Source organism: Scyliorhinus torazame, chromosome 5 (assembly GCF_047496885.1).
Source record: "Scyliorhinus torazame isolate Kashiwa2021f chromosome 5, sScyTor2.1, whole genome shotgun sequence".
Classification (NCBI taxonomy): Eukaryota; Metazoa; Chordata; class Chondrichthyes; order Carcharhiniformes; family Scyliorhinidae; genus Scyliorhinus; species Scyliorhinus torazame.
In genome coordinates, this window is record NC_092711.1 from 176,071,362 (window position 1) to 176,142,601 (window position 71,240).

A 71,240-nucleotide genomic window follows, 5' to 3' on the forward strand; every position below is an offset into this window, starting at 1 on the left:
TGCAGACTCCACACAGACAGTGACCCAGCCGGAAATCGAACATGGGACCCTGGAGTTGTGAAGCAATTATGCTAACCACTATGCTACCTACTGCCTATGTGAGCTTGTTTCAGCTCACCTTCTGAACTGCTTGGAAAGAAACTGCGAATCTAGCTCCAGACTGAACTGAGATGCTTGACCACTGCTCATATCTTGAACTAATTCTCAACTAAAACACTTCTTGCATGCAAAACGCCTGATACCGTGGCTCCTCCCAGAACTGACATCATCTTACCAAGCTGAAATCTAATTAACTCCACAGGGAATCCCCTTCATCCAAACAACTTACCATGAGCCCACGCTTTGTACGATGCTTTAATTGCACCTCTGGCTCCAGAACCCAGTTGTCTTTCAAACTAGGATTTCTTTTAGAAACATGGCTGCAGCAGTCACACACACTAACTCAGGCTTTTAGCCCTCACTGCGCCAAATACCCAGAATACAAAATCTCTGAAATTCCTACAGTCATCAAATTACAAGCCGAGGCCAACGCCCAGGCCTGCAGCGTGGGGATGTTGGTGGTAACCGGGAGCTTATCTACCAGAGGATTTAAGTGGCAATTGAAGTCACCAACCACAAAAGAGTTAATTGAAGCTAACTGCAAAATCCTTTATAATGAACTCGGGGGAGCAATTTGGGGATCCATAAACATTCATTATTGAAACAACACCTCCATTCACCGAACCTCTCATGATCACATATCTACCTCCTTTGTCCTTGGTGCAGGTTTCAACCTTAAAAGTGATATTTTTATTGATAAGCATCGCCACACCCTTGCTACTTGACGAAACGGAGGCAAAAAACGTGGCCCACCCAATCCTGCCTCAATTTAAAGTATTCCTCATCATCCAGATGAGTTTCCTATAATAAAGCTATGTCGACTTTCTCCTTAAGAAAAGAGAAGATCTTTTTCCTTCTGATAGGGTGATGGATGCCCCGTAAATTTCCTGAGAAAATTTGCAGATTTACGTCCGCCATTAGTTAGGCGACAGAGAGAACAGGAACAGATTTTCACCTATAATCGAGCGTGCCCCCATTACCCCCTCCTCCAACTCACTTTACATCGGAGGCACCAAAGTCTCCCCAAACTGCTCCTTTCACTGATGATAACCCCATCTGTACCAGAGTAGGATAAAGTCAACAACACATAAACCCTCCCATAATAACAAAAATACAAAAGAATCACCACCACAATAGATCCAAGGGGACATTTCTCAACAAGACTGAGGACCCGGAGGATTAACCCCACGGCCAGACTGTCGTTACCCTCAGGATACCTTCTCCAAAATGAGGAGAAGAAAAGGGCCAACAAGGGAATGGGGATTGAATGTCCATCCCGTATTTTAGACCCACCCATGAAGACCTGCATCCACCACCACCCACCCTTTGGCAATGGCACCACTCGGTTCTGCCATGGTTAACGCTTGGATAATAATAGAAAGACACGACCCTAGATAAGATAATCCGAGTCCCTGCAACACTTGAGGAGAAGAAGACATTCAGTCGGCGCTCACAGAATAACAACTCCCTTCAACAGGATAAAATATAACAAATTCAGACAACAACACCATGATAGGAAAGAGTCCGGATTAGAGCCTGTGTTAGTCCGAGCTGCAAACCATTCCTCCAAATTCATGCGTTTCATGGATTTAGCGAAGGCCAATGCAGTAGTCGGATTATCGAAGGACTTGACGGAGTTGTCGGATACAATTTTCAGGGTCACAGAATAAAGCGACATAATTCACTGTAAGGTGAGGTGGGAGCCAGGTCTCACCTCACCTGACCCTTCTCCAGGACCCTCTGGTAATCTTTCAAGTTGTGGAAGTGAATGATTACAGGCCTGGGATGAAAACTATCCCTCGGCCTCAAAGACAGGATCTGATGCCCTTTCTAATTAGAAACACCCAGGCTTCACATCCAGCTTGAGAAAACGTGGCAGCCGGTCCTCGAAGAACCGAACAGGAGCCTCACCCTCCACACCTTCTGGCAGGCCGACGACTCGAATGTTCTTTCTCTGACCCTCGGTTCTCCAAGTTCTCCAGGAGTCCCCCACATCACTTGGCCGGTTTCCAAGGATTGAATTTGTGCCTCCGCCGAGGAGGCATCTTGCTCAACGTTCAGGATTCTCTCCTCCGGATCATCGAGCCTCTTCATGGTGTTTTACAGCTCGGCTTCATGAGCTCACAGATATTGAGTCAGCACACTCAGCCTCTGGTCAATAACACGGAGAATGTCGCTGACATAGATCGGCCAATGATCCTACAGAATAGATGAGCAGGCTCGATGGGCCGAATGGCCAACTGCAGCTCGTATTTGTTATGATCTCTGTGTTCAGGACAGGAAGCAGTGAGCATGGATCTGTCAATCAGCCTGAATCAGCACCGTCAGGAGAATTGGGAGGATGAATATTAGATACAGCAGAGTGAGAATGGAGGGAGAGTGTGTGGGACGGAGATTTACAGCTTTTGGGGAATGAGAGAGGAAAGAATGTTCTCTAGAAACTGGAACTTTCTGTTCTGAATTTCTGTCCTGTACTGACAGTGATGTCTTTTGTAAATTGTTTTTACAGGATATTAGAAGAGGAGGAATTACAGACAGAAATCTCATACTTCACGTCTCAATCTGGCTGAGTCTCTCAATTCCTTGGAACTGAATATCACCGGACTTTGTATCTCGAAGGAGAATATTTGTGAGAAATAAAAGGCTTCAACTGATAGTCAAACCTGGAGAGACACGAGGACACCCAAAACATGGAGAAACCGTGGAAATGTGGAGACTGTGGGAAGGGATTCAGGGTCCCATCTCAGCTGGAGGTTCATCGGCGCATTCACACTGGGGAGAGGCCGTTCACCTGCTCTGTGTGTGAGAAGGGATTCGCTGAGTTATCCACCCTGCAGAATCACCAGCGAGTTCACACTGGGGAGAGGCCGTTCACCTGCTGTCAGTGTGAGAAGGGATTCACTTGGTTATCCAACCTACGGACACACCAGCAAATTCACACTGGGGAGAGGCCGTTCACCTGCTCTCAGTGTGAGAAGGGATTCACTCGGTTATCCCACCTGCGGAAACACCAGCGTGTTCACTCTGGGGAGAGGCCGTTCAACTGCTCTCCGTGTGAGAAGGGATTCACTTGGTTATCCAACCTATGGACACACCAGCAAATTCACACTGGGGAGAGGCCGTTCAACTGCTCTCATTGTGAGAAGGGATTCACTCGGTTATCCCACCTGCGGAAACACCAGCGTGTTCACTCTGGGGAGAGGCCGTTCAACTGCTCTCAGTGTGAGAAGGGATTTATTACTTCATCGATCCTGTGGACACATCAGCGAGTTCACACAGGGGAGAGGCCGTTCACCTGTTCTCAGTGTGGGAAGGGATTCACTCGGTTATCCAACCTGCAGAGGCACCAGCGAGTTCACACAGGGAGAAGGCGTTAACCTGCTCTTAGTGAGAGAAGGGATTCAGATATCCATACACCCTGCAGGAACACTAGTGAATTCACACCTGGAAGAGGCCATTCACCTGCTCTGAGCAGGGGAGACATTCAATGATCCGTCCCAACTACGGAGACACTAGCGAGTTAATTCTGGGGAGAGACCATTCATCTGCTCTCAATGTGGGGAAGGGTATTGTGATTCATCACACGTGTTGTGACTCCAACAAGTTCACAATAAATTACAGATGTTGGCGCCGTTGTTATTGTTTCTGCTCTCACTGACATCCAGGACTGCATTTTGTTCATTCTGACATCTGGTGAATGGTGATGATTGGAGGGTTTCTTTCTGCTGGACTGGCCGGTCTAACACCTCTGCCTCCGGTGGGCTGACCATTTTTGAGGCTAGTTGCGATTACCTGGTTCCAAGTTTGACGAGGAGCACAGAATGAAAAGGTGTTTGCACATTGGAAGATATTTAGTTCCCAAAGCAGCCACGTTGCCATTAAGATGGGCTATGGTGGTTACATGGTTCTTCTGTCTAATTTATCTGGGTGTTTCTCGCAGAAGGAAACTGTCATGGTATGAGGGGCAAGTTGTCTGTGGTAGATTGGGAAATTATAATAAACATACCACTGAAAGTGGCAACGCAGGTGGATAAGGAGCTAAGAGGGCAGGCGGCATGCTTGTCTTCATTGGTCGGGGCATTGAGTATGAAAATTGAGCAAGTCATGCTGCAGCTGTACAGAGCCTTAGTTAGGCCACACGTGGAATATTGCCTATAATTCTGGTCACCACATTACCAAAAGGATGTGGAGGCTTTGGAGAGAGTACAGAGGAGGTTTACCAGGATGTTGCCTGGCCTGGAGGGTATTAGCTGTCAGGAGAGGTTGGATAAACTCGGATTGTTTTCATTCGAGTGATGGAGGATGAGGGACGACCTGATAAAAGTTTACAAAATTCTGAGTGGCACGGACAGAGTGGATAGTCCAAAGCTTTTTCCCAGGTTGGTAAAGTCAATTACCAGATGACATAGGCTTAAGGTGCGAGGGGCAAAGTTTTAAAAATATTTTATTAAGGCATTTATGCTTTTATAACAATAAGCAATACAAATGTAAACATAGTTCAGTGTGTAAACATGCCTCCATCTCCCACTGCTCCCGCCTTATCTGGACACAAAATAGCCTAACTCTTCCCCCCCCCCCCCTATCCCATCACCCCCACCCTCCCCTTTATTGCCTCTGCTGACAGTTTAGTTTTCTCTGAAGAAGTCGATAAACGGCTGCCACCTCCGAACGAACCCTAACGTTGATCCTCTCAGGGCAGGGGCGGATCTACTCTGAGACTAATGAAGCTTCAGCTTCAGGGCCCCTAATCCCAGAGGGGCCCCAGAAGCGACTTTACAAGGCAGTCATAAATTAATTGGCAGGACTTCACTAAAGCAGATAAGTCAGTGCTGGGTCCCAGGTTAAAAGGAAAGTGATTATTCTGCTGCAAAAATGCGATCAGGAAATGCTGAGGATCAAAATTTGCCTCCTCTTCCTAATGTAGCTGTGTCTCGATGAAGAGTGTCACCCCGCGTAAGTGTTTGGGTTAATGCCAGTGTGTGTGTGATTGGGTATTCAAAGAATGCTGATGTGGCCTGGCTCACGGGACTGCTCTCCCCTCATGCACTCTTCACTTGGTCAGTTTCACTCGGGTCACATATTTTGCAGCTGTGTATCGGAGGAATGAGAAAGAGCTGGCTCCAAACCTCAGCACAAACACTGGCGCCCTGCTTTGCTAGTTTTGTCTTCAGCCATAGTGTTGATACATTCTGTCCCAAGGCCCTTTCTCTGCCTTCTTTGAAACGCAAAGCTCACTCAGCCTGGGAACTCACGGTGTGAATTCAGATGCCCCCCTTTGCCGGTTTGCTATTTCACTCTCCCAGCCTTCATCTCAGTTTTTACCAGCAGAACTCTCTGTTGCTGTCTAATTCGTACACAAGTGCGATGTGCTGTGCTGACACCCTGGTCCTGTGCTGTCAGCTCCAATATGCCGAGATATGTTTTTGAATGCACATATTTCATTTTGCTCTCCGGCACTTGGGATGTTGTGAGTGTGTACGGTAGCCCATGCAGCCTCTGCTTTTGTTTCATGAGTTTTCAGGTTTGCCGTAACATGTTATGATTGCTGCACTTGACAATCAATGATAAACAGACAAAAGAAAAAAAACCTTTGCAGTCCTGTGCGTGAGAGCAAACCACAATGTATCCGGTGAAACATTATACAGACAGGTGTCACTGTACCAATGTTCATTATAGAGTCAGAGATACAGGTCTCACTGTACCAGTGTTTATTGTAGAGTCAGTGGCACAGGTCTCACAGCACCAATGTTCATTATAGACATGTATTTGAAGGTTATCTTCTGCTATCATCTTTACTTTCGTTTGTTAAAGAACTCAGAGAAAATTCAGCCGATAGGATTGCACACTATGAATCAGAAGCAAAAGGTTAGTGTGAAGATATCACACAAGTTATTCTGATTCTTCCAAACGCATTGTTACAAGGAAATTTTGAGATGGAACAAGTGGTATTGCTTCTTTGAGAGGAGCTTACAAATTTAGGATAGAAGTTCTATATCAACTCTATGGCTGCTTGATAATCCAGTTACGCAAGAGGATTGACCCATATGAGCAGATTGCGAAAAGGTTAGAGTTCCTCTCAGAATGGTGAACGATTCTGAAATTGATGAGGACAGTATTAAACTTATAATATCGTATTACAAAGATGATATTGACCACAAATTAGTAAACAAGTGTTATCAGTTCAAAGAATATTTGCACCTTAGGAAATCCCAGCACACAGAAGCAAACACGCCATCTAAAATGCAATGCGCACAAGTTCTTCAGCTTATTTGTGAGCAACACCTCATTGAAGTGTTCCTCAATATTACTACTGTGCTTAAGCTGTACTTTACAATGCCTATCACGAGCTATGAAGCAGATCACAAGCTATTAAGCAGAACGGAATTTTTCAAAGCTATCATTTATAAAGAACAAATTTTGGTCTACCATGACTGAAGAGCGCTTAAATTCTTTATGCATATTGTCTCTAGAAAATAACATTGCAAGGAAGCTCTCATATGACAAAGCTGTACGTAAATATGTTGCTAGAAAAAACAGAAAAAAGAGTATTTTGTAAAATGTGCTTCATGTAGTATGTATTCTCATAGGTGTCTAAAATAAAAGATTATATTGACCGTGGTCTTTTCTATGTTTTATTTCATCATTCTATGATGCATCATGCATGTATATAACATTTCCCTAATTTTCATCCCACCAGAACTCGAAAACTATAAGCATAGGAATTTTTTATTCACACCGGTGACTTTGACATGTGAGATAATCCAGTATAGCAATTTTAATCAAAATCTGAGATATAGTGGTTAAAGTTTTAAGAAATTGTGGTGATCTGTCGAGGAACAACCCCATTGAAGAAGATAACAGTGGTTACCCAGACCCCGTTGCTGGTTGCCCCCATAACAGTTCAAGCTTCAGGGCCCCAAAAATGTAGGTCCGCCACTGACTGTGGTTCCTGTGAAACTTGCAACACGACATCCGGCGGACATTCATCAGTAATTCGAAATATCACATTTCAAATTCCAAAACATTGATAGTTAATCTTTTTCGCAATTAGGTTTTGATCAAAATTTGAATAGTTTCCAAAATTTTGTTGATCTTTTTCTCAAGTAAAACTATCACGTTTGCTGAACATGCACAAACTCCCCTGTTTCATACCGTGCAGAAACATTAAAACTTACTCATCTGTAATTATGAGGCAAAGTTTCCTGGTTCAGATTTGTTGTTAAACATGAACAGAACACGTCATCTCACAGCCATGGGATATTTACACTTCCACAAGTTTTGAATGAGATCCTTTCTTCCCCGGCTCCACAGTGGGTGGGAGAGGGACAAGCAGCACGATTTTACCCCAACTCTCCATTCACCCGCTGCCAGCAGAACGCGGGGACTGCAGCTTCAATCAGCGGGTTACTGCCCATCTCAGGGACACTCCAACCAGGAGCAAACCTCCCAATACACCGAGCACAGGCTCAGAAACATGCAGGTAGATTATACCCCGCTCACTTAACCTCCGAGCAGCATTTACACAATCCCTCAGTCAGTGGAACATCCTTTGAGCTTCTTCTGTTGTATTCAGCTCCTGTGACCTCAATGGACTGAACACTTTCAGTTAGACGTCTTGTTGTCATCACGTTGGAGATTTGCACCCAGATCTGGGAGATATTTGTGTCTGTGAGCAATAAAATCTGGCCCAATACCATCCAAATTTTCACTTGCATCAACATCTCTCCCATTTGCAGCCAATCACTGTCCGTTTTTTCCTGCCTCTGTATTTGTTCTCCACCTGCTGCACTTGTGACTTTTTCAGCTCTGATGTGAAACGACAAATGTCATTGAACTGAGTCTGGCAGAGCTATTTTCTGTGAAACTGCGATTCAGCTTCATTGAAGGTTTTGGTGGACAACAATAATTCATCATTCCCTGACCGGGAATCGAACCCGGGCCGCGGCCGCGAATCCTAACCACTAGACCACCAGGGAAACTGACAAGGAAAGTTTTAACCCGGGTTTACAGAATATCATTCACCTTTTATTTTCATTTCGAACTTTTGATTAGAAATATACAAAATAACATTTTTAGAATGAACAGAAGTGACATCTTCAGCCAATCACAACACCGATTGTTGTTCGCTGTAACATGAAATCGACAGTGAGGTGAAATAGTCCCAAAAGCTGCTCATGTGTAACTTCCAATTTCCTAAACCCACCACCCTTATCACTGTGGCTGCTGTGAAACTGACAACACAACATCCGGCGGACATTCATCAGTAATTGGAAATAACTCATTTCAATTTTTGAAAACATTGATAGTTAATCTTTTTCGCAATTAAATTTTGATCAAAATTTGAATAGTTTCCAATTTTTGTTGATCTTTCTCTGAAGTGAAACTATCACGTTTGCTGAACATATACAAACTCCCCTGCTTCACACTGGGCATGAACAATAAAACTTACTCATCTGTAATTATGAGGCAATATTAACACAACACGTCATCTCACAGCCTTGTGACACTTCCACAAGTTTTGAATGAGATTATTTCTTGCCTGGCTCCACAGTGGGTGAGAGAGGGACAAGCAGCAGGATTTTACCCGAACTCTCCATTTACCCGCTGCCAGCAGAACTCTGTGTCTCTACCCGGCTTCAGCAAAGTAATTTAACCTGGCCGATGGCAACGACTAGTAAACCCAATAAAAAGCGGCTTTTCTTCAGGGAAATTATGTGCTCAGACCTTAAAGAAGGCAACCAGAGGTTATTCCAAACAGCAATTTAATATTTGGGGATGCAATCTCCGCAGATTGGCAAACTGTAAATTGTAGAGAAAAAAAAGCTTCCTTTTCTCCGTTACCTGTTGCTATAATGGGCGTGGTGCGCGTTAATAAAACTGAAATAGATATCGACACACTGATTTCTTATCACTGAATTGGATCCGCTCACACTGATGTCCCCCCCCCTGGGGCTCTGGACTAACCTGATTTCTGAACATGGATCGGAGACTTGCTGAACTTTCCTCCCAAGCTCAAGTTAACCACAATTAACTGGACATGTTCAGGACTTTCTTTCTGATGTGGAATTAGCTCAGACACAGTGGAGGCTGCCACGTTTCTGCGGGAATGGACAACAATGAATAGGGGTGCGGTTAAAAGGCAGGGGAATGGCCCTAAATCATGATTCTCATTTGGAGAGCCGGTTCAGACACCATGGATCAATTGGCTTCCTTCTGTGCAGTAACACTTCATTGAAGCTGCGATGGGCACTAAAGTGAAAGTAACCATGGTGAACTGGACCGCCTATGTCCGTTATTTATATCTGACCTTCCTCAATGTGTCCGTCTGTAACTGAACCTCCCAACACTGAATGTAATCGCAATAACTTGGGACTGTCTATTATGAAAGCTGTCGTGTCGAACTGGGCTCAGTGTAACCTTTCTGATCTGGGCGAGTATTCACAATATATATTGATGATTTAGATGAAGGAACAAAATGTAATATTTCCAAATTTGCAGATGACATCAAGTTGGGTGAGCGGGTGAGCTGTGAGGAGAATGCAGAGATCCTATAGTGTGAATTGTACAAGGTGAGTGAGTGGGTAAATGAATGGCAGATGCAGTATAATTGGGATAACTGCGAGGTTATCCACTTTGGTTGTAAAACAAGAAGGCAGATTATTATCTGAATGGCCATAAATTAGAAGAGGGGAATGTGCAATGAGACCTGGGTGTCCTCATACACCAGTCACTGAAGGTAAGCATGCAGGTACAGCAGGCGGTAAAGAAGCCAAATGGCATGCTGGCCTTCAGAGCGAGAGGAATCGAGTACTGGAGCAGGGATGTGTTGCTGCAATTCTACAGGGCCTTGGTAGGCAACACCTAGAATATTGTCTGCAGCTTTGATCTCCTTATCTGAGGAAGGATGTTCTTGTTATAGAGGAAGTGCAGCGAAGGTTTACCAGGCTAATTCCTGGGATGGCAGGACTGAAGTATGAGGAGAGATCGGTTAGGATTTTATTCATTGGAGTTCAGAAGAATAAGGGGGGATTGCATAGAAACCTATAAAATTCTAACAGGACTGGACAGGGTAGATGCAGGAAAGATGTTCCTAATGGTGGTTGTCCAGAACCAGGGGTATGAGGTTACGAGGTTAACGATTTAGGACAGAGATGAGGAGAAATTTCTTCACACAAAGATGGTAAGCCTGTGGAATTCGTTACCGCAATTGAGTCCAAAACATTGTATGGCTTCGAGGAGCAGTTATATATAACGCTTTGGGCTAAGGGACCAAAGGAGATATGGGGGAAGGAGGGATTTGGCTCCTGAGTTGGATGTTGAACCATGATCATACTGAATGGCGGAGTGGGCTTGAAGGGACGAAAGGCCTCCTCCTCCTGCTCCCATTTTTTCTATGTTTCTATGAATGTAACGGTGCTGAACTCGAACTTCCCACATTGAAACCAACTGGACGTAGCTGGAAATGCTCCTAATTAATATACAGATGTTTGAATGAAGCTGGGTGCACAGTTTCAGAGTTATTTGTAAAAGGGGCTGTGCTGCCATCTCATCACTGGCACTGAGTAAATAATCACGGGGAGAACCTGACCGTGTTTCCCATTAGGGCTCTGGTCAATCATCCATTAAACCACTAACTCAGCATTATCGGCTTGAAGCCGCGCACACGTCCTGTTTTCATCATTCCAACCCAACGTTTATTATTCTGTTATAGTTAATGAAGGGATGGAATTGGGAGCATTCTGTCTCTCTGTCTATTTTAAGTTGCAGCTGTGTCAGAACATCTGTAAAGTCTGGCAGCAGCTGCACTAATAAGACCATAAGATATAAGAGCTGAAATAGGCCACTCGGCCCATCGAGTCTACTCCGCCATTCAATCATGGCTAATATTTTTCTCATCCCCATTCTCCTGCCTTCTCCCCATAACCCTTGATACCCTTATTAATCAGGATCCTGGGCAGCACGGTGGCGCAGTGGTTAGGCCTCATAGCGCCGAGGTCCCAGATTCGATCCCAGCTCTGGGTCACTGACCATGTGGAGTTTGCACATTCTCCCCGTGTTTGTGCGGGTTTCACCTCCACAACCCAAAGATGTGCAGGGTAGGTGGATTGGACAAGCTAAATTGCCGCTTAATTGTAAACAATGAATTGACTACTCTAATTTTTTTTTTTTTAAATTAATCAAGAACCTATCTATCTCTGTCTTAAAGGCACTCAGTGATTTGGCCTCCACAGCCTTCTGCGACAAAGAGTTCCACAGATTCACCACCCTCTGGCTGAAGAAATTCTTCCTCATCTCTGTTTTAAAGGATCATCCATTTAGCCTGAGATGGTGTCCTCTGGTCTTTAAGACAGAGACAGATAGATTTTTGATCAATAGGGGGTTCAGGAGTTATGGGGCGAAGGCAGGAGAATGGGGATGAGAAAAATATCAGCCATGCTTGAATGGCGGAGCAGACTCGATGGGCCGAGTGGCCTAATTCTGCTCCCATGTCTTATGGTCTTATGGTCATTGCGGGCATCTTGCTCCAAATGGCCCTTTATCATCTGTCAGTTCTTCTGGCTCAGGTTGACACCAAAAGGCTCAGGCAGCTATGAGGAGAAGGTCTCAGAGTTAACAGTGGGTTCAGCCAACATCACTACTCAAATTCTTAAATCAATAATTGTCCCTTCGCTGCTCTCAGCTTGAGAATTTTATCAAACAATGTGATTGACGAGTTTACGAACGGGGTGATAGAACATAGAACATTACAGCGCAGTACAGGCCCTTCGGCCCTCGATGTTGCACCGACCTGTGAAACCACTCTAAAGCCCATCTACACTAATCCCTTATCGTCCATATGTCTATCCAATGACCATTTGAAAGCCCTTAGTGTTGGCGGCAGGGCATTCCACGCCCTTACTACTCTCTGAGTAAAGAACCTACCTCTGACATCTGTCTTACATCTATCTCCCCTCAATTTAAAGCTCTGTCCCCTCGTGCTAGACATCAACATCCGAGGAAGAAGGCTCTCACTGTCCACCCTATCCAATCCTCTGATAATCTTGTATGCCTCAATTAAGTCACCTCTTAACCTTCTCTCTAATGAAAACAGCCTCAAGTCCCTCAGCCTTTCCTCATAAGATCTTCCCTCCATACCAGGCAACATTCTAGTAAATCTCCTCTGCACCCTTTCCAATGCTTCCACATCCTTCCTATAATGCGGCGACCAGAATTGCACGCAATACTCCAAATGGGGCCGCACCAGTTTTGTACAGCTGCAACATGACCTCATGGCTCCGAACCTCAATCCCTCTACCAATAAAAGCTAACACACCGTACGCCTTATTAACAACCCTCTCAGCCTGGGTGGCAACTTTCAGGGATCTATGTACATGGACACCGAGATCTCTCTGCTCATCCACACTGCCAAGAATCTTACCATTAGCCCAGTACTCTGTCTTCCTGTTATTCCTTCCAAAATGAATCACCTCACACTTTTCTGCATTAAACTCCATTTGCCACCTCTCAGCCCAGTGCTGCAGCTTATCTATGTCCCTCTGTAACTTGTAACATCTGTCCGCACCGTCCACAACTCCACCGACTTTAGTATCATCTGCAAATTTACTCACCCATCCTTCTACACCCTCCTCCAGGTCATTTATAAAAATGACAAACAGCAGTGGCCCCAAAACAGATCCTTGTGGCCACCACTAGTAACTGGACTCCAGTCCGAACATTTCCCATCAACCACCATCCTTTGTCTTCTTCCAGCTAGCCAATTTCTGATCCAAACTGCTAAATCACCCTGAATCCCATGCCTCCGTGGTTTCTGCAGTAGCCTACCGTGGGGAACCTTATCAAACGCTTTACTGAAATCCATATACACCACATCAACTGCTTTACCCTCATCCACATGTTTGGTCACCTTCTCAAAGAACTCAATAAAGTTTGTGAAGCAAGACCTACCCTTCACAAAACCGTGTTGACTACCTCTAATCAAATTATTCCTTTCCAGGTGATTATACATCCTATCTCTTATAAACCTTTCCAAGATTTTGCCCACAACAGAAGTAAGGCTCTATAGTTACCGGAGTTGTCTCTACTCCCCTTCTTGAACAAGGGAACAACATTTGCTATCCTCCAGTCTTCTGGCACTATTCATGTAGACAAAGATGACTTAAAGATCAAAGCCAAAGGCTCAGCAATCTCCTACCTAGCTTCCCAGAGAATCCTAGGATAACTCCCATCCGGCCCAGGGGACTTATCTATTTTCACACTTTCCAGAATTACTAACACCTCCTCCTTATGAACCTCAAGCCCTTCTAGTCTAGAAGCCTGAATTTCAGTATTCTCCTCGACAACATTGTCTTTTTCCTGTGTGAAGACTGACAAAAAATATTCATTTAGCACCTCTCCTATCTCCTCGGACTCCAAGCACAACTTCCCACTACTGTCCTTGACTGGCCCTACTCTTACCCTAGTCATTCGTTTATTCCTGACATATCTATAGAAAGCTTTAGGATTATCCTTGATCCTACCTGCCAAAGACTTCTCATGTCCCCTCCTGGCTCTTCTTAGCTCTCTCTTTAGGTCCTTCCTAGCTAACTTGTAACTCTCGAGCGCCCTAACTGAACCTTCATGTCTCATCTTTACATAAGCCTCCTTCTTCCTCTTGACAAATGTTTCGACTGCTTTAGTAAACCACGGTTCCCTTGCTCGACCACTTCCTCCCTGCCTGACAGGTACATACTTATCAAGGACACGCAGTAGCTGTTCCTTGAACAAGCTCCACATTTCCATTGTGCCGATGCCCTGCAGTTTTCCTCTCCATCCAATGCATCCTAAGTCTTGCCTCATCGCATCATAATTGCCTTTCCCCCAGATATAACTCTTGCCCTGCGGTATATACCTTTCCCTTTCCATCACTAAAGTAAACGTAATCGAATTGTGGTCATTATCACCAAAGCGCTCACCTACCTCCAAATCTAACACCTGTCCTGGTTCATTACCCAGTACCAAATACAATATGGCCTCGCCTCTCATTGGCCTATCTACATACTGTGTCAGGAAACCCTCCTGCACACATTGGACAAAAACGGACCCATCTAAAGTACTCGAACTATAGAGTTTCCAGTCAATATTTGGAAACTGAAAGTCCCGCATAACAACTACCCTGTTGCTTTCGCTCCTATCCAGAATCATCTTTGCAATCCTTTCCTCTACATCTCTGGAACTTTTCGGAGGCTACAGAAAACCCCTAACAGGGTGACCTCTCCTTTCCTGTTTCTAACCTCAGCCCATACTACCTCAGCCGAGTCCTCATCAAACGTCCTTTCTGCCACCGTAATACTGTCCTTGACTAACAATGCCACTCCTCCCCCTCTTTTACCACCTTCCCTGTGCTTACTGGAATATCTAAACCCCGGCACCTGCAACAACCTGTAGCCACTTAAAATGGCCAACTCCCGATTCAAAATGGCGAACGGCAAAGGCCGATGGGAAAATCAGGCAATAAGACTAAAACGAGCAGCTGCAGGTTGGCTGTGTATTTACCTCTGGAAAGGCCAGACACTATCGATACCTGCAACCATCAGCATAACAAAACAACAGCCACCTGCATACTAATGAGCAATCCCCGGGAACAATAGGCAACACTTAGACACACAAAGCAAAACCAGACTCTTCGGCGCCAGCAGAAGCCTATACAAAAGGAGGTGAACGAGCACCTCAAGGCCGCCCATCGATCAGGGAACCGCTCCAGCGTTGGAGAAAATCGAACCAAGCGATTGGGACAAAGTCCAATCACTTGGGACCAGGTACAGGGTCCGCCCCGAAAGGCGGGAAGCCCCTGGGAACTATAAGAATTGAGCCCCAAGTTCAAGTCGCTGTCTTCTCCACGTCCTCTCCAGCTTCACGCTTCAGCAGCTCCTCTTCAGCTCTTCGTCCTGCCCGGGTCACCCAGCAACAACGAACCAACAGTGACCATGACTGGCGCAGTGACGATCGAACCTGTAAGTCTTACTTCAATGCGCTCTATGAGATAGGCGCTCCTAGCTACCAATCTGTACCAACTTCGAATCCCGCAGGCTCAGAACCCGAATGAAAGGCCATTTGTTTCCCTGACCTGGTGGGCCAGTTTCAAGTTAAGTATAGGCCTGTTAGTTGTAGAAGTAGCTTAGACATAGAATTTGTGCATGAGTAGCGATTACTGTGTATAATAAATGTGCTATGATTTAAACCTTACTAATCGGTGTGTTGGATTATTGATCATTACTCGGACTTGAACCACGTGGCGGTATCATAAAGATACCTGGCGACTCAGGAGCAAAGGTAATAAAACAGAGCAATTGAATTAAGGCAAAGTTAACAACAAACCATTCCTGGCCCTGCTCTGTCCATGTCTCCGAAATGGCCACAACATCGAAGTCCCAGGTACCAACCCATTCCGCAAGTTCACCCACTTTATTCTGGATGCTCCTGGCATTGAAGAAGACACACTTTAAACCACCTTCCTGCCTGCTGGTACACTCCTGCAACTTTGAAACCTTACTCATGACCTCACTACTCTCAACCTCCTGTATACTGGAGCTACAATTCAGGTTCCCAAGCCCCTGCTGAACTAGTTTAAACCCTCCCGAAGAGCATTAGCAAATTTCCCCCCCCCCCCCCCCCAGGATATTGGAACCCCTCTGGTCCAGGTGTAGACCATCCCGTTTGTAGAGGTCCCACCAACCCCAGAATGAGCCCCAATTATCCAGAATTCTGAAACCCTCCCTCCTGCACTATCCCTGTAGCCACGTGTTCAACTCCTCTCTCTCCCTATTCCTAGTCTCGCTATCACGTGGCACGGGTAACAACCCAGAGATAATAACTCTGTTTGTCCTAGATCTAAGTTTCCACCCTAGCTCCCTGAATTCCTGTCTTACATCCCTATCCCTTTTCCTACCTATGTCGTTGGTACCTATGTGGACCACGACTTGGGGCTGCTCCCACTTAAGGATCCCGAAAACATGATCCGAGACATCACGCACCCTGGCACCTGGGAGGCAACACGCCAACCGCGAGTCTCTCTCGTTCCCACAGAATCTCCTATCTATCCCCCTAACTATGGAGTCTCCAATGACTAATGCTCTACTCCTCTCCCCACTTCCCTTCTGAGCAACAGGGGCAGACTCTGTGCCAGAGACCTGTACCCGATGGCTTAGCCCTGGTATGCCCCCTCCCCCCAACAGTGTCCAATGCGGTATACTTGTTACTAAGGGGAACGACCACAGGGGATCCCTGTACTGACTGCTTCCTCCCAGCCCCTCTCACCGTCACCCATTTATCTTTATTCTTCGGAGTAACTACATCCCTGAAGCTTCTATCTATGACCACCTCTGCCTCCCGAATGATCCGAAGTTCATCCAGCTCCAGCTCCAGTTCCCTAACGCGGTTTCTGAGGAGCTGGAGATGGGTGTACTTCCCACAGATGAAATCAGGAGGGACACTGACGGCGTCCCTCACCTCAAACATTCTGCAGGAGGAACATTGCACTACCTTCCCTGCCATCCCCTTTAGATAAAAAAAGAAAAAGAAAGAAAGAGCTTACCTGTTATTCACTCCCCTTCTCAGCAAGCACTCACTCAGCAACCACTGCGCCCCGCACAATAATACCTGAGGGAAAATAAAATAAAAACTACTTACCAGTCACCAGCCAATCCCTTACCTGCAGGCCGTGACATCACAGTTCAACTTCTTTCTACTTCTGCCTGCTGTCGAGCCTTCCTCTTGATCTTTAAAGCGGTTGTTTTTTTGGGGTTAGATGAGTGAAGAAGTGTTTTGGGTTTAAGTGTCACTTGACAACAACTCCTCCACAAACCACCTTCAAGTTAGGGTGAGCACAACGGCGTATGCAAATTTTCCCCGCAACAGCCAATCAGCAGCTCCGCTCTACTGACCTCTGCTGGATGCTTGTCTTCACTTGAACAGCTAGGGTCTCTTTCTCAGGTACACCTTCAAGTTAGGGTGAGCACAACGGCATATGCAAATTTCCCCCGCAACAGCCAATCAGCAATCAGCCAATCAGCAGCTCCGCTCTAATGATAGTTTTCAATTCATTCACATGAAGAGATCGCTTAAAGTCCGAGCCGGATATAACACATTTTAAATACAAGTGTTGTTATTAATTTATTTTTGGGCTCTGTTATTGCATATATTATTCGTGCGGCACAGTGGTTAGCACTGCTGCCTCACAGCGCCATGGCCACAGGTTCAGTTCCGCCCTGTGTGGAGGTTGTTCTCCCCATAGTGCGTGGGTTTCCTGTGGGTGCTCCGGTTTTCTCCCACAGTCCAAAGATGTGATGGTTAGGTGGATTGGCCATGCTAAATTGTCCCTGAATCTGAAAGGTTTAGATGGGGTTACAGGATTATGGAGATAGGCTGGGGGAGTGGGCCTGGGTGCTCTTTCAGAGGGTTGGTGCAGACTCAATGAGCCGAATGGCCTTCTTCTGTACTGTAGGGATTCTATTCTGTAAAGTATAAAGTATTTAGAGATGTTGTGTAATGCGTTATTGATTTTATTTTTTCTACTTGATGTGGTGCCCATGAGTTTGGTTCATGTTATTTCTGGTAACCGTTATGTTCTCCGGCATGGTCTACTAGATTATTGTACATTGTTGTATCATTCACACAGTTCAGTGATAATAAAATACATTCGCGGCGATTTTTAGCACAGAAAAGGAGTTGGTCATGTAAGCCCAATTTAAAAAAAGGGAGGGAGGGAGAAAACGGGGAATCATAGACCGGCTAGCCTGACATCAGTGGAGAGAATACTGGAGTCAATTACTATGGATGAAATAACTGAACCATTTGGAAAGTGGGACAGGATCGGTCCAAGTCAAGATGGATTCACTAAAGGGAAATCATGCTTGACAGACCTTCTGGAATTTTTGAGGATGTGACCAGAGTGGACAATGGTGAAGCAGTGGATGTTGTGTATCCGGACTTTCAAAAGGTTTTTGACAAGCTCCCACATACGAGATTAGTGAGCAAAATTAAAACTCATGGTATGGGGCGGCAGGTTGGGGGTGGGGGGGGTGGGGGGTGTTGGGGGGGGGGTGGGGGGGGGGTCGGTGGTAATGTATTGACGTGGATAGAGAACTGGTTGGCAGACAGGAATCAGAGAGTGGGAATAAATGGGTCATTTTCAGAGTGGCAGGAAGTGACTAGTGGGGTACTGCAGGGTTCAGTGCTGGGATCCCAACTGTTCACAAAATACACTAATGATTTGGACGAAGGAATTGCATGCAATATCTCCAAATGTGCAAATGACACTAAGCTGGGTGGCAGAGTGTGCAGTGAGAAGGATGCAAAGAGGCTGCAGGGTGACTTCGACAGGCTGGCTGAGTGGGCATATACTTGGCAAATGCAATATAAAATGGGTAAATGTGAGGTTATCCACTTTGGTGGCAAACGCAGGAAGGCAGATTATTATCTGAATGGTGGCAGTTTAGGAACAGGGGAAGTGTAACGAGGCCTGGGTGACATGGTGGAACAGTCGCTGAAGGTTGGCATACAGGTACAGCAGGTGGTGAGGAAAGCTAATGGCGTGCTGGCCTTCATAGCGAGAGGATTTGAGTATAGGAGTAGGGATGTCTTGCTGCAGTTATATAGGGCCTTAGTGAGGCCACACCTTGAGTATTGTGTGCAGTTTTGGTGTCCGAGTTTGAGGAAGGACATCCTTACTATTGAGGGTTTCCAGCGAATGTTCATCTTACTAATTCACAGGATGGCAGGACTGACATTTGAAAGACAGGATCGACTGGGCTTGTACTCACTGGAGTTTAGAAGAACGAGAGGGGATCTCATAGAAACATAGAAAATCCTGATGGGACTGGACAGGCTAAATGCGGGAAGAATGTTCCCGATGTTCGGAACTTCCAGAACTAGGGGGTCCCAGCCTAAGAATAAGGGGTAAGCCACTCAGGACTGAGGTGAGGAAGAACGTCTTCTCTCGGAGAGTTGTGAGCTTGTGGAATTCTCTGCCACAGAAAGCTGTTGGGTCCAGTTCATCGGATATATTCAAGAGGGAGCTGGGATTGGCCCTTGCAGCTAAAGGGATCAAGGGTATGGAGAGAGAGTGGGAGTGGGATACTGAATTTGCATGATCAGCCATGATCGTATTGAATGGTGGTACAGGCTCGAAGGGCCGAATGGCCTACTCCTGCACCTATTTTCTATGTTTCTATGTCGGGGTTGAGCATTGACAAGAAAGTACCAAGAGAAAAGGTGGAGATTTCACACATAAGCCACTAGAATTATGATTTTTCTTTGAATGTATGTGTAATTTAGCTGCTGTCGTAATCTCACCAGCACACATTCTACGCATCCATCTCTCTCTCTTTATTTCCTAATTGTTGCAGCAAACTTGGCAGCGATCGTGATCCTGTCCCGAGGAAGATGTGGCTACTCCCGATGTATCACCTGCTACTTGGTGTCTATGGCAGTGTCAGACTTCACAGTCATTGTTAGCTCTGTAATACTAAACCGGATTGCTGGCATTTATTTCCCATTCACTTTCCTGTCCATCACACACGTATGTCGTTGCCGTGCTGTCCTAAACTGCACAGTGTTTGGAGTTTCTGTCTGGCTAACAGTGGCTTTCACCTTTGACAGATACGTGGCAATTTGTTGCAAAATCTGAAAACAAAATATTGCAGAGCGAAGCCAGCGGCAGTTGCCATCGTGGCAATTTGTATATGTTGCTTTTTTGCATCTTCTTTCCTGTATTTGATTTATAAACCGTTGTACATAATTAATGACGTGCCCTGGTTCTGCAGTGTAAAGGTCATGTTTTACACATCACCAGTATGGATCGCATATGACTGGATAATCCGCATTTCCACTTGGCTCTCATTCATTCTGATTATATTGCTCAATGCTCTGACCATCAGAAACATCCGAGTGGCCAACAGAGCCCGCAGGAGACTCAGGAGCCAGAACAATGGAGAGAATGAGAGTGACCCGGAGATGGAGAAGCGGAGAAAGTCCATTGTTTTACTGGTCGCCATCTCGGGCAGCTTCATCCTGTCCTATGTGTTAACTGTGATTGCCTTCCTCTACGTTAGGATTGCGGGAACTACTTATTTCTCTGGCTCCAACTTCGAGGAATCAAATTATATTCTGGAGGAAAGCGGAATTATCTTGCAGGTGCTCAGTTACTGCAGCAACCCGTTTATTTATGCTGGGACACAGAGTAAATTCCGAGACGAGTTAAGGAATGGGGTGAAATATCCATTCATTCTGATCCGGAAAATATTTAAATAATGCCAACAGTCCAATGCTGTAATAATTCACCGTTATCGTCCACGTATAAATATTATCCAATCCCAGTTACATTGTCATATTTTGTGTCGTTTATCCTCTGAACGATTTTAGAAATATACAAGCCTGATCACCGCACAATTCAGATTTTAACCTCTTTTCAGTTAGTTGCCAATTCTCTTTCCCGGAGACTCACTGTGTGTGTGGGATGCTCTGTATTGAAGTGATCCTGAATTTACACAGTTCAACCTCTGGTGTGACCTAGGAACCAACTTCCACCAAACAATGGCATTTACCAAATTCAAACAAAATCTGGCCGAATACCAGCCAGATTTTCGCTTGCGTCAGCATCTCTCTCACCTTGCAGCCAATCACTGTCCGTTTCTTCCTGCCTCTGTATTTGTTCTCCACCTGGCTCCACAGTGGGTGAGAGAGGGACAAGCAGCAGGATTTTACCCGAACTCTCCATTCACTTGCTGCCAGCAGAACGCGGGGACTGCAGCTTCAATCAGCGGGTTACTGCCCATCCCGGGTACACTCCAACCAGGAGCAAAGCTCCCAATACACCGAGCACAGGCTCAGAAACATGCAGGTACATTATACCCCGCTCACTTAACCTCCGAGCAGCATTTACACAATCCCTCAGTGAGTGGCCCTTCCTTTGAGCTTCTTCTGTTGTATTCAGCTCCTGTGGCCTCAATGGACTGAATTATTTCAGTTCGAAGTTTTCTTGTCATCACGCCCGAGATTCGGACCCTGATCTGGAGGATAATTGTGTCGGTGTGAGCAACAAAATCTGGCCCAATAACACGCAGATTTGCGCTTGCGTCAACATTTCTCTCACTTGCAGCCAATCACTGTCCGTTTCTTCCTGTCTCTGTATTTGTTCTCGACCTGACTTTTTCAGCTCTGATGTGAAACGACAAATATCACTTAACTGATTCTGGCAGAGCTCTTTTCTGTGAAACTGCGATTCAGCTTCGTTGAACGGTTTGGTAGACAACAATAAAGCATCGTTCCCTGACCGGGAATTGAACGAGGGCCGCGGCGAGAGCGCCGAATCCTGACCACTAGACTACCAGGGAAACTGACAAACAGGGTTTTAATCCGTCTGACAGTATATAATTCGCCTTTCATTCTTATTTCCCAGTTTTAATTAGAAATATACAAAATTACATGTTTAGAATGAACAGAAGTGAAATCGTCAGACAATCACAACAGCAATTGTTGTTCGCTGGACCACGAAATCGACAGTGAAGTGAGATAGCCCAACAAGCTGCTCATGTGTAACTTCCAATTTCCAAAACCCACCAACTTGATCACTGTGGCTCCTGTGAAACTTACAACGCAACATCCGGCGGACATTCATCAGTAAATAGAAATAACTCATTTTAGTTGTTAAAAACATTTTTTGTCGCAATTAAGTTTTGATCAAAATTTGAAGTTTCCAGTTTATGTTGATCTTTTTCTGAAGTGAAACTGTCACGTTTGCTGAACATACACAAACTCCCCTGTTTCAGACAGGGCACGAACATTAAAACTTACTCATCTGTAATTAGGAGGCAAAGCTTCCTCATTCCGATTTGTTGTTAAACATTAACACAACACGTCATCTCACAGCCTTGTGACATTTACACTTTTGGAAGGTGTTTCTCTCTTCCCCGGCTCCACAGTGGGTGAGAGAGGGACAAGCAGCAGGATTTTACCCTAATTCTCCATTCACCCGCTGCCAGCAGAACGCGGGGACTGCAGCTTCAATCAGCGGCTAACTGCCCATCACGGGGACACTGTAACCAGGAGCAAAGCTCCCAATACACCGAGCACAGGCTCAGAAACATGCAGGTAGATTATACCCCGCTCAGTTAACCTCCGAGCAGCATTTACACAATCCCTCAGTGAGTATCATTTCCTTTGAGCTTCTTCTGCTGTATTCAGCTCCTGTGACCTCAATGGACTGAATAATTTGAGTTCGAAGTTTTCTTGTCATCACGCCCGAGATTCGGACCCTGATCGGGGGGGGGGGGGGGGGGGAGATTATTGTGTCTGTGTGAGCATCAGATTCTGGCCCAATACCACTCAAATTTTCGCTTGCTTCATAATCTCTCTCACTTTGCAGCCAATCACTGTCCGTTTCTTCCTGCCCCTGTCTTTGTTCTCCACCTGCTGCACTTGTGACTTTTTCAGCTCTGATGTGAAACAACAAATGTCACTGAACTGATTCTGGCAGAGCTCTTTTCTGTGAAACTGCGATTCAGCTTCATTGAACATTTTGCTGGACAACAATAATTCATCATTCCCTGACCGGGAATAGAACCCGGACCGCGGCGGTGAAAGCGCCGAATCCTAACCACTAGACCACCAGGGAAACTAACGACAAAAAATGTAACCTGGGTTGACAGTATATCACTCACCTTTTATTTTGATTTCCGAGTTTTCATTAGAAGTATACAAAATTACATGTTTAAAATGAACACAAGTGACATCTTCAGCCAATCACAACACCGATTGTTGTTCGCTGTAGCATGAAATCGACAGTGAGGTGAAATAGTCCCAAAAGCTGCTCATGTATAACTTCCAATTTCCTAAACCCACCAACCTTATCACTGTGGCCCCTGTGAAACTGACAACACGTCATCCGGCGTACATTCATTCGTAATTTCAAATAACTCATTTTAATTTTTGAAAACATAATTAATCCTTTTCGCAATTAAGTTTTGATCAAAATTAGAATAGTTTCCAATTTTTGTTGATCTTTTTCTGAACTGAAACTATCACGTTTGCGGAACAAACACAAACTCTCCTGTTTCACACTGGGCAGGAATATTAAAAAGTACTCATCTGTAACTATGAGGAAAGCTTCCTGGTTCCGATATGTTGTTAAACGTTAACACAACACGTCATCTCACAGCCCTGTGACATTTACACTTCCACAAGTTTTGAATGAGATTATTTCTTGCCTGGCTCTACAGTGGGTGAGAGAGGGACAAGCAGCAGGATTTTACCCGAACGCGGGGACTGCAGCTTCAACCAGCGGGTTACTGCCCATCCCGGGGACACTCCAACCAGGAGCAAAGCTCCCAATACACCGAGCACAGGCTCAGAAACATGCAGGTAGATTATACCCCGCTCACTTAACCTCCGAGCAGCATTTACACAATTCCTCAGTCAGTGGAACATCCTTTGAGCTTCTTTAGGTGTATTCAGATCCTGTGACCTCAATGGACTGAATAATTTCAGTGAGAAGTTTTCTTGTCATCACGTTGGAGATTTGCACCCAGATCGGGGAGATATTTCTGTCTGTGAGAGCAATAACATCTGGCCCAATACCACGCAGGTTTGCGCTTGCGTCAACATCTCTCCCACTTGCACTGCAGCCAATCACTGACCGTTTCTTCCTGCCTCTGTATTTGTTCTCGACCTGATGCACTTGTGACTTTTTCAGCTCTGATGTGAAACGACAAATATCACTTTTCTGATTCTGGCAGAGCTCTTTCCTGTGAAACTGCGATTCAGCTTCGTTGAACGGTTTGGTGGACAACAATAAAGCATCATTCCCTGACCGGGCGGTGAGAGCGCCAAATCCTAACCACTAGACCACCAGGGAAACTGACAAACAGGGTTTTAACCCGTCTGACAGTATATCATTCGCCTTTCATTCTCATTTCCCAGTTTTAATTAGAAATATACAAAATTACATGTTTAGAATGAACAGAAGTGACATCTTAAGCTAATCACAACAGCAATTGTTGTTCGCTGGACCACGAAATCGACAGTGAGGTGAAATAGCCCAGCAAGCTGCTCATGTGTAACTTCCAATTTTCAAAACCCACCAACTTGATCACTGTGGCTCCTGTGAAACGTACAACGCAACATCCGGCAGACATTCATCAGTAAATAGGAATAACTCATTTCAATTGTTAAAAACATTTTTTGTCGCAATTAAGTTTTGATCAAAATTTGAAGTTGCCAGTTTATGTTGATCTTTTTCTGAAGTGAAACTATCACGTTTGCTGAACATAAACAAACTCCCCTGTTTCAGACAGGCCACGAACATTAAAACTTACTCATCTGTAATTATGAGGCAAAGCTTCCTCGTTTCGATTTGTTGTTAAACATTAACACAACACGTCATCTCACAGCCTTGTGACATTTACACTTTTGGAATGTGTTTCTCTCTTCCCCGGCTCCACAGTGGGTGAGAGAGGGACAAGCAGCAGGATTTTACCCAAACTCTCCATTCACCCGCTGCCAGCAGAACGCGGGGACTGCAGCTTCAATCAGCGGGTTACTGCCCATCCCGGGGACACTGTAACCAGGAGCAAAGCTCCCAATACACCGAGCACAGGCTCAGAAACATGCAGGTAGATTATACCCCGCTCACTTAACCTCCGAGCAGCATTTACACAATCCCTCAGTGAGTATCATTTCCTTTGAGCTTCTTCTGTTGTATTCAGCTCCTGTGACCTCAATGGACTGAATAATTTGAGTTCGAAGTTTTCTTGTCATCACGCCCGAGATTCGGCCCCTGATCGTGTGTGTGCGTGGGGGGGGGGGGGGGGGGGGGGGGGGGCGGGGGGGGGATTATTGTGTCTGTGTGAGCATCAAAATCTGGCCCAATACCACTCAAAATTTCGCTTGCTTCATAATCTCTCCCACTTTGCAGCCAATCACTGTCCGTTTCTTCCTGCCTCTGTATTTGTTCTCCACCTGCTGCACTTGTGACTTTTTCAGCTCTGATGTGAAACGATAAATGTCATTGAACTGATTCTGGCACAGCTCTTTCCTGTGAAACTGCGATTAAGCTTCATTGAACATTCTGCTGGACAACAATAATTGATCATTCCCTGACCGGGAATACGAACCTGGGCCGCGGCGGTGAAAGCGCCGAATCCTAACCACTAGACCACCAGGGAAACTGACAAACAGGGTTTTAACCCGTCTGACAGTATATCATTCGCCTTACATTCTTATTTCCCAGTTTTAATTAGAAATATACAAAATTACATATCTAGAATGAACAGAAGTGACATCTTTAGCTAATCACAACAGCAATTGTTGTTCGCTGGAACATGAAATCGACAGTGAGGTGAAATAGCCCAACAAGCTGCTCATGTGTAACTTCCAATTTCCAAAACCCACCAACTTGATCACTGTGGCTCCTGTGAAACTTACAACGCAACATCCGGCAGACATTCATCAGTAAATAGAAATAACTCATTTCAATTGTTAAAAACATTTTTTGTCGCAATTAAGTTTTGATCAAAATTTGAAGTTTCCAGTTTATTTTGATCTTTTTCTGAAGTGAAACTATCACGTTTGCTGAACATAAACAAACTCCCCTGTTTCAGACAGGGCAGGAACATTAAAACTTACTCATCTGTAATTATGAGGCAAAGCTTCCTCGTTCCGATTTGTTGTTAAACATTAACACAGCACGTCATCTCACAGCCTTGTGACATTTACACTTTTACAAGTTTGGAATGTGTTTCTCTCTTCCCCGGCTTCACAGTGGGTGAGAGAGGGACAAGCAGCAGGATTTTACCCTAATTCTCCATTCACCCGCTGCCAGCAGAACGCGGGGACTGCAGCTTCAATCAGCGGGTTACTGCCCATCCCGGGGACACTGTAACCAGGAGCAAAGCTCCCAATACACCGAGCACAGGCTCAGAAACATGCAGGTAGATTATACCCCGCTCACTTAACCTCCGAGCAGCATTTACACAATCCCTCAGTGAGTATCATTTCCTTTGAGCTTCTTCTGTTGTATTCAGCTCCTGTGACCTGTGTCTGTGTGAGCATCAAAATCTGGCCCAATACCACTCAAATTTTCGCTTGCTTCATAATCTCTCTCACTTTGCAGCCAATCACTGTCCGTTTCTTCCTGCCCCTGTCTTTGTTCTCCACCTGCTGCACTTGTGACTTTTTCAGCTCTGATGTGAAACAACAAATGTCACTGAACTGATTCTGGCAGAGCTCTTTTCTGTGAAACTGCGATTCAGTTTCATTGAACATTCTGCTGGACAACAATAATTGATCATTCCCTGACCGGGAATCGAACCCGGGCTGCGGCGGTGAAAACGCCGAATCCTAACCACTAGACCACCAGGGAAACTAACGACAAAAAATGTAACCTGGGTTGACAGTATATCACTCACCTTTTATTTTGATTTCCGAGTTTTCATTGGAAGTATACAAAATTACATGTTTAAAATGAACACAAGTGACATCTTCAGCCAATCACAACACCGATTGTTGTTCGCTGTAACATGAAATCGACAGTGAGGTGAAATAGTCCCAAAAGCTGCTCATGTGTAACTTCCAATTTCCTAAACCCACCAACCTTATCACTGTGGCCCCTGTGAAACTGACAACTCGTCATCCGGCGGACATTCATTCGTCATTTCAAATAACTCATTTTAATTTTTGAAAACATAGTTATTTTCGCAATTAAGTTTTGATCAAAATTAGAATAGTTTCCAATTTTTGATGATCTTTTTCTGAACTGAAACTATCACACGTTTGCGGAACAAACACAAACTCTCCTGTTTCACACTGGGCAGGAATATTAAAAAGTACTCATCTGTAACTATGAGGAAAGCTTCCTGGTTCCGATATGTTGTTAAACGTTAACACAACACGTCATCTCACAGCCCTGTGACATTTACACTTCCACAAGTTTTGAATGAGATTATTTCTTGCCTGGCTCTACAGTGGGTGAGAGAGGGACAAGCAGCAGGATTTTACCCGAACGCGGGGACTGCAGCTTCAATCAGCGGGTCACTGCCCATCGCGGGGACACTCCAACCAGGAGCAAAGCTCCCAATACACCGAGCACAGGCTCAGAAACATGCAGGTAGATTATACCCCGCTCACTTAACCTCCGAGCAGCATTTACACAATTCCTCAGTCAGTGGAACATCCTTTGAGCTTCTTTAGGTGTATTCAGATCCTGTGACCTCAATGGACTGAATAATTTGAGTTCGAAGTTTTCTTGTCATCACGTTGGAGATTTGCACCCAGATCGGGGAGATATTTCTGTCTGTGAGAGCAATAACATCTGGCCCAATACCACGCAGATTTGCGCTTGCGTCAACATCTCTCTCACTTGCACTGCAGCCAATCACTGACCGTTTCTTCCTGCCTCTGTATTTGTTCTCGACCTGATGCACTTGTGACTTTTTCAGCTCTGATGTGAAACGACAAATATCACTTTTCTGATTCTGGCAGAGCTCTTTCCTGTGAAACTGCGATTCAGCTTCGTTGAACGGTTTGGTGGACAACAATAAAGCATCATTCCCTGACCGGGAATTGAACCCGGGCCGCGGCGGTGAGAGCGCCAAATCCTAACCACTAGACCACCAGGGAAACTGACAAACAGGGTTTTAACCCGTCTGACAGTATATCATTCGCCTTTCATTCTCATTTCCCAGTTTTCATTAGAAATATACAAAATTACATGTTTAGAATGAACAGAAGTGACATCTTAAGCTAATCACAACAGCAATTGTTGTTCGCTGGACCACGAAATCGACAGTGAGGTGAAATAGCCCAGCAAGCTGCTCATGTGTAACTTCCAATTTCCAAAACCCACCAACTTGATCACTGTGGCTCCTGTGAAACGTACAACGCAACATCCGGCAGACATTCATCAGTAAATAGGAATAACTCATTTCAATTGTTAAAAACATTTTTTGTCGCAATTAAGTTTTGATCAAAATTTGAAGTTGCCAGTTTATGTTGATCTTTTTCTGAAGTGAAACTATCACGTTTGCTGAACATAAACAAACTCCCCTGTTTCAGACAGGCCACGAACATTAAAACGTACTCATCTGTAATTATGAGGCAAAGCTTCCTCGTTTCGATTTGTTGTTAAACATTAACACAACACGTCATCTCACAGCCTTGTGACATTTACACTTTTGGAATGTGTTTCTCTCTTCCCCGGCTCCACAGTGGGTGAGAGAGGGACAAGCAGCAGGATTTTACCCAAACTCTCCATTCACCCGCTGCCAGCAGAACGCGGGGACTGCAGCTTCAATCAGCGGGTTACTGCCCATCCCGGGGACACTGTAACCAGGAGCAAAGCTCCCAATACACCGAGCACAGGCTCAGAAACATGCAGGTAGATTATACCCCGCTCACTTAACCTCCGAGCAGCATTTACACAATCCCTCAGTGAGTATCATTTCCTTTGAGCTTCTTCTGTTGTATTCAGCTCCTGTGACCTCAATGGACTGAATAATTTGAGTTCGAAGTTTTCTTGTCATCACGCCCGAGATTCGGCCCCTGATCGTGTGTGTGCGTGGCGGGGGGGGGGGGGGGGGGGGCGGGGGGGGGGATTATTGTGTCTGTGTGAGCATCAAAATCTGGCCCAATACCACTCAAAATTTCGCTTGCTTCATAATCTCTCCCACTTTGCAGCCAATCACTGTCCGTTTCTTCCTGCCTCTGTATTTGTTCTCCACCTGCTGCACTTGTGACTTTTTCAGCTCTGATGTGAAACGATAAATGTCATTGAACTGATTCTGGCACAGCTCTTTCCTGTGAAACTGCGATTAAGCTTCATTGAACATTCTGCTGGACAACAATAATTGATCATTCCCTGACCGGGAATACGAACCTGGGCCGCGGCGGTGAAAGCGCCGAATCCTAACCACTAGACCACCAGGGAAACTGACAAACAAAGTTTTAATCCGTCTGACAGTATAGCATTCGTCTTTCATTCTTATTTCCCAGTTTTAATTAGAAATATACAAAATTACATATCTAGAATGAACAGAAGTGACATCTTTAGCTAATCACAACAGCAATTGTTGTTCGCTGGAACATGAAATCGACAGTGAGGTGAAATAGCCCAACAAGCTGCTCATGTGTAACTTCCAATTTCCAAAACCCACCAACTTGATCACTGTGGCTCCTGTGAAACTTACAACGCAACATCCGGCAGACATTCATCAGTAAATAGAAATAACTCATTTCAATTGTTAAAAACATTTTTTGTCGCAATTAAGTTTTGATCAAAATTTGAAGTTTCCAGTTTATTTTGATCTTTTTCTGAAGTGAAACTATCACGTTTGCTGAACATAAACAAACTCCCCTGTTTCAGACAGGGCAGGAACATTAAAACTTACTCATCTGTAATTATGAGGCAAAGCTTCCTCGTTCCGATTTGTTGTTAAACATTAACACAGCACGTCATCTCACAGCCTTGTGACATTTACACTTTTACAAGTTTGGAATGTGTTTCTCTCTTCCCCGGCTTCACAGTGGGTGAGAGAGGGACAAGCAGCAGGATTTTACCCTAATTCTCCATTCACCCGCTGCCAGCAGAACGCGGGGACTGCAGCTTCAATCAGCGGGTTACTGCCCATCCCGGGGACACTGTAACCAGGAGCAAAGCTCCCAATACACCGAGCACAGGCTCAGAAACATGCAGGTAGATTATACCCCGCTCACTTAACCTCCGAGCAGCATTTACACAATCCCTCAGTGAGTATCATTTCCTTTGAGCTTCTTCTGTTGTATTCAGCTCCTGTGACCTGTGTCTGTGTGAGCATCAAAATCTGGCCCAATACCACTCAAATTTTCGCTTGCTTCATAATCTCTCTCACTTTGCAGCCAATCACTGTCCGTTTCTTCCTGCCCCTGTCTTTGTTCTCCACCTGCTGCACTTGTGACTTTTTCAGCTCTGATGTGAAACAACAAATGTCACTGAACTGATTCTGGCAGAGCTCTTTTCTGTGAAACTGCGATTCAGTTTCATTGAACATTCTGCTGGACAACAATAATTGATCATTCCCTGACCGGGAATCGAACCCGGGCTGCGGCGGTGAAAACGCCGAATCCTAACCACTAGACCACCAGGGAAACTAGCGACAAAAAATGTAACCTGGGTTGACAGTATATCACTCACCTTTTATTTTGATTTCCGAGTTTTCATTGGAAGTATACAAAATTACATGTTTAAAATGAACACAAGTGACATCTTCAGCCAATCACAACACCGATTGTTGTTCGCTGTAACATGAAATCGACAGTGAGGTGAAATAGTCCCAAAAGCTGCTCATGTGTAACTTCCAATTTCCTAAACCCACCAACCTTATCACTGTGGCCCCTGTGAAACTGACAACTCGTCATCCGGCGGACATTCATTCGTCATTTCAAATAACTCATTTTAATTTTTGAAAACATAGTTATTTTCGCAATTAAGTTTTGATCAAAATTAGAATAGTTTCCAATTTTTGATGATCTTTTTCTGAACTGGAACTATCACACGTTTGCGGAACAAACACAAACTCTCCTGTTTCACACTGGGCAGGAATATTAAAAAGTACTCATCTGTAACTATGAGGAAAGCTTCCTGGTTCCGATATGTTGTTAAACGTTAACACAACACGTCATCTCACAGCCCTGTGACATTTACACTTCCACAAGTTTTGAATGAGATTATTTCTTGCCTGGCTCTACAGTGGGTGAGAGAGGGACAAGCAGCAGGATTTTACCCGAACGCGGGGACTGCAGCTTCAATCAGCGGGTCACTGCCCATCGCGGGGACACTCCAACCAGGAGCAAAGCTCCCAATACACCGAGCACAGGCTCAGAAACATGCAGGTAGATTATACCCCGCTCACTTAACCTCCGAGCAGCATTTACACAATTCCTCAGTCAGTGGAACATCCTTTGAGCTTCTTTAGGTGTATTCAGATCCTGTGACCTCAATGGACTGAATAATTTGAGTTCGAAGTTTTCTTGTCATCACGTTGGAGATTTGCACCCAGATCGGGGAGATATTTCTGTCTGTGAGAGCAATAACATCTGGCCCAATACCACGCAGATTTGCGCTTGCGTCAACATCTCTCTCACTTGCACTGCAGCCAATCACTGACCGTTTCTTCCTGCCTCTGTATTTGTTCTCGACCTGATGCACTTGTGACTTTTTCAGCTCTGATGTGAAACGACAAATATCACTTTTCTGATTCTGGCAGAGCTCTTTCCTGTGAAACTGCGATTCAGCTTCGTTGAACGGTTTGGTGGACAACAATAAAGCATCATTCCCTGACCGGGAATTGAACCCGGGCCGCGGCGGTGAGAGCGCCAAATCCTAACCACTAGACCACCAGGGAAACTGACAAACAGGGTTTTAACCCGTCTGACAGTATATCATTCGCCTTTCATTCTCATTTCCCAGTTTTAATTAGAAATATACAAAATTACATGTTTAGAATGAACAGAAGTGACATCTTAAGCTAATCACAACAGCAATTGTTGTTCGCTGGACCACGAAATCGACAGTGAGGTGAAATAGCCCAGCAAGCTGCTCATGTGTAACTTCCAATTTCCAAAACCCACCAACTTGATCACTGTGGCTCCTGTGAAACGTACAACGCAACATCCGGCAGACATTCATCAGTAAATAGGAATAACTCATTTCAATTGTTAAAAACATTTTTTGTCGCAATTAAGTTTTGATCAAAATTTGAAGTTGCCAGTTTATGTTGATCTTTTTCTGAAGTGAAACTATCACGTTTGCTGAACATAAACAAACTCCCCTGTTTCAGACAGGCCACGAACATTAAAACTTACTCATCTGTAATTATGAGGCAAAGCTTCCTCGTTTCGATTTGTTGTTAAACATTAACACAACACGTCATCTCACAGCCTTGTGACATTTACACTTTTGGAATGTGTTTCTCTCTTCCCCGGCTCCACAGTGGGTGAGAGAGGGACAAGCAGCAGGATTTTACCCAAACTCTCCATTCACCCGCTGCCAGCAGAACGCGGGGACTGCAGCTTCAATCAGCGGGTTACTGCCCATCCCGGGGACACTGTAACCAGGAGCAAAGCTCCCAATACACCGAGCACAGGCTCAGAAACATGCAGGTAGATTATACCCCGCTCACTTAACCTCCGAGCAGCATTTACACAATCCCTCAGTGAGTATCATTTCCTTTGAGCTTCTTCTGTTGTATTCAGCTCCTGTGACCTCAATGGACTGAATAATTTGAGTTCGAAGTTTTCTTGTCATCACGCCCGAGATTCGGCCCCTGATCGTGTGTGTGCGTGGGGGGGGGGGGGGGGGATTATTGTGTCTGTGTGAGCATCAAAATCTGGCCCAATACCACTCAAAATTTCGCTTGCTTCATAATCTCTCCCACTTTGCAGCCAATCACTGTCCGTTTCTTCCTGCCTCTGTATTTGTTCTCCACCTGCTGCACTTGTGACTTTTTCAGCTCTGATGTGAAACGATAAATGTCATTGAACTGATTCTGGCACAGCTCTTTCCTGTGAAACTGCGATTAAGCTTCATTGAACATTCTGCTGGACAACAATAATTGATCATTCCCTGACCGGGAATACGAACCTGGGCCGCGGCGGTGAAAGCGCCGAATCCTAACCACTAGACCACCAGGGAGACTGACAAACAAAGTTTTAATCCGTCTGACAGTATAGCATTCGTCTTTCATTCTTATTTCCCAGTTTTAATTAGAAATATACAAAATTACATATCTAGAATGAACAGAAGTGACATCTTTAGCTAATCACAACAGCAATTGTTGTTCGCTGGAACATGAAATCGACAGTGAGGTGAAATAGCCCAACAAGCTGCTCATGTGTAACTTCCAATTTCCAAAGCCCACCAACTTGATCACTGTGGCTCCTGTGAAACTTACAACGCAACATCCGGCAGACATTCATCAGTAAATAGAAATAACTCATTTCAATTGTTAAAAACATTTTTTGTCGCAATTAAGTTTTGATCAAAATTTGAAGTTTCCAGTTTATTTTGATCTTTTTCTGAAGTGAAACTATCACGTTTGCTGAACATAAACAAACTCCCCTGTTTCAGACAGGGCAGGAACATTAAAACTTACTCATCTGTAATTATGAGGCAAAGCTTCCTCGTTCCGATTTGTTGTTAAACATTAACACAGCACGTCATCTCACAGCCTTGTGACATTTACACTTTTACAAGTTTGGAATGTGTTTCTCTCTTCCCCGGCTTCACAGTGGGTGAGAGAGGGACAAGCAGCAGGATTTTACCCTAATTCTCCATTCACCCGCTGCCAGCAGAACGCGGGGACTGCAGCTTCAATCAGCGGGTTACTGCCCATCCCGGGGACACTGTAACCAGGAGCAAAGCTCCCAATACACCGAGCACAGGCTCAGAAACATGCAGGTAGATTATACCCCGCTCACTTAACCTCCGAGCAGCATTTACACAATCCCTCAGTGAGTATCATTTCCTTTGAGCTTCTTCTGTTGTATTCAGCTCCTGTGACCTGTGTCTGTGTGAGCATCAAAATCTGGCCCAATACCACTCAAATTTTCGCTTGCTTCATAATCTCTCTCACTTTGCAGCCAATCACTGTCCGTTTCTTCCTGCCCCTGTCTTTGTTCTCCACCTGCTGCACTTATGACTTTTTCAGCTCTGATGTGAAACAACAAATGTCACTGAACTGATTCTGGCAGAGCTCTTTTCTGTGAAACTGCGATTCAGTTTCATTGAACATTCTGCTGGACAACAATAATTGATCATTCCCTGACCGGGAATCGAACCCGGGCTGCGGCGGTGAAAACGCCGAATCCTAACCACTAGACCACCAGGGAAACTAACGACAAGAAACGTAACCTGGGTTGACAGTATATCACTCACCTTTTATTTTGATTTCCGAGTTTTCATTGGAAGTATACAAAATTACATGTTTAAAATGAACACAAGTGACATCTTCAGCCAATCACAACACCGATTGTTGTTCGCTGTAACATGAAATCGACAGTGAGGTGAAATAGTCCCAAAAGCTGCTCATGTGTAACTTCCAATTTCCTAAACCCACCAACCTTATCACTGTGGCCCCTGTGAAACTGACAACTCGTCATCCGGCGGACATTCATTCGTCATTTCAAATAACTCATTTTAATTTTTGAAAACATAGTTATTTTCGCAATTAAGTTTTGATCAAAATTAGAATAGTTTCCAATTTTTGATGATCTTTTTCTGAACTGAAACTATCACACGTTTGCGGAACAAACACAAACTCTCCTGTTTCACACTGGGCAGGAATATTAAAAAGTACTCATCTGTAACTATGAGGAAAGCTTCCTGGTTCCGATATGTTGTTAAACGTTAACACAACACGTCAAGTCACAGCCCTGTGACATTTACACTTCCACAAGTTTTGAATGAGATTATTTCTTGCCTGGCTCTACAGTGGGTGAGAGAGGGACAAGCAGCAGGATTTTACCCGAACGCGGGGACTGCAGCTTCAATCAGCGGGTCACTGCCCATCCCGGGGACACTCCAACCAGGAGCAAAGCTCCCAATACACCGAGCACAGGCTCAGAAACATGCAGGTAGATTATACCCCGCTCACTTAACCTCCGAGCAGCATTTACACAATTCCTCAGTCAGTGGAACATCCTTTGAGCTTCTTTAGGTGTATTCAGATCCTGTGACCTCAATGGACTGAATAATTTGAGTTCGAAGTTTTCTTGTCATCACGTTGGAGATTTGCACCCAGATCGGGGAGATATTTCTGTCTGTGAGAGCAATAACATCTGGCCCAATACCACGCAGATTTGCGCTTGCGTCAACATCTCTCTCACTTGCACTGCAGCCAATCACTGACCGTTTCTTCCTGCCTCTGTATTTGTTCTCGACCTGATGCACTTGTGACTTTTTCAGCTCTGATGTGAAACGACAAATATCACTTTTCTGATTCTGGCAGAGCTCTTTCCTGTGAAACTGCGATTCAGCTTCGTTGAACGGTTTGGTGGACAACAATAAAGCATCATTCCCTGACCGGGAATTGAACCCGGGCCGCGGCGGTGAGAGCGCCAAATCCTAACCACTAGACCACCAGGGAAACTGACAAACAGGGTTTTAACCCGTCTGACAGTATATCATTCGCCTTTCATTCTCATTTCCCAGTTTTAATTAGAAATATACAAAATTACATGTTTAGAATGAACAGAAGTGACATCTTAAGCTAATCACAACAGCAATTGTTGTTCGCTGGACCACGAAATCGACAGTGAGGTGAAATAGCCCAGCAAGCTGCTCATGTGGAACTTCCAATTTCCAAAACCCACCAACTTGATCACTGTGGCTCCTGTGAAACTTACAACGCAACATCCGGCAGACATTCATCAGTAAATAGGAATAACTCATTTCAATTGTTAAAAACATTTTTTGTCGCAATTAAGTTTTGATCAAAATTTGAAGTTGCCAGTTTATGTTGATCTTTTTCTGAAGTGAAACTATCACGTTTGCTGAACATAAACAAACTCCTCTGTTTCAGACAGGGCACGAACATTAAAACTTACTCATCTGTAATTATGAGGCAAAGCTTCCTCGTTCCGATTTGTTGTTAAACATTAACACAGCACGTCATCTCACAGCCTTGTGACATTTACACTTTTACAAGTTTGGAATGTGTTTCTCTCTTCCCCGGCTTCACAGTGGGTGAGAGAGGGACAAGCAGCAGGATTTTACCCTAATTCTCCATTCACCCGCTGCCAGCAGAACGCGGGGACTGCAGCTTCAATCAGCGGGTTACTGCCCATCCCGGGGACACTGTAACCAGGAGCAAAGCTCCCAATACACCGAGCACAGGCTCAGAAACATGCAGGTAGATTATACCCCGCTCACTTAACCTCCGAGCAGCATTTACACAATCCCTCAGTGAGTATCATTTCCTTTGAGCTTCTTCTGTTGTATTCAGCTCCTGTGACCTGTGTCTGTGTGAGCATCAAAATCTGGCCCAATACCACTCAAATTTTCGCTTGCTTCATAATCTCTCTCACTTTGCAGCCAATCACTGTCCGTTTCTTCCTGCCCCTGTCTTTGTTCTCCACCTGCTGCACTTATGACTTTTTCAGCTCTGATGTGAAACAACAAATGTCACTGAACTGATTCTGGCAGAGCTCTTTTCTGTGAAACTGCGATTCAGTTTCATTGAACATTCTGCTGGACAACAATAATTGATCATTCCCTGACCGGGAATCGAACCCGGGCTGCGGCGGTGAAAACGCCGAATCCTAACCACTAGACCACCAGGGAAACTAACGACAAGAAACGTAACCTGGGTTGACAGTATATCACTCACCTTTTATTTTGATTTCCGAGTTTTCATTGGAAGTATACAAAATTACATGTTTAAAATGAACACAAGTGACATCTTCAGCCAATCACAACACCGATTGTTGTTCGCTGTAACATGAAATCGACAGTGAGGTGAAATAGTCCCAAAAGCTGCTCATGTGTAACTTCCAATTTCCTAAACCCACCAACCTTATCACTGTGGCCCCTGTGAAACTGACAACTCGTCATCCGGCGGACATTCATTCGTCATTTCAAATAACTCATTTTAATTTTTGAAAACATAGTTATTTTCGCAATTAAGTTTTGATCAAAATTAGAATAGTTTCCAATTTTTGATGATCTTTTTCTGAACTGAAACTATCACACGTTTGCGGAACAAACACAAACTCTCCTGTTTCACACTGGGCAGGAATATTAAAAAGTACTCATCTGTAACTATGAGGAAAGCTTCCTGGTTCCGATATGTTGTTAAACGTTAACACAACACGTCAAGTCACAGCCCTGTGACATTTACACTTCCACAAGTTTTGAATGAGATTATTTCTTGCCTGGCTCTACAGTGGGTGAGAGAGGGACAAGCAGCAGGATTTTACCCGAACGCGGGGACTGCAGCTTCAATCAGCGGGTCACTGCCCATCCCGGGGACACTCCAACCAGGAGCAAAGCTCCCAATACACCGAGCACAGGCTCAGAAACATGCAGGTAGATTATACCCCGCTCACTTAACCTCCGAGCAGCATTTACACAATTCCTCAGTCAGTGGAACATCCTTTGAGCTTCTTTAGGTGTATTCAGATCCTGTGACCTCAATGGACTGAATAATTTGAGTTCGAAGTTTTCTTGTCATCACGTTGGAGATTTGCACCCAGATCGGGGAGATATTTCTGTCTGTGAGAGCAATAACATCTGGCCCAATACCACGCAGATTTGCGCTTGCGTCAACATCTCTCTCACTTGCACTGCAGCCAATCACTGACCGTTTCTTCCTGCCTCTGTATTTGTTCTCGACCTGATGCACTTGTGACTTTTTCAGCTCTGATGTGAAACGACAAATATCACTTTTCTGATTCTGGCAGAGCTCTTTCCTGTGAAACTGCGATTCAGCTTCGTTGAACGGTTTGGTGGACAACAATAAAGCATCATTCCCTGACCGGGAATTGAACCCGGGCCGCGGCGGTGAGAGCGCCAAATCCTAACCACTAGACCACCAGGGAAACTGACAAACAGGGTTTTAACCCGTCTGACAGTATATCATTCGCCTTTCATTCTCATTTCCCAGTTTTAATTAGAAATATACAAAATTACATGTTTAGAATGAACAGAAGTGACATCTTAAGCTAATCACAACAGCAATTGTTGTTCGCTGGACCACGAAATCGACAGTGAGGTGAAATAGCCCAGCAAGCTGCTCATGTGGAACTTCCAATTTCCAAAACCCACCAACTTGATCACTGTGGCTCCTGTGAAACTTACAACGCAACATCCGGCAGACATTCATCAGTAAATAGGAATAACTCATTTCAATTGTTAAAAACATTTTTTGTCGCAATTAAGTTTTGATCAAAATTTGAAGTTGCCAGTTTATGTTGATCTTTTTCTGAAGTGAAACTATCACGTTTGCTGAACATAAACAAACTCCTCTGTTTCAGACAGGGCACGAACATTAAAACGTACTCATCTGTAATTATGAGGCAAAGCTTCCTCGTTCCGATTTGTTGTTAAACATTAACACAACACGTCATCTCACAGCCTTGTGACATTTACACTTTTACAAGTTTGGAATGTGTTTCTCTCTTCCCCGGCTTCACAGTGGGTGAGAGAGGGACAAGCAGCAGGATTTTACCCAAACTCTCCATTCACCCGCTCTTTTCTGTGAAACTGCGATTCAGTTTCATTGAACATTCTGCTGGACAACAATAATTGATCATTCCCTGACCGGGAATCGAACCCGGGCTGCGGCGGTGAAAACGCCGAATCCTAACCACTAGACCACCAGGGAAACTAACGACAAAAAATGTAATCTGGGTTGACAGTATATCACTCACCTTTTATTTTGATTTCCGAGTTTTCATTGGAAGTATACAAAATTACATGTTTAAAATGAACACAAGTGACATCTTCAGCCAATCACAACACCGATTGTTGTTCGCTGTAACATGAAATCGACAGTGAGGTGAAATAGTCCCAAAAGCTGCTCATGTGTAACTTCCAATTTCCTAAACCCACCAACCTTATCACTGTGGCCCCTGTGAAACTGACAACTCGTCATCCGGCGGACATTCATTCGTCATTTCAAATAACTCATTTTAATTTTTGAAAACATAGTTATTTTCGCAATTAAGTTTTGATCAAAATTAGAATAGTTTCCAATTTTTGATGATCTTTTTCTGAACTGAAACTATCACACGTTTGCGGAACAAACACAAACTCTCCTGTTTCACACTGGGCAGGAATATTAAAAAGTACTCATCTGTAACTATGAGGAAAGCTTCCTGGTTCCGATATGTTGTTAAACGTTAACACAACACGTCAAGTCACAGCCCTGTGACATTTACACTTCCACAAGTTTTGAATGAGATTATTTCTTGCCTGGCTCTACAGTGGGTGAGAGAGGGACAAGCAGCAGGATTTTACCCGAACGCGGGGACTGCAGCTTCAATCAGCGGGTCACTGCCCATCCCGGGGACACTCCAACCAGGAGCAAAGCTCCCAATACACCGAGCACAGGCTCAGAAACATGCAGGTAGATTATACCCCGCTCACTTAACCTCCGAGCAGCATTTACACAATTCCTCAGTCAGTGGAACATCCTTTGAGCTTCTTTAGGTGTATTCAGATCCTGTGACCTCAATGGACTGAATAATTTGAGTTCGAAGTTTTCTTGTCATCACGTTGGAGATTTGCACCCAGATCGGGGAGATATTTCTGTCTGTGAGAGCAATAACATCTGGCCCAATACCACGCAGATTTGCGCTTGCGTCAACATCTCTCTCACTTGCACTGCAGCCAATCACTGACCGTTTCTTCCTGCCTCTGTATTTGTTCTCGACCTGATGCACTTGTGACTTTTTCAGCTCTGATGTGAAACGACAAATATCACTTTTCTGATTCTGGCAGAGCTCTTTCCTGTGAAACTGCGATTCAGCTTCGTTGAACGGTTTGGTGGACAACAATAAAGCATCATTCCCTGACCGGGAATTGAACCCGGGCCGCGGCGGTGAGAGCGCCAAATCCTAACCACTAGACCACCAGGGAAACTGACAAACAGGGTTTTAACCCGTCTGACAGTATATCATTCGCCTTTCATTCTCATTTCCCAGTTTTAATTAGAAATATACAAAATTACATGTTTAGAATGAACAGAAGTGACATCTTAAGCTAATCACAACAGCAATTGTTGTTCGCTGGACCACGAAATCGACAGTGAGGTGAAATAGCCCAGCAAGCTGCTCATGTGGAACTTCCAATTTCCAAAACCCACCAACTTGATCACTGTGGCTCCTGTGAAACTTACAACGCAACATCCGGCAGACATTCATCAGTAAATAGGAATAACTCATTTCAATTGTTAAAAACATTTTTTGTCGCAATTAAGTTTTGATCAAAATTTGAAGTTGCCAGTTTATGTTGATCTTTTTCTGAAGTGAAACTATCACGTTTGCTGAACATAAACAAACTCCTCTGTTTCAGACAGGGCACGAACATTAAAACGTACTCATCTGTAATTATGAGGCAAAGCTTCCTCGTTCCGATTTGTTGTTAAACATTAACACAACACGTCATCTCACAGCCTTGTGACATTTACACTTTTACAAGTTTGGAATGTGTTTCTCTCTTCCCCGGCTTCACAGTGGGTGAGAGAGGGACAAGCAGCAGGATTTTACCCAAACTCTCCATTCACCCGCTCTTTTCTGTGAAACTGCGATTCAGTTTCATTGAACATTCTGCTGGACAACAATAATTGATCATTCCCTGACCGGGAATCGAACCCGGGCTGCGGCGGTGAAAACGCCGAATCCTAACCACTAGACCACCAGGGAAACTAACGACAAAAAATGTAATCTGGGTTGACAGTATATCACTCACCTTTTATTTTGATTTCCGAGTTTTCATTGGAAGTATACAAAATTACATGTTTAAAATGAACACAAGTGACATCTTCAGCCAATCACAACACCGATTGTTGTTCGCTGTAACATGAAATCGACAGTGAGGTGAAATAGTCCCAAAAGCTGCTCATGTGTAACTTCCAATTTCCTAAACCCACCAACCTTATCACTGTGGCCCCTGTGAAACTGACAACTCGTCATCCGGCGGACATTCATTCGTCATTTCAAATAACTCATTTTAATTTTTGAAAACATAGTTATTTTCGCAATTAAGTTTTGATCAAAATTAGAATAGTTTCCAATTTTTGATGATCTTTTTCTGAACTGAAACTATCACACGTTTGCGGAACAAACACAAACTCTCCTGTTTCACACTGGGCAGGAATATTAAAAAGTACTCATCTGTAACTATGAGGAAAGCTTCCTGGTTCCGATATGTTGTTAAACGTTAACACAACACGTCAAGTCACAGCCCTGTGACATTTACACTTCCACAAGTTTTGAATGAGATTATTTCTTGCCTGGCTCTACAGTGGGTGAGAGAGGGACAAGCAGCAGGATTTTACCCGAACGCGGGGACTGCAGCTTCAATCAGCGGGTCACTGCCCATCCCGGGGACACTCCAACCAGGAGCAAAGCTCCCAATACACCGAGCACAGGCTCAGAAACATGCAGGTAGATTATACCCCGCTCACTTAACCTCCGAGCAGCATTTACACAATTCCTCAGTCAGTGGAACATCCTTTGAGCTTCTTTAGGTGTATTCAGATCCTGTGACCTCAATGGACTGAATAATTTGAGTTCGAAGTTTTCTTGTCATCACGTTGGAGATTTGCACCCAGATCGGGGAGATATTTCTGTCTGTGAGAGCAATAACATCTGGCCCAATACCACGCAGATTTGCGCTTGCGTCAACATCTCTCTCACTTGCACTGCAGCCAATCACTGACCGTTTCTTCCTGCCTCTGTATTTGTTCTCGACCTGATGCACTTGTGACTTTTTCAGCTCTGATGTGAAACGACAAATATCACTTTTCTGATTCTGGCAGAGCTCTTTCCTGTGAAACTGCGATTCAGCTTCGTTGAACGGTTTGGTGGACAACAATAAAGCATCATTCCCTGACCGGGAATTGAACCCGGGCCGCGGCGGTGAGAGCGCCAAATCCTAACCACTAGACCACCAGGGAAACTGACAAACAGGGTTTTAACCCGTCTGACAGTATATCATTCGCCTTTCATTCTCATTTCCCAGTTTTAATTAGAAATATACAAAATTACATGTTTAGAATGAACAGAAGTGACATCTTAAGCTAATCACAACAGCAATTGTTGTTCGCTGGACCACGAAATCGACAGTGAGGTGAAATAGCCCAGCAAGCTGCTCATGTGGAACTTCCAATTTCCAAAACCCACCAACTTGATCACTGTGGCTCCTGTGAAAAGTACAACGCAACATCCGGCAGACATTCATCAGTAAATAGGAATAACTCATTTCAATTGTTAAAAACATTTTTTGTCGCAATTAAGTTTTGATCAAAATTTGAAGTTGCCAGTTTATGTTGATCTTTTTCTGAAGTGAAACTATCACGTTTGCTGAACATAAACAAACTCCTCTGTTTCAGACAGGGCACGAACATTAAAACGTACTCATCTGTAATTATGAGGCAAAGCTTCCTCGTTCCGATTTGTTGTTAAACATTAACACAACACGTCATCTCACAGCCTTGTGACATTTACACTTTTACAAGTTTGGAATGTGTTTCTCTCTTCCCCGGCTTCACAGTGGGTGAGAGAGGGACAAGCAGCAGGATTTTACCCAAACTCTCCATTCACCCGCTCTTTTCTGTGAAACTGCGATTCAGTTTCATTGAACATTCTGCTGGACAACAATAATTGATCATTCCCTGACCGGGAATCGAACCCGGGCTGCGGCGGTGAAAACGCCGAATCCTAACCACTAGACCACCAGGGAAACTAACGACAAAAAATGTAATCTGGGTTGACAGTATATCACTCACCTTTTATTTTGATTTCCGAGTTTTCATTGGAAGTATACAAAATTACATGTTTAAAATGAACACAAGTGACATCTTCAGCCAATCACAACACCGATTGTTGTTCGCTGTAACATGAAATCGACAGTGAGGTGAAATAGTCCCAAAAGCTGCTCATGTGTAACTTCCAATTTCCTAAACCCACCAACCTTATCACTGTGGCCCCTGTGAAACTGACAACTCGTCATCCGGCGGACATTCATTCGTCATTTCAAATAACTCATTTTAATTTTTGAAAACATAGTTATTTTCGCAATTAAGTTTTGATCAAAATTAGAATAGTTTCCAATTTTTGATGATCTTTTTCTGAACTGAAACTATCACACGTTTGCGGAACAAACACAAACTCTCCTGTTTCACACTGGGCAGGAATATTAAAAAGTACTCATCTGTAACTATGAGGAAAGCTTCCTGGTTCCGATATGTTGTTAAACGTTAACACAACACGTCAAGTCACAGCCCTGTGACATTTACACTTCCACAAGTTTTGAATGAGATTATTTCTTGCCTGGCTCTACAGTGGGTGAGAGAGGGACAAGCAGCAGGATTTTACCCGAACGCGGGGACTGCAGCTTCAATCAGCGGGTCACTGCCCATCCCGGGGACACTCCAACCAGGAGCAAAGCTCCCAATACACCGAGCACAGGCTCAGAAACATGCAGGTAGATTATACCCCGCTCACTTAACCTCCGAGCAGCATTTACACAATTCCTCAGTCAGTGGAACATCCTTTGAGCTTCTTTAGGTGTATTCAGATCCTGTGACCTCAATGGACTGAATAATTTGAGTTCGAAGTTTTCTTGTCATCACGTTGGAGATTTGCACCCAGATCGGGGAGATATTTCTGTCTGTGAGAGCAATAACATCTGGCCCAATACCACGCAGATTTGCGCTTGCGTCAACATCTCTCTCACTTGCACTGCAGCCAATCACTGACCGTTTCTTCCTGCCTCTGTATTTGTTCTCGACCTGATGCACTTGTGACTTTTTCAGCTCTGATGTGAAACGACAAATATCACTTTTCTGATTCTGTCCTGTGAAACTGCGATTCAGCTTCGTTGAACGGTTTGGTGGACAACAATAAAGCATCATTCCCTGACCGGGAATTGAACCCGGGCCGCGGCGGTGAGAGCGCCAAATCCTAACCACTAGACCACCAGGGAAACTGACAAACAGGGTTTTAACCCGTCTGACAGTATATCATTCGCCTTTCATTCTCATTTCCCAGTTTTAATTAGAAATATACAAAATTACATGTTTAGAATGAACAGAAGTGACATCTTAAGCTAATCACAACAGCAATTGTTGTTCGCTGGACCACGAAATCGACAGTGAGGTGAAATAGCCCAGCAAGCTGCTCATGTGGAACTTCCAATTTCCAAAACCCACCAACTTGATCACTGTGGCTCCTGTGAAAAGTACAACGCAACATCCGGCAGACATTCATCAGTAAATAGGAATAACTCATTTCAATTGTTAAAAACATTTTTTGTCGCAATTAAGTTTTGATCAAAATTTGAAGTTTCCAGTTTATGGTGATCTTTTTCTGAAGTGAAACTATCACGTTTGCGGAACATAAACAAACTCCCCTGTTTCAGACAGGCCACGAACATTAAAACTTACTCATCTGTAATTATGAGGCAAAGCTTCCTCGTTTCGATTTGTTATTAAACATTAACACAACACGTCATCTCACAGCCTTGTGACATTTACACTTTTGGAATGTGTTTCTCTCTTCCCCGGCTCCACAGTGGGTGAGAGAGGGACAAGCAGCAAGATTTTACCCTAATTCTCCATTCACCCGCTGCCAGCAGAACGCGGGGACTGCAGCTTCAATCAGCGGCTAACTGCCCATCACGGGGACACTGTAACCAGGAGCAAAGCTCCCAATACACCGAGCACAGGCTCAGAAACGTGCAGGTAGATTATACCCCGCTCACTTAACCTCCGAGCAGCATTTACACAATCCCTCAGTGAGGGGCACTTTCTTTGAGCTTCTTCTGTTGTATTCAGCTCCTGTGACCTCAATGGACTGAATAATTTGAGTTCGAAGTTTTCTTGTCATCACGCCCGAGATTCGGACCCTGATCGGGCGTGGGGGGGCGGGGGTGGATTATTGTGCCTGTGTGAGCATCAAAATCTGGCCCAATACCACTCAAAATTTCGCTTGCTTCATAATCTCTCTCACTTTGCAGCCAATCACTGTCCGTTTCTTCCTGCCTCTGTATTTGTTCTCCACCTGCTGCACTTGTGACTTTTTCAGCTCTGATGTGAAACGACAAATGACATTGAACTGATTCTGGCACAGCTCTTTCCTGTGAAACTGCGATTCAGCTTCATTGAACATTCTGCTGGACAACAATAATTCATCATTGCCTGATCGGGAATCGAACCGGGGCCGCGGCGGTGAAAGCGCCGAATCCTAACCACTAGACCACCAGGGAAATTGACAAACAAAGTTTTAATCCGTCTGACAGTATAGCATTCGTCTTTCATTCTTATTTCCCAGTTTTAATTAGAAATATACAAAATTACATATTTAGAATGAACAGAAGTGACATCTTTAGCTAATCACAACAGCAATTGTTGTTCGCTGGAACATGAAATCGACAGTGAGGTGAAATAGCCCAACAAGCTGCTCATGTGTAACTTCCAATTTCCAAAACCCACCAACTTGATCACTGTGGCTCCTGTGAAACTTACAACGCAACATCCGGCAGACATTCATCAGTAAATAGGAATAACTCATTTCAATTGTTAAAAACATTTTTTGTCGCAATTAAGTTTTGATCAAAATTAGAATAGTTTCCAATTTTTGTTGATCTTTTTCTGAACTGAAACTATCACACGTTTGCGGAACAAACACAAACTCCCCTGTTTCAGACAGGGCAGGAACATTAAAACTTACTCATCTGTAATTATGAGGCAAAGCTTCCTCGTTCCGATTTGTTGTTAAACATTAACACAACACGTCATCTCACAGCCTTGTGACATTTACACTTTTGGAATGTGTTTCTCTCTTCCCCGGCTCCACAGTGGGTGAGAGAGGGACAAGCAGCAGGATTTTACCCTAATTCTCCATTCACCCGCTGCCAGCAGAACGCGGGGACTGCAGCTTCAATCAGCGGCTAACTACCCATCCCGGGGACACTGTAACCAGGAGCAAAGCTCCCAATACACCGAGCACAGGCTCAGAAACATGCAGGTAGATTATACCCCGCTCACTTCACCTCCGAGCAGCATTTACACAATCCTTCAGTGAGTATCATTTCCTTTGAGCTTCTTCTGTTGTATTCAGCTCCTGTAACCTCAATGGGCTGAATAATTTGTGTTCGAAGTTTTCTTGTTATCACGCCCGAGATTCGGACCCTGATAGGGGGGGGGGGATTATTGTGTCTGTGTGAGCATCAAAATCCGGCCCAATACCACTCACATTTTCGCTTGCTTCATAATCTCTCTCACTTTGCAGCCAATCACTAACCGTTTCTTCCTGCCTCTGTATTTGTTCTCGATCTGATGCACTTGTGACTTTTTCAGCTCTGATGTGAAACGACAAATGTCACTGAACTGATTCTGGCAGAGCTCCTTTCTGTGAAACTGCGATTCAGCTTCATTGAACATTTTGCTGGACAACAATAATTCATCATTCCCTGACCGGGAATCGAACCCGCGGCGATAAAAGCGCCGAATCCAAACCACTAGACCACCAGAGAAACTGACACGGAAAATTTTAACCCGGGTTTACAGTATATCATTCACCTTTTGTTTTGGTTTCCGAGTTTTCATTAGAAGTATACAAAATTACATGTTTAAAATGAACACAAGTGACATCTTCAGCCAATCACAACACCGATTGTTGTTCGCTGTAACATGGAATCGACAGTGAGGTGAAATAGTCCCAAAAGCTGCTCATGTGTAACTTCCAATTTCCTAAACCCACCAACCTTATCACTGTGGCTGCTGTGAAACTTATCCGGCGGACATTCATTAGTAATTCCAAATAACTCATTTCAATTTTTCAAAACATTGACAGTTAATCCTTTCCGCAATTAAGTTTTGATCAATATTAGAATTTTTGTTGATCTTTTTCTGACGTGAAACTCACGTTTGCTTAACATACACAAACTCCCCTGTTTCATCCTGGGCATAAGCAAGAAACTTACTCATCTGTAACTATGAGGCAAAGCTTCCACGTTCGGATTTGTTGTTAAACATTAACACACGTCATCTCACAGCCTTGTGACATTTATACTTCCACAAGTTTTGAATGAGATTCTTTCTTCCCCGGCTCCACAGTGGGTGAGAGAGGGACATAGTGGCAGCGTTGAAGATGTTGATGTAAAAAACATTTTGGTCATATCGAAGGAGGAGGTTCACTGGCGGGAGAGGTAATGATGACCCTCCCTCCTGAGCAGTCCCTGTCCTTGTCCTGAAGGAGGAGGTTCACTGGAGGGAGAGGTAATGATGCCCCTCCCTGCTGAGCAGTCCCTGTCCTTGCCCCACCCGCAGAGAGGCCAGCAGTGCGGGTTGTGGAAACACCATTTTCTCTGGTACCGGCTGCATCAGGTCTTCATGAAATGAAGCAAAAGCTTCGTCAGCACCTTTCTTGTCTGTTACTGGACCGACAGCATCAACGTTCTCAAAGGCAGGTGTGCAGGCGGCACTGCAGACTTTGTGTACCTTCTCAAAACTGTTGACATGTATTTTAGACGGCTACAGAACTCCTGGATAGTATATTTGGGAGTGGGGGGGGGGGTGGGGGGGGGGGGGGGAGAGATCTAGTGTAACAGGTTAAGAGATGGCACATGCTACTGTATGACGTGGATGCTGATTTATCAACATGTGTTAGACTCTCAAGGGAGTGTTGGAATTGTGCCGAGGAGTAACATGCCTACTCTGTAACTTGTTTAGATGTAGAACTAATAAACAAGTGTTAAACAGACACCGGAGTAAGTCTATAGTCTGCGAACCAAGTCCCAAGTCGGGAGTCCAATCTAAAAGGACACATCTCAGAATAGGGATGTTTGGTTTGTGTTTCCTGTCTGCAAAAACCTATCTGCTCATCGCCTGGGAAAGGAGATTACAAAGGACATCGCCGTAAGGAAAGGGCAGAAATCCAGAACTGGCAATTCTAGTCATCAGAGAACATCCTTTTCCCTCTCAAACCAGAAATCACTGTTCCCCCGCACACACCCTATTGATTGTAACCCTAATGCATCTCCTCCCATCACACTTGCCATGGGCACCTCACTAACAGAGAGACAGGAAGGTGCTGGAGAACAGACTGGGAAATGGGGCTCTACCAATCAGGGCTCGAGGATGTGTGTGGGGGGGCGTAATTGGGGCTGATGGTATCGAGCCCATAGTCTTCAGTGCCCATGTCCAAAGCAGGGCGTGGTGAATGTATTCACCTAAGTATGAACTGTCTGTATAGTGCTGTGACCTATGACCTGGAAATGATAAGACGGTCTACTTCCAGGTACTGTACTGGAACCCCGGTGGGCTCCGCCTCTGGCTCCGCCCTCCCCAGGGCGATATATAGACCGGCCACCTGTGGGTGGCACTCATTTGTACAGCAGACACTGGTAGGCGAGTTCATGGATAATAAAGCCTTATATTCACTCGTTCTCACAATCTCGCAGTGAACTGACGGTATAACACAGGGAGTCACGGGAACAGGGTACAGAGGATCCGAAGAGAAACCATTTGGATCCTGAACATTGTGAACATCCTTTACTATCATTGTCTTTGATCCTCAAGGTATTTTCTATTTTTCACCTTGTCTGTTTGATTAATAAACGATTATAAAAATATTTGATTTTTCTTGACTTTTCATGATTAGGTTGATGCACTTTAGGGAAAGAGGGCGAGAGGGGTTGACAGGCTCTTTAACAAAAAGTGAGTCCCTCTGAGGTAATTGGCAAAGGAGCCAGAGGGGGAGATGAGCTTAGTTTTGACACAGCGATGTTAGAAATGGGGTTCAGGAGTGGCATAGTGGTGCAGTGGTTAGCACTGGTGCCTCTAGCGCTGAGGACCCGGGGTCACTGTCCGTGTGGAGCTGCACATTCTCCCTGTGTCTGCATGGGTCTCACCCCCACTGCCAAAAGATGTGCAGATACATGGATTGGCCATGCTAAATTGCCGCTTAATTGGAAACTCTACATTTTAGGGCGTTAATTAGCCCTTTTTCCCCTTTTCCCAAATTCTGAAATGATTCACAGTGATAACCCTTATTGGTGACAGTGGTTAGATGCTATTCCGTATAAATAAGAGCTGACACATGCTAATGTCTGAGCAGTAATATCAAAGTGCAGCAGCATTACCATTACACTCTGGGTAGAAGCACCATCTCCAGGTAAATGCTCCCTGCTCTGCCCCAGTTGCCATGGTCCCAGTCAGTGGAATGTGTAAAACCTCAAGTAATCCATTGACAATACCACTGCACCATCCCCTCCCCTAGAACTGAGGCAAACCTACAGTTTCTGACATTCCAACAGTGACTACATCTCAAAAGTACTTAATTGGCTGTAAAAAAGCTTCAGGAGAAGCTGTGATCATGAAAGATGCTATAGAAATGTAATTTATTTTCAGAATTAGTCCCTAAACAGGGTGGCACGGTGGCACAGTGGTTAGCACTGCTGCTTCACAGCGCCGAGGACCCAGGTTCGATCCCGGGTGACTGTCCATGTGGAGTTTGCACATTCTCCCCGTGTATGCATTGGTTTCACCCCACAACCCAAGGTTGTTCAGGGTAGGTGGATTGGCCACGTTCAATTGCCCCTTTATTGTGAATTTAAAAATAAATTATAATCAAGCATTAGTCCCCAAACTGAGCCCACTCACGAAAATCATGAATAAAGACTGAGTCTTGATTTTGTGCAACAATCATGTCTTTCTCTCCATTTCAAATCTCCGGTGAAAATCCAAACACAGCGTATCGTAAATCATTCGATTTAAAACAGAACGAGTTGTTGTTATTTGGGATTCGCTGCCTGATGAAGGTGCAGGAACTTTACAGATTCTGTTGGAAAAGACACTTGCCGGGCGATGGGACTATGTAAAGAATCTGTAAAGTTCCCTTGTGAAAGTCACAGTTGAATTTACTTCCTGCACCTTTGTCAGGCAGAGAATCCCAAATAACAACAACTTGTTCTGTTTTAAATCTAATAATTTCACAATATGCTGTGCAGAGAGCACAGGAGGCCATTCTGCCCATTAGATTTAAAACAGAACGAGTTGTTGTGAGTTGGGATTCAAAATAAACTTGGAAATAAACTAGGAAAATAGGGTGGTGGAATTAATTTGATAATTAATCCAAAGAGCTAGCATGGGAACAATGGGCAGAATGGCCTCATGTGCTCGCTGAACCTCATTTACATTTGGAGAAAGTGGGAAATATTTGGAACCCACTTCCTTCAAGTCGGATAGACACAGAGATGATGGAATGTTTCCCAAAGGAAATTGGATGGGTACTTGAGGGAAATAAACCGACAAGGGTACAAGGATAGAACAGGGAAATGGTTTGATCTATAGAAATCTACAAGTTGTGAATCTTTGGAATTCTCTACCCAGAGGGCTGTGGGAGCTGTCATTGAGTGTGTTTAAAACAGAGACTGGCAGATTTCTAAATCCCAATAACACAAAGGGATATGGGGATAGAGTAGGGGAAAAGGCATTGAAGTGGATGATTAGCCATGATTGTATTGAATGAGAGGAGCCTCGACGGGCTGAATGGCTAACGGCTGCCCCTATGTTCAAATGATACACAGATAGGTAGGAAAGTAAATTGTGAAAAGACATAAGGAGGTTAAAAAGGTATATTTGAAATGAGTGGGATATCATCTGGCAAATGGGTGATCATGTGTGAAAATGTGAAATTGTTCATTTTGACAGGAAGAAAAAGAAGCTTCTCATCGAAATGGTGAGAGATTGCAGAGCCCCAAGACTCAGAGGGATCTGGGTATCCAAGAGCATGAATCACAAAAGGCGAGTATACAGGTACAGCAAGTAATTAGAAAACCTAATAGAATGTTATTGTTTATTGTGAGGGGAATTGAATACAAAAGTAGGGAGGTTATGCTTCAGTTATACAGGACATTGTTGAGACCACATCTGGAGCACTGTGTACAGTATCACTCTCATTTAAGGAATGATATAAATGTGTTGGAAGCAGTTCATAGAAGATTTACTGGACTCATACCTGGAATTGGAGGCTGGTCTTATGAGGAATGATTGGACAGGCTGGGCTTGTGTCCGATGGAGTTTAGGTGACTTGATTGAACCGTATAAGATCCTGAGGGGCCTCGACAGGGTGGATGTGGAAAGGATGTTTCCTCTTGTGGGAGAATCTAGAAATTGGAGTCACATTAAAAGTAAAAACTTGCCCATTTAAGGCAGAGGAGAACTTTTTTCTCTCAGAGGGTTGGGTGCCTTTGGAACTCTCTTCCACAAAGGGCAGTGGAAGCAGAGTCTTTGAATATTTTCAAGGCAGTGCTGGATAGATTCCTGTTCATCAAGGGGGTGAAAGGTTATCAGGAAGGGAGGTCAGCAGGAATACCACAAGAAATAGGAACAGGAGTAGACCATTCGGCCCTTCGAGCCTGCCCCACCATTCAATCATGGCTGATCCAACATTTGTCTTGTCCACTTTCCTGCCCTTTCCCTGTAACGCTTGATTCTCTCGCTGATCAAGAATCTATCTCAGCCTTAAATATAGACAAGGACTCTGTCCCCACAACTCTCAGTTCCAACGACTCATAACCCTCAGTGAAGAAATTTCTCCGTATTTCAGTCTTAATTGGCACCTCTTTATTCAGAGACTTTATTCTGGTCCACAGCTGCAGCAAGACTTCCCGACTCTTATACTCCAACCCCCTTGGAATCAGGGCCAACATTCCATTAGCCTTCCTGATTACCTGCTGCACCTGTCTGCCAGCTTTCTGTGTGTCGTGCACAAGTTCCCCCAAGTCCCTTTGTGTTGCAGCTTTCTGCAGTTTTTCTCCATTTAAATAATACTGTTCTTTTGTTCTCCCTTCCAAAATGAACTTCACATTTTCCCACATTATACTCCATTTTCCAACTTTTTCCCCACTTACTTAACCTATCAATATCTCATTGCAAACTGTGTGTATCCCCCTCACAACTTGTCTATGTGGAGTTGAGGTTACAATTAGATCAGCCGGGAACTTATTGAATGGTGCAGCAGGCTCGAGGGGCCGAGTGGTCTACTCCTGCTCCTAAGCCGTATGCTATCACGTTCGTCATAATATTTTTTTCTTTAAATTTAGAATACCCAATTCATTTTCTCCAATTCAGGGACAATTTAGTGTGGCCAATCCACCTACCCCGCACATCTTTGGTTTGTGGGGGCGAAACCCACGCAAACACAGGGAGAGTATGCAAACTCCACACAGACAGTGACCCAGAGCCGGGATTGAACCTGGGACCTCAGCGCCGTGAGGTAGCAGTGCTAACCAATGCACTACCGTGTTGCTTTGCATCCATCATAATGGATTGTAGCACTTTCCCTCCTACTGATGTCAGGCTAATGGGTCTGTGGTTCCTTGTTTCTTCTTTCTCTCCTTAAATAGTGGGATTACATTTACCACCTTCCAATCTGCATGAACCATTCCAGAAGCTATAGAATTGTAAAAGATGATCACCAATGTATCCACTATCTCCACAGCCACCTCTTTCAACACTCTGGGATGTAGAGCATCAGCTTTTGTGGATTTATTAATTTATAATCCAATAAATTCTCCAGTACTACTATTTCACTAATACTAATCTCTTTCAGTCCCTCCTGCTCACTGCTCCCTTGGTTCTCTTGTGTAACAGCAGAATCCAAAAGCTGTAATCATGTGTGAAGAATTACTGCACCACTTTCCTGTGGATTTTTGTTCCTGAAAGGAATGTGTATTTGTTGCAAATATGTAATAATTTCTTCAATGTTAGCAATTGTCTGTCTATTGTCCAACCTTTTATTATAATTTCCCAACCTACCACAGACAACCTGTCCCTCATACCTCAACAGTTTCCTTCTTTGAGCCCCGAAAAATTAAACAAAGAAACATATAATCACCAAAGCCCATCTTCATGGCAACGTGGCATGCTTTAGGAGGTTCCAAACAGAAATGGGAACTAAATATCTTTTAACTTCCAACACGTTTTCACTCTGTGACCCTTGTGTAATTGGAAACCACGTATTCGCAACAAGGCTCAAAGAGCATCAGCATACTGGAGGAAACGTTGCGAGACCAGCCATTCCAGCAGAAAGAAACCCCGACCATCCGTATTGACCAATTGACAGGATGAATAAAATGCAGTTCCGAATGTAATTGAGAGCAGAAACAATAACAGCAGAATCCAATCCCCGCAATCAATTGTGAACTTGTTGCTGACTCAGCAGGTAGGATGGATCACTCAACGCCTCCCCTAATCAGAGCAGGAGAATGGCCTCTCACCGTGTGAACTCGGTGATGTCCCTGCAGGTTGGATGAATGTCGGAATCCCTTCCCACAATGAGAGCAGGTGAATGGCTTCTTCCCAGTGTGAACTTGCTGGTGACGCTTCAAGTGGGATGAATCACAGAATCCCTTCCCACACAGAGCAGGTGAACGGCTTCTCCCCAGTGTGAGCTCACTCATGTTTCCACAGGGTGGATGATTGTCTGAATCCCTTCCCACACTGAGAACAGATGAACGGCCTCTCCCCTGTGTGAACTCGCTGGTGTATCTTCAGGCTGGATAACTGAGCGAATCCGTTCCCACACTGAGGGCAGGTGAACGGCCTCGCCCCATGTGAACTCGCTGGTGTGTCCGCAGGGTGGATAAATCTCTGAATCCCTTCCCACACTGAGAGTAGTTGAATGGCTTCTCCCCACTGTGAACCCGCTGGTGTGCCTGCAGGTAGGGTGACTGAGTGAATCCTTTCCCACACTGAGAGCAGGTGAACGGCCTCTCGCCAGTGTGAATTCGCTGGTGTGACTTCAGGCTGAACAACGCAGTGAACCCCTTCCCACACTGAGAGCAGGTGAATGGCTTCTCCCCAGTGTGAATTCGCTGGTGTGTCTTCAGGTTGGATACCTGAGTGAATCCCTTCCCACACTGATCGCAGGTGAACGGTTTCTCCCCAGTGTGAACCCTTGGTGTGACTTTAGGCTGGATAACGCAGTCAATTGCTTCTCACACTGAGAGCAGGTGAACGCCTCTCCCCAGTATGAATTCGCTGATGTGCCTTCAGGGTGGATGAATGTCTGAATCCCTTCCCACACCGAGAGCAGGTAAACAGCTTCTCCACAGTGTGAACTCTTTCATGTGACTTCAGGCTGGATAACTCAGTGAATCCCTTCCCACACACAGAGCAGGGAAATGGCCTCTCCCCTGTGTGACTGCGTCGATGAATTTCCAGCCCTTTTTCCAGAATTAGATTGGACTCTGAATCTCTTCCCACAGACTTCACATTTCCACGGTTTCTCCATGGGTGTCCTTGTGTCTCTCCAGATCAGATAATCAGTTGAAGCCTTGACCACACACAGAACATGTGTATGGTCTCTCCCCGCTGTGAATGGTGTGATGTTTTTTCAGGCTGTGTAACTGGTTAAAGCTCTTTTCACAGTCAGTGTTCTGGAACACTCTCACTCATTGTGTGTGTGTCTTGGTGCTTTTCCAGTCACAATGATCTTTAAAGTCGTCTGAAGCGAACAGAACAGACAAACATTTCTCCTTCTCGATTCAAAGGTCGATGATATTCAGGCCCCGACGAACCGAGCGACTCTGGCAGATCGAGATGTGATTTTTGATATTTCTGTCTGTAATTCCTCCTCTTCTAATATCCTGTAAAAACAATTTACAAAATACATCATTGTCAGTAAAGGATAGAAACTCAGAACAGACAATTTTAATTCCTCTGGAACATTTTTTCCTCTCTCACTCCGCAACAGCTGTCAATCTCCATCCCACACACTCTCCCTCCATTCTCACCCTGCTCCACAACGAGTGAAGAAATCCTTCCTCATCTCAGCTTTCTCTCCATTTTCCTGCCTGTTATCCATAACCCTCGACTCCCTCGTCATCAGAAATCTGTCTGGGTGGGAACCATGTGATGCGGCGGAGGAGTAGCTGCTTTTCCACAGATTCTGATGCTACTCACCTAGAATCCGTAATTTATCTTGATTGCCCGACACTCATCTACCTGATCCTTGAATTAATATTTGTTCTCATGCATGGCTCTGGAAGACATTGGGATTAGATAAAGTAAGATTAAGAAATCCGTCGATAAAAGAGGGCAGGCAGTTTCAGTGGAAATGGAGCCGCCTTTTCAACATGGCGGCCTGACCCTCAGGAGGTCTCGCGACCCCGCGCTCTCCGGGACTCTCTCACTCTCTCGGAGCTGGTGAAGATGATGACTGCCGACATTCTCCGTGTTATTGACCAGAGGCCGAGTGTGCTGATTCAATACCTCTCATTGAGATCATGAGGCCGAGCTGCAAAACACCATGAAGAGGCTCGCTGATCCCGAGGCTGCGAGGGAGACCGGGTAAGTGAAGGACGTGGGAGGGAATATGGTCTTGGACCCGACGGGTGAGAATGGGGAGTTTCGGGACTTCTATAGCAAGCTGTACGAGTCGAAACCCCCTGCCGGGGTGGAGGCGATGAGGCGGACGTTAGAGGGGTTGGAAGAGGAGCAGTTAGAGGCCGTTGGGGCCCCAATTGCCATGGTAGAAGCATCCTTCACTTTCCCGGTCTCCCTTGCAGTCTCCTGCTTCCTCAACTGGTGCACTAGCATCCTGCTCGCCTTCTCCCCGTACTCATACACCACCCTTCTTAACTGCCCCACCGCCTTTCCCATAGATAGAAGCCTGATGGATCTCTGTGTCTATTCGGAACCCTGGATATCCGTTATCCCTTCTTAGTTCCCAAATAACAGAGATCAAGTCTGTGCTTTTTGGCAAAGTTCAGGTGAACTTTGTCAGCTTGTGCCACTGGTAAACTTTGTTTGTCAACACAAGATTACGTCAAATTGATTGTCTTTAGCGAATACAGTAGTTGAGTTTTCATTCAATTACAAATTGTGTAATTCTTCAAATTATAATACACAGTATAAAATGACTGAGTGATTTAAAAAAAAGAAAGATGGCGATTTAGCAAAAGCAAGTAAAGGAAATAGGTTTCAGAAAGTGATAGATAGAGGGACTGGAGGTGATGCAACTGGGCAAGGCCCCTGGTCTGGAGGGGTACCTGGTGACATTTTATAAGAAATTCTCTGGGGTATTGGGGCCGGTGCTGGTAAGGGATTTTAACGAGGCAAGGCAGCTGGGAGTACTCTCCCAACGTTGTCGCAGGCTTCGATCTCCCTCATTTTGAAGCAGGAAAAGGACCTCGAACAATGCGAGTCATACAGACCGATCTCCCTGCTAAATGTAGATGCCAAACTATTGGCTAAGATCTTGGCCTCGAGAATAGAGGATTGTGTCCCAGGGGTGATTGTCGTGTGTACGGACAAACCGATTGAGTTCAGATTATTTCAGGCTGCACCGGGGGACGAGGCAGGGGCGCCCGTTCTCCCTACTGCTGTTTGCCCTAGCTATAAACCCATATGCGATGGCACTGAGAGCAGCAGGGGATATTGGGATGGTGGACAGTATGAAAGAGACCATTCTTTTAGCCAAACAAATAAATGTGTCAAGCTGAGGGAGCAACGGGTGTAAATGTGTTAGAGAGAGAGAGACCTGGGCCAACCTTTCCGGAGTCTGCACCCTCCCTGTAATCAGTTCCTTTCCCTTCAGTTGCTGCAAGTGACCAATTGAAGGTGAGAATGAGAAAAGAAATGGAAAGGGGGAGAAAAGAACGTGTTTTATTCACAGATGTTAGAGACAGGAGGACGTTTCAGTCTGTGTGAAGCTCAATCTCCATTCGCCCTCCTCTCGCACATGCGCAGCCTCTCCTTTCTCTTGGACATGCGCAGTCTCGTGCAGGGGGAGGGGGAAACACCTAGAGGCTTCTCGCTCTGGCCGGAGCCGGTTGCCTGGAAACCTTGCCTCGAGGAGGGGGAACAATGAGTGGGGCGGAGCTGCTGTGTCCGCGCGCCGGGCCTGCGCACTGGAACCGTGAGACGTCACCGCGGATTCCTATGCGTGCGCCTGAAAGAGTTGGTGAACCGGAAGGAGTCTCTTCCTCCATCCAATCAGCTCCCCCGTTGTCTGAAGGCGGAAGTTGGACGCTGAGCAAAACTGGGACCTCACAAACTAAAACATTCCTCCTGTCTCCAACATCTGTGAGTAAAACACTTTCTTTTCTCCCCCTTTCCATTTCTTTTCTCATTCTCACCTTCAATTGGTCACTTGCAGCAACTGAAGCTAAACGAAGTGAAACCAAGGAGACTCTGCAAAGCTTGGCCCAGGTCTCTCTCTCTCAAAGACATTGACATCCTTTGCTCCCTCAGCTTGACACATTTATTTGTCTGGCTAAAAGGATGGTCTCTTTCCTAATGTTCACAATGAAGGGCTGGTTTCACCAGGCAATGGTTGACATTTAAGGGGACAGTAAATTAATACCGGACAGAGACATGTCTTGTGTTATATGGTACAGATTAGATATATTATTTATAGTTCTGTAATAACGTACATTTATTATTATTTCTAGCCTTGTAATATTGTACTGTAGTTATGTTATATATTTCGTGTCATCTCTTTCCTCAGAGGGTTATTAGTCTCTAGATATCTCTTCCACGGGGACCGGTTGGGTGTGGGGGTCATTGAATATATTCACGGAAGTGTTGGACAGATTTTTAATAAATTGTTATGTTTTAAATCGTTTTGAAACAATGAATGCAACAGAGTTACAGAAAAAATAGTGGGAAATGGGCACAGAGCAGAACAAGAGATATTGCCAACATAAATCCAAGCAACACATTGCAGAATTAATTTGGAACAGGATATTTGAGGGACCAGAGCCTCGAGATGAAATGCCAGATCAATTGAACAACCAGTTAACAGGTTAAAATAGAGAGTGGGGAAAGAAGGGAAGATTATATCACAATTTAGTTTGTAAACCCAAAAATATTACAAACAGACTAACAGCATAATCAAATTAATATGAATCTCACAACATAGATGACATAGAACTCCTATAGTGCAGAAGGCCATTCGCCCCTTCAAGTCTGCAGTGAGCCTCAAAGAGCATTTCACTTAAGCCCACGCCCCATCTTATCCTCGGAACCCGGTGCATTGATCATGGTCAACCCACCTAACCTACACATCTTGGACGCTAAGTGGCAAATTAGCGTGATCAATCCACTTTCACTGCACATCTTTGGACAGTGGGAGGAAACCAGAGCACCCGGAAGAAACACACATAGACACGAGGAGAATATACAAACTCCACACAGACAGCCCCCCCAAGGCTGGAATTAAACCTGGGTCCCAGGCGCTGAGATAGCAGTACTAACCACTGTGCCCTACTCCCGGCCTAAGTTAAATTCAATTCACTCATGGAAAGCCCAGGAGGAGCAAGTCAGTCAAATTGGATCCTATGTATTTGAGATAGGTGTCCCATGCTTTACCCGATGCATCAGAATCAGAATGAATTACAGACATTAAAAATTGCATGGAGATGCATTCCATAATCAGCCTATGCCAGTTTTGGATCGAGGGAGAACTGACTGGTCTGCTTCTGTATTGAGCCTGATGAATGTTGGGTCCATCCTCACCCAATCTCTGATGAACCTAAGACGAGAGGCCAATTGATGAAGCAAGACATTGCTTTTCGGGAGACCATACCTCAGCTTTGCTTGGTGATTGGAGCTTAACAAACATTTTGTTCCAGGTAGAGTTATAGATGTTTACAGCATGGAACCAGGCCTTTGGCCCAGCTTGTCCATGCCACCCAGTTTCTATCACGAAGCAAGTCCCACTTGCCAGCATTTGGCCCATATCCCTCTATACCCACCCTGCCCGTGTAACTGTCTAACTGCTTTTTAAAGGACAAATTTGTACCCATCTCTACCACTGCCTCTGGCAGCCCATTCCAGATGTTCACCACCCTCTGTGTGAAGAAATTTCCCCTCTGGTCTCTTTTGCATCTCTCTCCTCTCACCTTAAACCTATGCAGTCTAGTTCTAAACTCCTCTACCTCAGGGAAAAAATGTTGGCTATCTTCCTTATCAATGCACCTCATTATTTTATGGACCTTTATAAGATCACACCTAAGCCTCCTACGCTCCAGGGATAAAAGTCCCAACCTCTCCTTATAACTCAGACCATCAAGTCCTGGCAGCATCCTGGTAAATCTCTTCTGCGCTCTTTCTCATTTAACAATATTCCTTCTATAATAAGGTCACCAGAACTGAACACAATATTCCATGTGTGGTCTTAGCAATGTCTTGTACAACTTCAACAAGACATCCCAACTCCTGTATTCAATATTCTGACCAATAAAACCGAGCATACTGACTGCCTTCTTCACCACCCTGTCCACCTGCGACTCCACCTACAAGGAGCTATGAACCTGTACTCCTAGATCTCTTTGTTCTGTAACTCTCCCCAACTTGCTACCATTAACTGAGTAGCTCCTGCCCTGATTTGATTAATTCCCCGAACGACTCTGCTTGACAGCAGTATCGGCAGCATCTGCAGAGGGTACAACAGTCTGGGCAACACATTCATTTTAGAACATAGAACATACAGTGCAGAAGGAGGCCATTCAGCCCATCGAGTCTGCACCAACCCACTTAAGCCCTCACTTCTACCCTATCCCTGTAATCCAATAACCCCTCCGAACCTTTTTGGACACTAAGGGAAATTTAGCATGGCCAATCCACCTAACCTGTACGACTTTGGACTGTGGGAGGAAACCAGAGCACCCGGAGGAAACCCATGCAGACACGGGGAGAACGTGCAGACTCTGCACAGATCCAGTGAGGAATCAAACCTGGGACCCTGGTGCTGTGAAGCCACAGTGCTATCCACCTGTGCTACCTTTGCTGCCCCTAGGCTGCAGAACAAAGGTCATTTGTCAAACAGGCAAGTAGTTGCTCGGCTTATTCCCAAACTCATACAACTTCGATCTCACAAATTTTCAACTTTTCTCGACCTGTTGAGTCAACAGGAAGTACAAAGCCACTCTTGCTGCGTTAACCTCCTTCAGCAATAGCTTACTCGGGCCCTCCATATGATTCTCCTCCACCTTCACCAAACAAACCTCCAGGCGCCGCTGGTTCTCCAGCATCCTGCACCTTTTATTAGCAGTGTGAGAAATGTTTAGCCCCGAGCATAAACGTCACACGTCTCCCACAAAATGGAGCGGGGAAATCCCAGGGTTCGAGTTAACCAAAAGGAAGAACTCAAACTCTTCCCGAAAGTGCATAATAAATGAACTCGGGGAGGCTCCAAACCTCCACATTCTCGACCTGGGGGTGAGCCCTCGAGCAAAAACTCCTGACAAACGAGGGAAGGTCCTCGATTACAATACTAATTCTCAGCTAAAACACTGCTTTGCTGCGAAAAGCCTGAAACCGTGGCTCCTCCTAGTACTGACATCATCTTACCAAGCTGAAATGTAATTAACTCCACAGGGAATCCCCTTCATCCAAACAACTTTCCATTAGTCCACACTTTTTATGATGCTTTAATTGCATATCTGGCTCCAAAACTTAGTTGTCTTTCAAACTAGGATTTCTTTGAGATACATGACTGCAGCGGTCACACACACTAACTCAGGCTTTTAACCCTTACTGCAGCAAATACCCAGATATGAAATGAAATGAAATGAAAATCGCTTATTGTCACAAGTAGGCTTCAAATGAAGTTACGGTGAAAAGCCCCTAGTCGCCACATTCCGGCGCCTGTTCGGGGAGGCTGTTATGGGAATCGAACCGTGCTGCTGGCCTGCCTTGGTCTGCTTTCAAAGCCAGCAATTTAGCCCTGTGCTAAACAGCCCATACAACATCTCTGAAATTCCTACAGCCATCAGGGGCAGGGGGGTAACCCTGGTAACCGGGAGCTTATCTGCCAGAGGATTTAAGGGACAGTTGAAGTCACCAACCACAAAAGAGTTAATTGAAGCTAACTCTGCAAAATTCGCAAAATCCTCAGTAATGAACCCCGGGGAGTGATTCGGGGATCCATAAACATTCATTATTGAAGCAACATCTCCATGCACCTAATCTCTAATGATCACATATCTACCTCCTTTGGCCTTGGTGCAGGTTTCAATCTTAAAAGTGATATTTTTATTAATAAGTATTGTCACACTCCTGCTACTTGATGAAACAGAGGCAAAAAAACTTGCCTCACCCAATCCCGCCTCAATTTAAAGTGCTCCTCATCATCCAGATGAGTTTCTTGTAATAAAGCTATGTCAACTTTCTCCTTAAGAAAGGAGAGGATCTTTTTCCTTCTGATAGGATGATGGATGCCCCGTACATTCCCTGAGAAAATTTGCAGATTAACTGCCGCCATTAGTCAGGCGACAGAGACAGGAACAGATTTTCACACCACAATCGGGCGTGCGCCATTACCCCCTCCTCCAACTCACTTTACACCAGAGGCACCAAAGTCTCCCCAAACTGCTCCTTTCACAGATAAAAGCCCCGTCTGTACCAGACTAGGATAAAGTCAACAACACATAAACCCTCCCTTAATAACAAAAATACAAAGGAATCACCACCACAATAGAACCAAGGGGACATTCCTCAATAAGACTGAGGACCCGGAGGATTAACCCCACGGCCAGACTGTCGTTACCCTCAGGATACCGTCTCCAAAATGAGAAGAAAAGAAAGGCCAACAAGGGAATGGGGATCGAATGTCCCTCCCGCATTTTAGACCCAACGGTGAAGACCTGCATCCACCACCACCCACCCTTCAGCAATGGCCCCACTCGGTTCTGCCATGATTAACACTCGGATAATAGAAGACAACGGATAATAAGCACACGGCACATCTACCAAAACTGAGATAAGATAATCTGAGTCCAGATTAGAGCCTGAGTTAGTCTGAGCTGCAACCCATCCCTCCAAATCCTTGCCCTTCGTGGATTTAATGAAGGCCAAGGCAGTAGTCGGATTATCGAAAGTCTTGACGGAGTTGTCAATATAATTTTCAGGGTTGCTGGGTAAAGCGACAGAATTCACTCCCGCAGCCTTGAGTTCCCTTCAAACTTCATCGAAGCCTCGCTGCTTCGTTTGCGTAGCTGTTGAAAAATCCTGGAATAAGGAAATTCCTCATTCCTTATGGAGCCAGGTCCCACCTCACCTTACCTGTCTCCAGGACCCTCTGGTGATCTTTCAAGTTGTGGAAGTGAATGATTCCAGGCCTGGGATGAAAACTATCCCTCAGCCTCAAAGACAGGATCCGATGTCCTTTCCAATTTGAAACACCCAGGCTTCACACCCAGCTTGGGAAAACTTGGCAGCCGGTCCTCGAAGAACCTAACGGGAGCAACACCTTCTGGCAGGCCGACGACTCGGATGTTCTTTCTCTGACCGTCGGTTCTCCAAGTCCGCCAGGCTTCTCCCACGCCACTCAGCTGGTTCTCCAAGGATTTAATTCTTGCCTCCGCCGAGGAGGCATCTTGCTCAACGTTCAGGATTCTCTCCTCCGGATCATCGAGCCTCTTCATGGTGTTTTGCAGCTCGGCCTCATGAACTCACAGATATTGAGTCAGCACACTCAGCCTCTGGTCACCAACACGGAGAATGTTGCTGACATCAATCGACCAATGATCCCACAGAATAAATGAGCAGGTTCGATGGGCCGAATGGCCAACTGCAGCTCCTATTTGTTATGATCTCTGTGCCCAGGACAGGAAGTGTCAAATCCCAAATTTCTTTACCCGTCAGTCTGGCCTCAATAAAAGTCGAGATGGATTTGCAGGTACAGCATTAGTTAGTTTATTTAGCTTGCAAGCTTTACTCAGTTCACAGTGGCACAAAGCACATCTTGCTTCGTACACTTATGGAATCAAGCGAGTCTGTAGAACAAAGAAGTCTCTACTGATACATCCAAATGGCATCAAGTTTCACATACACGATTCCCATAGGTCATCCTATACCCCTCCTGACCTGGTCAGACATTCTGATTGGCTCACTTCCAATCCCTTCCTCTTGCCCCTATTACCCAGCATCCTTTTCTCCTCCTTTGGTGGACACACCTCTTCCTTTGCTTTGCCATGCGGTCTGAAATCCTTTGTCTGTGAACTCACCAGAATTAGACTGGCCTATCTCTACATTACATTAACTAATATCTCTAAAGTAACTATTTTATTTCACATTCGTCATTCCCTCCTTTTATCATTCCATGATAACCGAACTATCCAATCCATAGCTACGGTTCCTCATCTAAAAAGATCCGTCGCTGCATTTCCAATTCCTGGCATAGCCCCCCTTCATCTGCTGCACCCTCATGGATTTTGACAGCTAAGAATTTAGGGGCGTTGAACTGTTCCAGTGCACCCCGCATTCTACCCATCACACATTTAAGGATGGCTAGGCCCACAAAGATGCAGCCGATAGCCACCACTAAATACATGGCCATATTTATCAACCAGTCCTTCCAACCTCCAAATCCCCAGTTACCCCAAGAGCCAGGATCCTGCATTCCTTCCAGGTGATCCCGTATGTGATCCATAAATTTAGTGATGTTAGTGGTCAAGTCCTGAACTCCCATGATACACTTGCCCTGTACTATGGCGCATACCCCACCCTCACGGGCCAGAAGATAGTCAAGAGCATACCGGTTCTACATTGCAAACAACCGTAGCTGAGACAATTCCTTGGTTATTGCCCCGAGGACTCCCAAGGTTTCATTTCCCAAGATGGTAAGGCCACAAATAAAATAATGCCTATTGCTGACAGCCAAGGAACCCCCCACACCTCCCAGTGTCAAGACGCTCAGAATCCCCCATCCGGCTGAGTGACCCCGGCTGGGTGCGAGAACCTGAGGTTTTTTCCAGTTCTCGCAAAATTCAGCCGAGCCTGCCCGGCGTGCTAACTGATTATGCAGCATCCACGCCGAGGGGCAGGGGACTGTGGTAGGGACTAGAGTCCCAATAGCAATTTGGCGGGGAAATGGGGGTGACAAAACATTGGTCACTGTGCCATTAAATAAAAAGTAGTATCCTTGCTCCGTGTGCAGGCTAGCATCACAATCAGTATATCGGTTGCGTAGGGATCCCCCAGTAGCCCAGTTTATCCAGCTTCGAAACGCCCATTCGGGCCGCCTAGCAATGCGGAAAGCCCTAGTCCCAACAGTGATATGAGAGACATTCGCCCAGCCACAAAGGAGCTGGAGGCCGGCGTTCAATGGAACGCAAGTGGTGTTGTAACAAACGCATTGGCCAGACGCCTGGGTGATATGGCACCTCCTGTCCGTACAGGTGGGGAACAGACATGTTATATTCGTTTCCACCTCTACCAGCAAACAGCCGTATCCTTCACTGCTGAAACAATTCTCGTACGACCGGGAATCCCTATTGGGAGTGAAGTGGCTAGGTATATACGCCCTCCACCGTTGCAGCCTATCATACTGTGAGTGGGAATTATCCCGAGGAAGGGGAAGGCAAATAGCCGGTGGTACTGAACCCGGATCGTAAGGAAGAGTGACTTGCTCGGGCGGTGGCTCGGAACGCTGACAATGAACCACCGTTTGGGGAGTGCCCCAAAGCGGTGAAACAGAAAATAACCTAGACACCACTGCGGGGTTCGGGTAGCAGACAACCCGTCCGTGGCCATACAAGCGGTGGTAAATCTGGTAGAAGAGATTCATACTACCCAGGTTTTCCTCAGTTTGGCCTTTAACTAAATTAAGTGCATCTCCCGATAACCTACGTTCTAGCTGTACTTCCCTTCTCACACGCCCCGTCCTCTCTCTAGTCCCTCTCTCTCTCTCTCACAGTCTCTTCCTACGCTCTCCTGACGGTCTGATGTTACCTTTATCGCACCAATCTTAACACATCCAAAATCAAATTTACATGTACTCCAAAAACAAGGCAATGTCCATATAATGTTCCCTTCCCATCGCCGGGACCGGTGCAATTGCTTCATGACTCCTGCATTTTCCGTTATCCTGATGACCTTCCATGAGTCGATACCATGTCCTCGTGTATGGGGGCAGCGAAGAACATCACCTCTGCATAAACGAAATGTCCTTGTAGTTTGGTTGGGGTTACAAATGTAGATAATATTTCCCTTTTCCATGTCCGTCGCCAATAACACTCCAAGCGAGGTGAGGCCGAATATCACACAGACGGTGCGTAGCCACCCCATCATGCTCCACACCTGTAAAATAGCACTGGGGAAGGGAGGCAGGTTAATCTGTCCAAGAAAATGAGGCCCGTTATCAGAACTCAACTGAGCTGGTATACTGTACCGGGGAATGATTTCCCGCATCAGAACTTTAACCACAGTAGCAGCTTTATTATCGGTAGTCGGATACGCCTCAACCCATCTGCTGAACCCATCCACAATGACCAAAACATATTTATAACATTGACACCTTTCCAACTCAATGTAATCCATTCGTAGCGTCTCAAAGGGACCACTGGGCAACGGGGTTTGCCCCATCCCACAAGGGATACCGTTTCCGGTGTTATATTGCTGACAAATCAACCACCGATTACTGATACTCTGGGCCAACCCCTACATTTCAGGGTGCTACCAAGTGTCCAGCAACAAATAACTAGTCCCTCGAGCCCCACAATGAGTTGCAAAGTGTACACATTCGATGACCCATAAAGCCAGTACATCAGACAGACAAGTCTGATGTGCTGGCGTGGTCCATAAAGAGGAAACAGAATCATATGTACAACCTAACCGTTTCCACATTTGTTTATCACTCTCAGGAGCTCCTGTAACCTTATGATGTCTTGGATGGTTGGCATTGACTTGTCAGAAGCAGACATATTTATAGTAGATCGTTTAGTCTGACTTAACATTTTAGGCACCATCACTTGCTGAATTTGCGCGGCTGTCCGCGCTGCACAATCTGCTCGTTCATTACCAACGTCAACTGGGGTCTTACCATTTGTGTGGGCAGCGCATTTAATAACGGAAATCTGCGTGGGCATAAGATGGGCCTGCAGTAGGTCATTAACTAAACCCCGGTGGGATATTTGATCACACATAATCATGTCAGGTTGTTCTGACGAAATATCACTCAAATCGTCCCTTATTGTGGTAGTTTCCTGAATCAAGGCTAAACAGTCGTGGCCAGGTGCGTCCTCATGGACAGGGGGACCACTAAGAAAACAGGCTGGATTGATAGTGGTACAGTGTTTAAATGTCAGACGTGGATTGTTCAAAAGGTATATCTCATACCTATTCTGACGAGCTGCGGTAAGATGCTGAGTCTGCAATTGCCTCAGTAGTGCGATGACCGAGTGGGAGCTATACACCGTAATATCCTGTTGGAGAGTGAGAGCATGTAACGGCTATGCGATGGCATTGATTGAACGTAAATCCTGTACTAATCAGTACTGGTCTGGCTTGGCTGGTTTAGGCACAGCAAGTATGGGGGTGTTACATTCTGATTGGCAAGGGACCAAAATACCCTATTGCAACAGCTCTCGGATTAATTTGTCCATAGACGGGGCTGCAGTCGAGTGTTAATCGTTTCAGGGACCTCAAAATATTTTATGGCAGTGCCGTCTGGCGTGACTTGAAGTGCGTACTCTGTTGGATCTGAATGATTCACTGCCCTCCTTACCATGGGTCCCAGATCCCTGGCATGGTACTGGTCGTGGACCTGACGTGTAATATGAGGGCTTACCGAAGCTGACTGTGGCCATAAATGTGGTAGTATTGTAACAAAATCAGCTGTACCTTCTTTTCCCGTGACTGTGGCTGTAACTTTGACTGGCCATTCGGTCCAAATTAATGGCCGGTATTTGTCCTCCAACTCCCTGTTTTGTCCAGTTCTGTCATAGGCCAGGGTAACGTGATGCAGTGAATGTTCAATGTCTAACGTCCACCACTGGGGGTGATAGAAATATAGCACTGTTGTCTAATCCTCCATGATTTAACCGTTACCCCCTCGTCTCCGCACTCTAGCTGTAGCTGGAAGATACACAGTAAATCTCGAGCCAACAAGTTACAGTCCAATCCAGTAGTCACTACAAACTGATGATCTGCAGACTTATTCTCGTAAGTGACTGTCACAGGTTCAGAAATAGGATACTCACACACCTGTCCTTGGAACCCCGACAATTGCTGCATGTGGTCGGATAATGGTAGTCGAAGTTCTGATTGCACAGAAGACATGGCTGCTCCAGTGTCGATTACAAATGAGTGATGTTGATCTCCTATCTGCAGAGAGATAATGGGTTCCCTGTCCGATTGGAGAGTCCTTATGACTAAATTAGCTAGTCAATCCTGTGTTGGGAAAGGGTTTGCCTGGGAGAAGTCAGTGTATCTCATCTGTCCTCCCCTTGCTGGGTACCCCCTCCTTTGGGTCGGATAATCTCCTTCTGCTGCCTGTCTTTTAAAGGGGCATTCCTGTTGCCAGTGAACTGCACGGCCGCAATTAAAACATGCATTGCTCCCTCTATATATGCCCCGTCCTCGTCTCCCAGTAGACCAATGGCCCCTCAGAGGGGGCGGCGGTTGTAAAGCTGTTGATGCATACGGTGGGCTATAAAAAGGAGCTGAGGGTCCCTTTGGGTGGGTTTGATATCCTCCCCCTCGCTGATCTACCCACCCAAAGTCACAATATTGGGGCTCCAGCTGGTAAGCTACCATTTCTGCCGCTTGTTGGGGTCGCAGATCATCCTTTTTCATTACATACTCAGTCTTAACCTTTGTAACTGAGCCTCCTTCCTGGCCTACACCCTCCTTCCAATAAAATCTGACTGCCCTTACCATCTGGGAAGGGTCGTTCTCTGTCCAATTCATGTTATTACATTTCACAGCAGTAGCCACGGAAGGTGGTAGGCAATGCATTAACATAGCACAATATTGAGGGGAATTCTGACCATTTTGATATGGCAAGTCGCCTGACTGCCCACGGTAGATTTCATTAAAACGCTCCAGAAATTCCTCTGGCTCTTCAATCTTTTTAGGTTTTAGGTCTAAGATAGCAGAAATATTTATGGGCTTTTGAAATGTGCTATTCAACACATTCAGGATTTGTGTCCGTCTATCGTCGTCTAACGCATGGGCTTGCTGAAGTGCGGCGTGGCTAGCATAATTCAAGTGATTAAGATAATTGCGGTACTCTGCTGGGGTTAAAACCTGCTGGACTAGGGCCCAGAGGTCCCTAGAATCAGCTTGATAAATTGAGATGGTAGTTCTCAGGGAATCCACGAAAGCAGCAGGAGATTCTTTTCTATCTGGGATTGTAGCCATAATAGCCATCATCTCACTGGGTGTCCATGGCAAATAAACGTCTATCGTGGGCTGGGCCCCGGCGTCAAGGTTTGGTATCTTCCTAATCGGCAACTGTCTCCAAGTCTCACCAGGGGGCACTCTAGCTATTTCCTCTGGTTCTTCCAAGACTTCGACGTCTCCCCCTGTCACTAGAGGGAGTTCTTTCTCTTCAAAATCATCTGTTGCATCTCCCTTTGTTCTCGAAATTTGCGGTTTCCCCTTGGTCTGGAGGGATTTAGGTGGTATGCTTAATTGTTTCTGGTTAGGATCAAGCCCTTCTCTCGCTGTCCGAGATCTGGTCCTAGAGCTAACTGAGCTTGCGGAACAGAGCTCCTCTTCCCCTACTGATCGTGAAGATGGTAAATCAGGACCCACGCTATCAACCAAAAGGGCTGGAGTTACTGGCATGATTGGAATCTGGGGAGCAGTGACTGGATATAAATTATTATACTCTGGTGGTTCTGGAATTAGTGCAGACAATGCTACAGGTGCAGTCAGAACTTTTACTGACATTTTTAAATCATCGAATGGATCATTTTCTGTCAATTCAAGGCCAGCCATTGAACTACGTAGCCCATCTTTTGTTTGACCCGAGCCTTTCCTGTCTTTACTTGCGCGTTTTTTTGAATGTACATTCCTTTTTCAAGACCTGTAATGTTTTTTGGTTACCCTGTTCACTAATTGGAATTCCCATTTTAAGGGCATTGTCCTGCCAACTTGATAACATGATCTTATCTCTTTCCTCTTGACAATATTGTCTCCATAATCCAATTAATTATTTTGCTTTCATACTTTGACTCTTTTTGCAGATGTGTCCCTGAATTTTCTTAATAATCTCTAGGTCTTTGGTGCCCCCTAGTGGCCATTCATCCCCCATTTTACTTCTTAGCATTGCTGACATTTTTCTGAAATCTTTTGCTTTATCCAGATACATATCGCATAATATTTGCAGTGGCATACCTGGATCATTTGTGCTATCCAAGGAATTCCCCATAATCTCAACTAGTCCTCAGAACTGCGTTTTTCGCCACTACAGTCCAAGGGTACAATTTTTTAAGCTTAATCAACTATAGATTTAAAACACTCACACATGGAATTGAATCATCTTCAGATTTAAAAACACTTATTGAACTGAACCTCCATCTACTGAAGTCACATCAGACATTAAAACACTTATACTTGACTGAACCTCCATCTACTGAAGTCACATCAGCCATAAAAACACTTGTACTTGGAATTGAATCATCTTTTAGATGTCTCATCAACCCAAAACCTAACCCAAGCAGAATCAACAATATGAAATCCCATCAATTAAATTTCTAATCCCCAGACTGACCTTTGATTTCGTCGAGACGATCTTTCCGTACCACCGCGAGTGACCAGACTAATCAGACGATAAGAAGAGGGGAAAAATCAATGCGCGGTCATTTTCCAGGTGTACATTGTGGGCCCTTTTTCCCCATCCTCCTGTTCATAATCAGTCTAATTCTGATTTCGCAGTTGGTCAGAACCTTCTTGAGAAATCCCGGGTTTTCGGCACCAATTGTCAAATCCCAAATTTCTTTACCCGTCAGTCTGGCCTCAATAAAAGTCGAGATGGATTTGCAGGTACAGCATTAGTTAGTTTATTTAGCTTGCAAGCTTTACTCAGTTCACAGTGGCACAAAGCACATCTTGCTTCGTACACTTATGGAATCAAGTGAGTCTGTAGAACAAAGAAGTCTCTACTGATACATTCAAATGGCATCAAGTTTCACATACACGATTCCCATAGGTCATCCTATACCCCTCGTGACCTGGTCAGACATTCTGATTGGCTCACTTCCAATCCCTTCCTCTTGCCCCTATTACCCAGCATCCTTTTCTCCTCCTTTGGTGGACACACCTCTTCCTTTGCTTTGCCATGCGGTCTGAAATCCTTTGTCTGTGAACTCACCAGAATTAGACTGGCCTATCTCTACATTACATTAACTAATATCTCTAAAGTAACTATTTTATATCACATTCGTCAGATGCAGTGAGTATGGATCTGTCAATCAGCCTGAATCAGCACCTTCAGGAGAATTGGGAGGATGAATATTAGATACAGCAGAGTGAGAATGGAGGGAGAGTGTGTGGGATGGATATTTACACATTTTGAGGAATGAAAGCGGAAAGAATGTTCCAGAGAAACTAGAATTGTCTGTTCTGAATTTCTATCCTGTGCTGACAGTGATTTCTTTTGTGAATTGTTTTAACAGGATATTAGAAGAGGAGGAATTACAGACAGAAACCTCAAACTTCACGTCTCAATCTGGCTGAGTCTCTCAATTCCTTGGAACTGGATATCACCGGACTTTGAATCTAGAAGGAGAAATGTTTGTCTTTTCTGTCAGCTACAAAAGATTTTAACCATCAATGTGACTGGAAAAGCCCCGAAACACACACACCCGAGTGAGAGTGTTCCAGAACACTGACTGTGGGAAGAGCTTTAACCAGTTACACAGCCTGAAAAAACATCACACCATTTACAGCGGGGAGAGACCGTACACATGTTCTGTGTGTGGATGAGGCTTCAACTGATTGTCAAACCTGGAGAGACACAAGGACGCCCGCACCATGAAGAAACCGTGGAAATGTGGGGACTGTGGGAAGGGATTTAGTGCTCCATCTCAGCTGGAAGTTCATCGACGCAGTCACACTGGGGAGAGGCCATTCACCTGCTCTGTGTGTAGGAAGGGATTCATTCAGTTATCCGCCCTGAAGTCACACCAGCGAGTTCACACCGGGGAGAAGCCGTTCACCTGCTCTCAATGTGGGAAGGGATTCACTGAGTTATCCAGCCTGCGGAAACACCAGCGAGTTCACATTGGGAAGAGGTTGTTCACCTGCTCTCAGTTTGGGAAGAGATTCACTGAGTTATCCAGCCTGCGGATACATCAGCGAGTTCACACTGGGGAGAGGCCGTTCACCTGCTCTCAGTGTGGGAAGGGATTCACACAAACATCCGACCTGCGGGCACACCAGCGAGTTCACACTGGGGAGAGGCCGTTCACCTGCTCTCAGTGTGAGAAGGGATTCATTGCTTTATCGAGCCTGCGGATACATCAGCGCGTTCACACTGGGGAGAGGCCGTTCACCTGCCCTCAGTGTGAGAAGGGATTCACTACTTCATCGAACCTGCGGATACATCAGCGAGTGCACACTGGGGAGAGGCCGTTTACCTGCTCTCAGTGTGAGAAGGGATTCATTGGT

The 71,240-nt window shown here is 45.0% G+C and overlaps 1 protein-coding gene and 18 non-coding genes across 19 annotated transcripts in view; 1 reads left to right on the top strand and 18 right to left on the bottom strand.

The window, feature by feature from the left end:
• Positions 1-22,675: 22,675 nt before the first annotated feature.
• Positions 22,676-22,747, bottom strand: trnae-uuc (transfer RNA glutamic acid (anticodon UUC)). The gene has a single exon. It is a non-coding gene; the product is annotated as a tRNA-Glu (tRNA).
• A 2,475-nt stretch (positions 22,748-25,222) lies between these two features.
• On the bottom strand, positions 25,223-25,295 carry trnae-uuc (transfer RNA glutamic acid (anticodon UUC)). Its single transcript has one exon. It is a non-coding gene; the product is annotated as a tRNA-Glu (tRNA).
• A 1,124-nt stretch (positions 25,296-26,419) lies between these two features.
• On the bottom strand, positions 26,420-26,491 carry trnae-uuc (transfer RNA glutamic acid (anticodon UUC)). The gene has a single exon. It is a non-coding gene; the product is annotated as a tRNA-Glu (tRNA).
• A 1,184-nt stretch (positions 26,492-27,675) lies between these two features.
• Positions 27,676-27,747, bottom strand: trnae-cuc (transfer RNA glutamic acid (anticodon CUC)). The gene has a single exon. It is a non-coding gene; the product is annotated as a tRNA-Glu (tRNA).
• Positions 27,748-28,980: 1,233 nt separating this feature from the next.
• On the bottom strand, positions 28,981-29,053 carry trnae-uuc (transfer RNA glutamic acid (anticodon UUC)). The gene has a single exon. It is a non-coding gene; the product is annotated as a tRNA-Glu (tRNA).
• Positions 29,054-30,177: 1,124 nt separating this feature from the next.
• On the bottom strand, positions 30,178-30,249 carry trnae-uuc (transfer RNA glutamic acid (anticodon UUC)). Its single transcript has one exon. It is a non-coding gene; the product is annotated as a tRNA-Glu (tRNA).
• A 1,184-nt stretch (positions 30,250-31,433) lies between these two features.
• On the bottom strand, positions 31,434-31,505 carry trnae-cuc (transfer RNA glutamic acid (anticodon CUC)). The gene has a single exon. It is a non-coding gene; the product is annotated as a tRNA-Glu (tRNA).
• Positions 31,506-32,721: 1,216 nt separating this feature from the next.
• On the bottom strand, positions 32,722-32,794 carry trnae-uuc (transfer RNA glutamic acid (anticodon UUC)). Its single transcript has one exon. It is a non-coding gene; the product is annotated as a tRNA-Glu (tRNA).
• A 1,124-nt stretch (positions 32,795-33,918) lies between these two features.
• Positions 33,919-33,990, bottom strand: trnae-uuc (transfer RNA glutamic acid (anticodon UUC)). Its single transcript has one exon. It is a non-coding gene; the product is annotated as a tRNA-Glu (tRNA).
• Positions 33,991-35,174: 1,184 nt separating this feature from the next.
• On the bottom strand, positions 35,175-35,246 carry trnae-cuc (transfer RNA glutamic acid (anticodon CUC)). The gene has a single exon. It is a non-coding gene; the product is annotated as a tRNA-Glu (tRNA).
• Positions 35,247-36,370: 1,124 nt separating this feature from the next.
• On the bottom strand, positions 36,371-36,442 carry trnae-uuc (transfer RNA glutamic acid (anticodon UUC)). The gene has a single exon. It is a non-coding gene; the product is annotated as a tRNA-Glu (tRNA).
• A 1,184-nt stretch (positions 36,443-37,626) lies between these two features.
• Positions 37,627-37,698, bottom strand: trnae-cuc (transfer RNA glutamic acid (anticodon CUC)). The gene has a single exon. It is a non-coding gene; the product is annotated as a tRNA-Glu (tRNA).
• Positions 37,699-38,411: 713 nt separating this feature from the next.
• On the bottom strand, positions 38,412-38,483 carry trnae-uuc (transfer RNA glutamic acid (anticodon UUC)). Its single transcript has one exon. It is a non-coding gene; the product is annotated as a tRNA-Glu (tRNA).
• A 1,184-nt stretch (positions 38,484-39,667) lies between these two features.
• On the bottom strand, positions 39,668-39,739 carry trnae-cuc (transfer RNA glutamic acid (anticodon CUC)). The gene has a single exon. It is a non-coding gene; the product is annotated as a tRNA-Glu (tRNA).
• Positions 39,740-40,452: 713 nt separating this feature from the next.
• Positions 40,453-40,524, bottom strand: trnae-uuc (transfer RNA glutamic acid (anticodon UUC)). The gene has a single exon. It is a non-coding gene; the product is annotated as a tRNA-Glu (tRNA).
• Positions 40,525-41,708: 1,184 nt separating this feature from the next.
• On the bottom strand, positions 41,709-41,780 carry trnae-cuc (transfer RNA glutamic acid (anticodon CUC)). The gene has a single exon. It is a non-coding gene; the product is annotated as a tRNA-Glu (tRNA).
• Positions 41,781-42,493: 713 nt separating this feature from the next.
• Positions 42,494-42,565, bottom strand: trnae-uuc (transfer RNA glutamic acid (anticodon UUC)). The gene has a single exon. It is a non-coding gene; the product is annotated as a tRNA-Glu (tRNA).
• Positions 42,566-43,738: 1,173 nt separating this feature from the next.
• trnae-cuc (transfer RNA glutamic acid (anticodon CUC)) lies at positions 43,739-43,810 on the bottom strand. Its single transcript has one exon. It is a non-coding gene; the product is annotated as a tRNA-Glu (tRNA).
• A 13,016-nt stretch (positions 43,811-56,826) lies between these two features.
• LOC140422428 (uncharacterized) overlaps positions 56,827-71,240 on the top strand; it is a 21,511-nt gene continuing 7,097 nt past the window's right edge. The window contains exons 1-2 of the mRNA XM_072507443.1: positions 56,827-56,921; positions 70,247-71,240. The exon at positions 70,247-71,240 is cut by the window's right edge and continues 7,097 nt beyond it. Coding sequence (XP_072363544.1) covers positions 70,605-71,240 — 636 coding nt within the window. The 5' untranslated portion in view covers positions 56,827-56,921; positions 70,247-70,604. The remainder of the gene's footprint in view (positions 56,922-70,246) is intronic.